The sequence below is a fragment of the Diadema setosum genome, chromosome 4 (genome assembly GCF_964275005.1).
Source record: "Diadema setosum chromosome 4, eeDiaSeto1, whole genome shotgun sequence".
Classification (NCBI taxonomy): Eukaryota; Metazoa; Echinodermata; class Echinoidea; order Diadematoida; family Diadematidae; genus Diadema; species Diadema setosum.
In genome coordinates this window covers 42,324,545-42,396,633 of record NC_092688.1, presented here as the reverse complement: position 1 = coordinate 42,396,633, position 72,089 = coordinate 42,324,545, and the positions used below count along the sequence as shown (strand labels likewise).

Genomic DNA, 72,089 nt, shown 5'->3' with positions numbered 1-72,089 from the left:
GTCACTCTTCGAATGCAAAGTTTGTTGTTTCCGGTCACACACCGTTAGTGTATAATTGGATCGCAGTCTAATGAATCCGGCTTATGTTGATCGACCATCAGGTCAGTGTCAGACATGCCGGGCGTGATCCGATCAGGCAAGAGCGTCCGGTGAGGATCACGTGTCACATAACATGCCTGACACTAACCTGATAGTCAACCAACACAAGTCGGTTTCATCGGACTGCGATCCGATACACTTCGGTGGGTGGCCAGAAGTAACAAACTTTGCTTCCGATGAGAAAAATCTCTGTGGAATGGAGGTATCTAAAGGGTTGGCATAGTTGTGGTGTAGATGAGATTCAGGTTTTACCTTTTTTTTTTTTGAGCTAACTACAAACCACTTAAATAAAATATTGAAGAGCATACAATTAAAAGGAATGCAAAGTTTTATCGATGAAAATCGGTTATGAAGTGGGTGAAATAGCCAAAAACAAACAAACAAACAAACAAACAAACAAACCCCAAACAAAGTGAAGCCAATAAAAGGTGGGACCCACTTGTAACAGAAAAGAAAACAAGTTTCACCTTCTGGATGCTATAGACAAAGTCCAATTAACACAATTCTTTAACTAAGATCTCATGGAGGGAAATCAATCGTATAAAGGAATTGAAGATTTAATGTCTAAAAATATTCTCGTTCTTGTTGTTTGTTTATTATCTTTCAGGTTGGCAATTTGTTTCCATCACAGCGCTCCACAGCTATCTCTATCGTCAACTCCATGTATAGCGGATCTGTGATCATTTTTCTCATCCAAAAAGTAAGAATTATTATGCTATATCAACTTATTTGTCCACTCTTTTTCTTTATGTTTAATAGTGGCATCATCAGTTTGTGCACTTGTGCATGTGTTTGTGTGTGAGAATGTGTGTGTTTGTGTGTGGATGGATATGTGTGTGTGCGGTGTGTAAGACAAATCACATAGGCAAATGATGTGACTACTATTTTTTTAGAGATAAAATCTCAATTACATGTAGTAGATTATGCAATTTTTATGAGCTTTTTCAAAAATTCAGTGGATTAAACGTTAAATCTAAGGTACACTCTTTACCATTGGGAGCGGTGATTTAAAAAACGTTTGTGATATCATTTTTTTATGCATGTGTAGGTCAGTTGTATCACAAAACATCCTACAATATAAAGAGTTCACAATAAGACCTAAAATATAAGGAGATATCATTATAACTATTGTATACATTTTGTATATTCAACAATATTTGAAATGGATTATCCTGATTCAAATTTCTACATTGGTTGTTTTTATCCCATGTTAGAATATTAGTTCAAAGCATGATTTTTTTTTCTCTGGATGTTAAAGATGGAAAAGATCTTAACTATAAAGAAACATTGAGTGAAATTTAGAGATTGTTAGTTTGCGAAAACAGAGAGATATAACTATAATGGAGAAAATGAATTAATAACCGAAAACATTTGCCTTTTCAAAAGTGGAGCATTTATCTTCATAACCAATAGTTATACTGTTTTTTTCTCAGAAATATAAAAAAAGTTTAATTTTTATCTACAATGGCAAGAATGGTATCAAAAGGGCTCTACTATCAGGATTATGGAGATGTTGGGATTAGGGATGAATAATATTGAATTATTTGTTATTTGCACAATGGGTTATGTGTATACAAAATTTCGACATGGTGAACGTAATATGAGCTGAAAGTTGATCTTAATTACGGTTTTATAGATCTGCTGGAGAAAAAATCATTTTTATGTGCAATTACGATGTTACTAGGTTATTCTGTACAGCACCCTCATTATTCATTGAAGTAGATTTTGAAGGCCTAGCAAGAAGTATGAAGTTGTCCATATGAGGATGGGAAAATTCATCCTAATATTTTCATTGATAAAGACTTTGTTTCAACATAAAGGTAAAATGTTTTCTTTGTGATAAAGTGTGTAAAGAAGGAATTATTGTTTAGACCGCATATTTCAGAGACGAAATATTAAAATAATTGCGTTAAACAAATACATACTACTGAACGTTTTCGACGTGCACTCGTCGGAGTAGAACCACACGTATGAAACAAGAAACGCGAACATAAAATAATTGTATATTTTCAAAGTTTTGGTTTAAAAAGTGAATTTATTTTCAAATTTGGTGCTGTGTTATGATATTGAAAAGTAGAAAATATAGGACAAAACCCAATCGGCACTACGTGGACATGGTGGATGTAGGCCTTATATGGATACAATAATCTATGGACCATTTTTCTTTTCTTTTTTTAAGGACATAAAATTATATTGAAAGATACGTTGAGAAAATGTATTTACATTTTTGATCAAGGTTACAAAATCTCCACTCTCTTTTGATATAGACATGATAGAGTTTATCGGAAATAGGAAGGAAGTTTAGTGAAAAGCATATTATATATGATATATATATATATATATATATATATGTACATATATATACATATTTGCAAGACATATAACATTGCTTCGCTCAGGAAACTCATCGGGCAGAAACTATCAATACCCCTGCATGGGGCAATTTGCATCAAGGAACAGTTCCTAAAGTTAAAGGGATGGTACAGTATTGTGGAGATGAAAATTGGGCTTTAACTTTTTTTGTGAGATACCAAGAAAACACACATATACCATTTTAAGAGGGATTCAAAGTTTATTTGATAAAAATCGGGTTTGGAATAGCTGAAGCATCCAAAAACAAATTAAAACAAAACGATCGTAATAAAATGTGGGTCCCACACCTTATTAGGATCGCTCTGTTTTGGATATCTTGGCCATTTAAAAACCAATTTTCATCAAATAAACATTAAATCCCTTTAAATTACATGCTCTTTCATATTTCATAAGACATTTCTCTCTATCTCACCAAAAAATGATAAAAACCTGAAGTTAAGGCTCAACCAAAACTATACGATCCCTTTAATCGTTGTTGAAGACAGTCATTGTTCTGCTGTATGTAACCAATGCAGAGAGACAAATGAAGACACGTTTTGATATTGTACAAAGCCCAAACCTGTAGTGCCAATACAAGGGATCTTCCTAACAATAAAGTAATGGGTAACAGTTACCTTCATAATCAAACATATATTTTTCAGACGATCATGATGATTTGAAATCAGCCATTCATTTTTGCATTATGTCAAAACAACATTAAAGTTTGATATAGGGAACAGGAAAAAAAAAAAAGATCCTACCAAAGGTATAGAGAATTACTTCTTCATTTATTTCGTAGAAATGGAAAGGTTTACAAATCATTGAAGAATGTATATCCCGGCCATTTCATTCAAGTCTTAATGAACTTTAGGTTGTATGTCTGCGCGTGTATGTGTGTACGTGAAAGTATTAATGTAATATGAACGTGTTTGTGTACACATGTATAAAATCACTATAATTCTACTATATAATTATACTCTTGATAACTCAAGGATGCCATAATCTGAACTGTAAACAGGAAGGTTCTGATGCATATCGGGTGTATACAAGGCAAGGTTGAAAAGGGTACATGCATGTGTGATTTAGTTATAGGGTAAGGAAATAGGATAAGGGTGTGTGGGGAGAAGTGATACATTATGGGTGAGGCTTGAGAGTGTTTTAATAATGAAGTGTATGCTTTGGTGTTATCAAGCGCGCGTGGGTTTGTTTGTTTGCATTCTACAACTATGAGCTTGAGTACTTGCGGATTTTCTTTATTTGTCTTTGTATTTTCTTTGTAAATACATTGTACCAAGTGAGGTATGTGTAGTTTTTATCTACTATTTGCGTCATGAAATTACATGGCAGAAAATGCAATTAATAAATGACTTTTGAATTTAACTTTAGCAATGTGTTTCATGAAAGTAGATCGTGGAAAATGTAATGAATTAGAATTATACTGTAGAACATGCAACTCCATAAATTGTTTTATGGTTTATTTATGGTATCATTTGAAGGAATTCAAACGAAGCTTTAAGTACAAAGAAAATACGTGTGTCAATGATGCTATCTACAGGGGTTGAGAAGCAAACTAGCATGAGCGTTATGTTAACTCATTCAAGAAAAAAAGATACATTTCACAGGCAATGGATTAATTTACCAAAATGCATTGATATGTTTTAAATGTTTATACAAATATATAATTATATATATATATATATATATATATATGTATATATATATATATATATATACATGCATATATATATATATATATATATATATGCGTGTGTGTGTGTTTGTGTTTGCATGAATGTTTGCATGAGTGGTGCATAATCATTATCATGTATACAAGCAAAGAGAGAGATTAGCTGAAAGGGAAAAATTGAATAATGCAAGGTGTTTTTTTTTTGTTTTTGTTTTTTTGTTTTTTTACTCGCAACCGTCAGTTGCAAACGAAGATCATTACTATTTTCTCTAGAGACATTAAAATGTATACATCTTCCTCGCAGTTGTTGATTTGGGATTGTATTCTTTTTTTTTCAGACAGTGTATGAGGCTGGTTTTGCCTTCGACGTGTTCTTTTTCCTCATGGCGGCATCCGTCGCTCTCATGGGCGTTAACACCGCGCTCTGTCTGCCTCGCACGTTTATTCCTTGGCCGTTGCCAAACAATTACCGACTTCCCGGATGCAGGGGGCTGGGAGAGCATTCGTCGGGTGATCAACAGGCAGACGTGATGGCTGAGACTGACAAGAACGCATTCGTCAACGAGGCCTTTGAAGTTGATGAGGAAAGGGAGGAAGACGTTAAAAAACCTAGGGAGAAGGAAGCTGCAAACGCTGATCAAGTTAACAAAGATGAAAGCAGCACTCAAGAGACGGCAGCTAGAGAAAATGGTGTTGTCAGTGACACGAAGACGACGGGAGCAGCTGATCAGGAGGAGGCAACAATACCAGCGAAAAACAGTACGCCGCAGCCATTGCTCCTATCCGTTCTCTTCAGCCTTTTGTCTAAATCTTTTAAGACCTTTCTAACTTTTTATTCATCCCTACACCTGACATACTGATTGATGCAACCTTTCACATCCATAATGAAGTTACACCGGGGATGTTTTTATGTCAGTGCATAAAATATCCTGAAAAGGGCATTATATTGTGAAAATAGTACATTAGACAATTGGTATCAAAATCGATGTGGTTGTTTTCCCTTTGTATATCAGTTGGCTGGAAAAAATGTCTCACATTTGATAGTAATTTATGTTTTGTAGGATTGATTTTCAACTCTGTAGGATGCAAAATGTATGTAAGCTGTTTAAATAGATTGCAAGATCATGCATAATGACCTTGCATAATTATAATGTAGGTTGCATGAGATCACTCCACATAGGATTAAAAGTTCGCAAAGTAGATTTGATATTATTTCCCTTCTCTTACCCCCATCCCAATTCTCACCAAAAGAAAAAAGAAAGAAAGAAAAAAAGAGGGGAAGACACGCAAACCGGTGGAGCACTATTACTGTATAATATGTCAACACGGACGAAGTATAAACAAATGTATTCGATGTTTACGCTTATCTTTCCAAGGGTTAATCGTTGCCATTTCAATCGCCTGCAGGAAGCTCGCAATATCAAAAGTCATACATTGAGGCAGTTGCGTTGACTTAAACTAGTAAACTCCAAGTTTGCAAAGGTGGCAATCGACAGTTTGAATTACAATCTGCACAATGACATTATTCGTGTATTTGTAAGACAAAACACGCCCATGACTGTCCAATCTTTCCATTTTTATAGCAGAGACTGAAGAGGTCAACCATAATGTTGCGGCACAGGAAATCAACAGCGAACCGCAGCCAACTGACGAAGAGAGACATCAAACGGAGTGGAAGAACGATCTGGGATATAGCTCCCTTATTTCGTGCATCTGTTCGGTGCCATTCTGGCTGCTTCTCGTCTGGCAGATGTTTCTTGAGCTCGATATGCTCTTCATGTTCGGCACTATCAACTACTTCATAGGAGAACTGGCCGGAGGAGATGAGTCCGTGGGTATGTTTCACTGTGTCTTTATACACCAGTTTCATCAATGTTGAATAGGAAAGGAATGCCGAGGTTGTACTATATTGCTCCTACTCCTTAGACAATCGTGCACAAACTGGACTCGCACACATAAAAGTTTGCATTATGCAAAGTTCGAAGTATAGTTTTGCTTGTGGGTTTATGAACTATGAACACACGTTGATAGAGGTAGGGATAGGTGTGAAGATGACGATAAATTATTATAATGGCTTGGAATAGTGGATAAGACTCCCGACTCCCGATCAGAGGATTCAAGTTCGAATCCTGCCCAGTGCTTACGTCCTTGGACAAGATGTTTTTTACCCAAGATGTCCCTCTCAACCCAGGTGTACAAATGGGTGCCTAGCAACGCCAGGGTAATAATAATGGCAGGGCCCTCTGATAGAGCAGTGGCAACACTGAAGAGGCTACCCTGGGTAAATAACACCATATCATTATATTATTTTTGACAACTGATGAAGATTATCACAACGATAGGGAGTACATTGTGGAAGACAGGGAATGCTGTTCTCACGTCGTGGCGATGACATCAAGTCAATAATGTGGCTGCTGGTGTCGATATCTAGATGGAGAAAAAGACAAGGAAAAGTATGGATAACAAGATATAGAAGATGATGCGATTGATGGTAATGACGGTTAAAATGACAAGAATGACGATAAACATGAAGATGACATGATTAGTCTTTTACGGAGTGGTTGTTAGTTATCGAATATAAATCAATCTTCACTTCTACATGTTCTAATTGAACATTTTCTCGCTTTAACAGAAAAGTACCCTGCGCTTGCACCATTTTGATTTAAAATTACTATTGTTCTTCTGCTTTTCTGTTCTTTTTCCCCCTTCGAAACGGCAATGACAGCGAGCTCCTACCTAAATGTGTTCTCCATCACTCAGTTCATGGTCCTAATTGTTGGTCCCCTGGGTGGACTTCTGATGGACCGCAACAAGTTGTGGCGATCCTGCCACAACAAAGGTAAGTCCCTTACCATGCTTATTATACATCACTCTTCATTTCTGTACAAGGATCTATTTGACCGTGCAATTGTTGTAAAAAAAAACTTGGAGCTGACATTTATAGAAGATAATGTCGACCAAAAAATTAACTTGATTTGAGGACAATTCGTACCCTTCTTCCGGACATTTGGCACCATTTTTATATTGATGAGGGTACAAACAATAAGTATATCGAAAGAACATAAATGGACAATTACTTTTGTAAATCTGGTGATGTTCGTTTACCCGAAAATGAAATAAAGTTAGTTATCAAGTGGTTATTTTGAAGGTTCGTTATTCCGAAACACAACACTCTAAAAACACAAATGTTGAATCAACATTTAAAAGGGCCGAGGAGTGACAGCATTTTTGAAGTGTTGCATCCAACTTTTAAGATAACATTTTAAATGTTGAATCTAGCAGGAAAACCAACACTTTGAAAATGTTGTCACTCCTCGGCCCTTTTAAATGCTAATTCAACATTTGTGTTTTTAGAGTGAACGATTCCGTATACTTACTCTAGATGTTCGTTAATCCGAAAATGGACGAGGTTTCGTTGATCCAAACATTACTCTAATTCCTGAGGTTTGTTAATCCGAAAATGAAATCAGGTTCATTAATCTGAAAATGAAAAAAAAAATGCATTCTAACCTCCGAAATTACGATTATTATTCCATTATTTCATTTTCAGATTAACAAACCTTTGCAAGTTAAGAACCTTTTTAAATTTCGGACCAACGAACCTTTGGAATAACGACAATCATTTCCACATTCATGGATTAACGAACCTTTAGAATGACTAACCTTTCGACTATCGAATAAAAACCCCATACTTTTATACCTAGTTACTTATTTTACATCCTTTCCTTGTGCATTCGCACTTTACACACTCGCTTGTCATCAGAGCCACTTCAAGTCAGTCAAGCTGAAGGGTCTATCGGTGATCGTTCATTTCTTTTATGCGAATGTACTTCGAAACTCTACAATCTTCTCCAGGTAAAGTTACTGTTTGCAAATACACGACAATATCAAGGAAAGCCCCCCTCGGAATCACTTGGGTTTTTTTTTTCTTACCCAAGGCAGCTCTGCGTGCAATGATGTTTCAGTGAATACATGCTGTATTTTGTATGTAAACAATTATCTGTTAGACGTGTTAGAGGTTTTTATAACTCGTGATGAAATGGACTATTCATCAGCAGCCGTTATGTCATAATGTTTCTATGTCCTTTCTGCTCCGATGTCAGTTCGAAAAGATCACCCAATTATTTACATACTTGTAATGTTAACACATAGAAAGCTTTATCATACTATCATTTTTTTTTTGACACAGTCAAATCGCCTCGTTTTTATAACCCGAGTTATTGTATAAAATTTTGGTTATCATTTACTTGGACTCTATTGTACAAAACTATGAGTTTACTTTAAGTAAATAGGTTACAACAGTATGCGGGTATAATTTCATACAAAATTACGAGATGGAACTACAGTCAAGTAGTAAACGAACTGACCATGCAGTGTCTGCTCACACAGATGGAACATCCGAGAGAAAAGCGTTTGCCGACCTTCAAGACAGCTGCCTGCCCCTGGCCCTGACCAGCCTGGCTTCACTCGGCTACTCGATTTGTCTCCTCATCCCGAGCCTCGAGCTTCAGTACCTCACATTCATCTTTATCCTGATCATGCGTTCGCTTCTCTTTGGCGTCGGGGCAGCCGTGGTTGCAATCATGTACGTACTCTACAGGATACAATCGTTTATGCCAAGACATGATCGCGTTTGATTATTACTGAAGAGCAAGGATCATTTTGTTATATCTTTTGTGTCTGTTGTCAGGTGAAAGGAAATCTTTAGTCACCAATGTGCTTATACTCAAGCACTTAATTACCTCTGTTACAAAACTTGTACTTCTGGGTGTTTGGGGCATGGTGCCTATTTGATCAAACGGAGATGCTATCACCCTATGGATGCCTCCTGCCAAGTTTGGTTAAAATCCATCGTGGGTCGATGCACGATATACGATGGACAACGGACGATAACAAATCGTAATAGTTCACTCGAGCCTTTTGGCTAAAGTAATCTTACAAGGCCGAAGCAGAAAGATTGATTCGAACTATTAAGATTTTTCATCGGCCCGCGTCCGTTGTAGTAAGGGGGGGGGGGGGGGTTCTAAATTGGACCCAGATTCTAGGCCCCTACATTTTCATCTTTTTCTTTTAAACTCATGGTCAAATTCTAAACCAAACTTGGCCGGGATTATTCCTAGACTGACAGAATACATAATATATTATTTAAATTCAATTCAATTCAATAGTTTTATCATTTTTTTTAATGTATAAGTGGGCATCATCTCCGCACAAGGGAGTCACTAGGGGCAACATTTCAATTTGGGGATAGTCTGGCTTCCAGACCCTCTGCTCGTACTATTTCGCTATTCCGGATATTGACGCCCTCAACGTCAAAAACTGGTATAGTTTAAGGTGGTTTTGTCCATCGGCAAAGGCTTCGTCGACTTCGTCGCTGCGGAGTCCAGTTGGCAAAGGATATGGAAACCAGACTACTTTGGGGTGGGAGGAGAGACAAAATTCACGTGTGTAATTTTCCCTCGACACCAAATTGGGAAGCTAAATTTGTGCTATGAGGAAGTATATTTGTGACTCTATGAGGGAAGGGGGTATTGTACCAATTGGAGCCTGACTTTTCACACTTTTATCTGTAATGTTGAAAACACATGGTCAAATCTGTATGTAGAGAAAGAGTATAATACATATTATAAACACTATGCCCCATCCGGATTCGTAGTGTCTTATTTTTAGTGTATAGGAGTACGTGAAATCCTTTTTACATCGGTGGAAGACATTGTCGTAATGTAGAATAGATTATATTTGAATACATAGTTCAGATACATACGTGCATGTACATCATGCAATCTTCATTGTGGACGATATGAACATTTTGAAGGTATTTGTAATTCTACATGCGTTCGTGTCTGTGAGAGCATGTTTACTCTAATTTTACCCCCTGAAATTTACCCCAAATCTATGCGGAGAAGCCGACTACTGGGGTTGTCATGGAAGAGTGATGAAGGTTACATCTAGCTACTTGCACAACTGTTTCAACGACATACCGCAGGTATATATAGACATAATAACCTGCTATTAAGGTCCTGTCCCTCGAATTTCTTGACATTTGAATAGGGCAAGTAACAGATTAATGGAGAGTACGTGTATAGCATGCACAAGTTCTTTTAAAGTCTAGCCCTCCAACGAAGAATTTCTGCGTAAGAAATCATGTCTTTGTTATCCCACAGATTTCCGGCGGAGCATTTCGTCAGTGTGTACGGCGCCATCAGAACTCTTAGCGGCTTTTTCTCCTTTCTCCAGTACCCAATCTTTATCATTCAACAAAATTACCTGGATAATAACCCATTCTACGTAAGTCATTATAAGATAATGCTCTTAAAGTATTCATTGAGACGAATTGCAATTGTATGTAATGTTTTGACAATAGAAGAAAACCGACCGATGAAAGAGCAGGTTAAATTGGGAGAGAGAGAGAGAGAGATGGAGGGAGAGAGAGTGGTGGAGGCAACAGGGGAATCATAAAGTATTATATGTTCTGCAACACAGACTCATGCATGTTGTAAACCCAGACTCCTTTGAATGGTTCCAAGTTCTGCGAGTGGAAATTACTCAGAAAATGCGTAAACATGTCAAAGCGCATCCATCTATAAGTGCGATATATCACTTGAATATTTGTATTGATGTATACTTCCATATTATAATATAACATGCATAATGTTTATGTAGTCAGAAATTTAATGAATATGTTTGTATATTCTATTTTTAGAATCCACTTGAACAGGAGAAATGATAAGAACCGCGAATCCTTATAATAAGGCAATCATGATATCATAAATTCTAATATATCTTGATAACTCGAGTATTGTTATTTTGTTTGTTATCTTTTTCTTTATCTGTGTATTTTCTTCATCAGGCACACAGTATAAAAGAAACAAAAACAAATGCGATATTATTGAGGAAGATGCTCACCTGGTTATATGCTACTGCATCGTGCACTAATGTAATACAACTTTAAATGACTGAGCTTCAGCCAACCTTGAAATTGTAGAGGGCAAGCTTTCGTCCTCTCCTGAGGACTTTCTCAAGCCTTATGCAGTGTTGTCTTGCTGCCGTTGCCTGTCTTTATTAATCACTGGACCATAGATTGGTGAAAGGGTATAGCCCGAGTCTCTGTTGAGAGCTGAATTGACCCTTCTGATCCAAAGTGCTTCCTTTATTTTTCTTTTTAACCAGTTGCTTTCAAAGTCAATGATACGTGCCTCATCCCATTCAATGTTGTGTCCTGTGTAGTAAGAGTGCTCAGCTATCGCCGAGTGTGATGGATTGTTTAGTCTCAGTGCCCTTTTGTGTTCCTTGAGTCTCTCGTTCAAGGTTCTGCTGGTTTCCCCGATGTAACAATCATGGCAATCAGCACAAGTGATCTTATATACAATGCCTGACCTTATTTGCCTTGGGACTTTGTCTTTAGCATGAACTAGTCTACTTCTCAGGGTATTAGAGCTCTTGAATGCAATATCAACGTCCTTGTGGAATGCTCTTTTCAGACGGGAGGATATGGTGTTTACGAAGGGGAGGACTACCCTATTGCTAGTCTCCTTTCTTTCCTTTGTGGGTGACTTAGTTCTTGTTTTGTCCTTAGCTTTTTGTCTCATCCAAGCTGGGTATCCACATGCTGCAAGGGCCTTGTCAATATGGTGGAATTCACTCTGTAGTGCATCATTGTCAGAGGTTACATTTCGAGCTCTCAAATACAAAGATCTTGCTAGATCTTTGCACTGAGACTAAACAATCCATCACACTCGGCGATAGCTGAGTACTCTTACTACACAGGACACAACATCGAATGGGATGAGGCACGTATCATTGACTTTGAAAGCAACTGGTTAAAAAGAAAAATAAAGGACATGAAGGAAGCACTTTGAATCACAAGGGTCAATCCAGCTCTCAACAGAGACTCGGGCTATACCATTTAACCAATATAATGGTCCACTGATTAATAAAGACAGGCAACGGCAGCAAGACAACACTCCACTGCATAAGGCTTGAGAAAGTCCTCAGGAGAGGACGAAAGCTTGCCCTCTACAATTTCAAGGTTGGTTGAAGCTCAGTCATTTAATTATTCATCATCCCCAGCCGATGAAAGTTTTTAGTATCAACTTCATATATGTTTCTTTTTCATATCTTTTTTTTTATTATCTGTAAGTATATGTTTTCAGTTGTTTTGTGATCATAATTATGCTACTACTTCATATAGGAATAATATTGATTGTTGCAACAATAATTACAATCTAAGATAATCGGGTAAAGGTACTGATGTCAGGCATGGTGGCTATAATGATAATGGTAGTAATGGAAATTAATTTTTGATGTCATTGTTATACAAGTCATATACCATTACATATGTATGTATATATTTATATATATATATATTTTTTTTTTTCAGATAACTATCGGATTCATTGCAGCGGACGCCGTGACCCTTGTTCTACCCATAGCACTCTACATCATCGCACGCAGGAGACGCGCTCAAGCCAGGAGTATGGCAACGACCTAGTCGGGCACAAGCTGTGAATCATTGTCGAGTCTTTCTACCGACGCACAAGTTTGAACGAGAACGAGAACATGTCAAAAGCATCAAGTCGGCACAAAAACCTGCAAAACTGCGTATCTCTTTTCATGTTTGAATGCGTGCTGTTTTCTTCAGGTTATTCACATAATCTAAAATAATGTTTTAAAACAGAAGCAAAGTACTCTTTCTCATGACACTCATAACATGACGAAATTATCTTCTATTCAAATATGTCATACATTGATTACCTCAGGTACATTTTCTAAGATACGTATACGTCTGCCAGATAAATGCAGGGCAATCACAAACATAATGATATGGGGAAAACTATGTAACTTTAAGAAACGAAACTTTGCCCGATTAGTGTTACAAATCCAAAGAGAATGATGTAAGATAAAGAAAGTATAGAAATAGTACAAAAAATTCTTTGCCATAGTCCCGACAAGTCGCAATCATTTTGCGTGCGCTGAGATCTGGCAGAAAAATTGCATAAATCGTTCGTTTTAATCACGGCACGCACGGTATGTAACTGAAGATGCGTCTAAGATTTTAAAAATCATGATAATTCGTTACATGAAGCAAGGCGTGTATCATGCATGTAAGCAGTATTCTGCCAGACAAATAAACTATCTCAACGAAGGAGTATAATCTGACAAAACTAAGTATTCTTTACTTCATGTATATACATTTGCCAGAAGAAGAGAGAGAGAGAGAGAGAGAGAGAGAGAGAGACAACATTAATCATTTTTCCAAGGAAGGTATCTCAAGTTAGGCATTCTTTGCCGACTAGATGACGCATTTTTCCCAAATAAATGTAAAAGAATGCGAGCACATCTGAACACGCTTAAAGCATTTAGTCGTAGGCCCATAACAGTATTGACCAAAACATGCTGACGCAGGATCTAGGCCTGCACAATCATTTACAACTGATGGGCACTTAATACAGTAGACTCTCGTTATAACGAACTCCTCGGGACCGGCAGTTTTCTTTCCTTATATCGAAATTTCGTCATAACCAAACAAAAACAGTGAAAAATATAGAACGGATAATGTTAGGGACTGAATTGTAACTTCGTTGTAACCGGACTTTCGTTATAACCGTGTTCGTTGCAACGGAAGTGCACTGTATACTTGTTTCTACAAATTTACGTAAAACTCCCTACTCCCACTCCCGCTCTCACTTCATGAATTTCACTCTCCTATCTTTTCACTCGACTTTCTCTCGTTTTCAAATACAGGTGCATATACACTTATTCACTTAATATCTTTCCGTCCCCCTCCCCTCGAGATTGGTCACCAAGGGCGGGGAGGGGGGGGGGGGGGGTCTATCACTTGGTCTACTCCCACTTCGTCTAATACCCGTTTCGTCTCAACCCACACGGTCTAATCCTAGTTCGTCTACAATCAGTTCGTCTAGTTACCATTTAGTCCAATTGCCACTTAGTCTAATGACAAGTCTGTCTACTTACCCGATAGGCTATGCCCATTTCGTCTAATATCCATTTGGTCTACACACCACATGGTCTCATCACCTATTCGCCTAATACTCTATTTGTCTATTTCCATTTCGTCTATACCCACTTTCTCTAGTTACGATTTCGTCTAACTTGCACTTGGGCTCCACCCACTTAGGCTATACCCACTTCGACAATTCATCGATTAGTCTAATAACAATTTGGTCTAATGACCACTTAGTCTATATAATACCCAACTGGTCTACTACCATTTGCACTACGTCCAGTGTTCACATGGGCTAATTACTATGCATACCCGGTCGAATTTGAGCGGTTGCGTTTTTCAAATTGAATACTAATGGTTAGTAAGGATCTTCTTGAGATACGTTACTTTGGGAGTGCAAGTCACACTCACAGGGAGAAATTATTTTCTGTAGAATCTAGTTCGGTTGTATATCGGTGATTCGATGGCGAGCTTTAGCAGCTAAAACGGGGGCATCCCACGAGACCGACACCCACGAGTCATACGGTCCACGAGACCGACATCAATAATAGGTCCATGAATCATACAGCCCACGAGTTATACGGCTCAGAAGTCATACAGCCCATGAGTTCGACACTACGCACAAAAGGCTCATGAGACCGACACTAAGCAAACATAGCCCACGAGACCGACACTAAGCAATAAAGGCTCATAAGACCGACACTAAGCAAAGAAAGCCCACGAGACCGACAGTAGGCAGAGAAGGCCCACGAGACCGACACTAAGCTAAAAAGGCTCACGAGACCGACACTAAGCAAAGAAAGCTCACGAGACCGACAGTAGGCAAAGAAGGCCCACGAGACCGACAGGATAAACAGCGCCATCTACATGTCAATCACCTGTACAGGGTGTTCCATGAACGGAAAAATAAGATACTGGCGGTTGTAATTTGTAAATTTTAATGAACGACATCAAACATGTATTTCTTCATACTTCTGGTGGGGGGGGGGGGGGGCAAGTGTGGGAGCGACATTGTTATCAAGTAGAAAAATAGAATTGTATTCTTCATGCCCCCCCAAAAAAATAGAAGAATTAGTATTCTTCATCCCCCCCCAAAAAAAAAAAACAAGACAAAAAAAAAACCCACAAATGAATTAAAAAGAGGGCAAGAACGATGTACGGATTAATTTTAAAGTTTTGATAATGCCATCGTGCTATTTTAATAGGCTTTCCCAGTTTTTAGCTAGAAGATGGACAGGATATAATTTTTACCTCTTCTCTTTCCCTATTCACTAGTTACTTATTCTATTTTAGATTTTCTACCCTCCTGCATGGAAGTTTTGCAGTAAGATGTATTTGTAATTTTCTCTGTAACTGTAATGTAATGCTACTGATTAAAACGTTTTATATCGCAGGGATTCACCTCAATTTGTGGCTTGTGTTATTCTCCTCCAAACAGTACATTCTTCGTGAAATACAATAGCTGTTTTCATGGATGCATCTAATTTTTTCCGAATCCCTTACGCTACCTTAATAGACGATTACGTTATTGTTATTTTTTATTGATACTAAATCAACACCCTCGCAGGTTTATTGTAGAAAGATCTGTTACACACTTTTACTGTACTTTGTTCATTTTGTTTCACAAACACACACCCATGCAAACACAATTAAAGATCCAGATCATTTCGGGGGGGGGGGGGGGGCAACTGATGGGGTTACACCCTGCTGGAGATGGCAACTCTTCTTTTCCATCTCTCATAATCTTCCTATGCTAAGTATCAGGACACCCTATACAATTTATTGGTCTATAGGTGGCGCTGTTCATCTTGTCGGTCTCGTGGGCCTTCTTTGCTTAGTGTCGGTCTCGTGAACCTCTTTTGCGTAATGTCGGTCTCGTGAGCCTTGTATGCGTAGCGTCGGTCTCGTGGACCTTTTAAGTGTAGTGTCGGTCTCGTGGGCTTTGTTTGCTTACTGTCGGTCTCGTGAGCCTTTTGTGCGTAGTGTCGGTCTCGAGAGCCGTATAACTCCTGGGCTTATTTTACTTGATGTCGAACTCGTGGGCTTTATTCACTCGGTGTCGAACTCGTGGGCTGTATAACTGGTGGGCTGTATGACTTGTGAGCTGTATGACTCGTGGGCTGTGTGACTTGTGAGCTGTATAACTTGTGGGCTGTATGACTCGTGGGTGTCGGTCTCGTGACACCCGCTAAAACTGCTTATAAATTAGGCATATAGTATCTTCATAACCTTTCCCCCTTTTTCATGATTGCTATACAACTTTGCAATACACATAAAAGATATGCTACATGTAGAAGAGATAATAAAATCCAGCAACAATAAAGGTTGAAACATGAAGTTTTCATTTCTATTGCGCCGTGGTGCAAGAGAGAGTTTCCTTCTACCTCGAGTCCCTGATGAGACCTTGCAGGGCTGAAGGTGATAGCGCCCAAGTGTTTTCGTCAAAGAAAACCAAGTGGCAGGACTCCAAAGCTTAATTTGCTTCCGCAGTTACCGTATATATTTCGCGTCTACAACCCCCTTGGTCATATCATGGACTCTACCGTGGTCACATACTCGTACGAGTATTCATTCTTATATCACTCACCGAGATTTAGGCCTGAATTGTAAGACTGCATGATATCAATTGACAGTTTCACTCTTTTGTTTGAAGCTCCTATTGATTATGCATGATTCCATATTCCACGATTATACGATTGCGCTGAAACTTTCCACAATTCATACACGGGGGCACGAACTACACAGGCACATGTAGAATAGACAGAAGAAATCACAATTTGGCTGCATATACCTCACATGAACTGTACTTCAGTCACAGCAAAGTTGGCAATATAAATATTTTGTGATAGGCCCCATTTGTATCTTGTCTGTAGACGAAACGAGAGTAGCCCTATTGGAAATTGTACCAAATGAGAATTAGACTTAACGGTGATTAGACAAAATGCTAATTGGACGAAATGGCTAGTGGAATAACCGGAAATTAGACGAAATGGAAGGAGACTAACTGTCTATTAGACCCAGTAAAATATAGACCAAGCGGGCAGTGAACCAAGTGATATTAGCCGAAATGTCCATAGATCAAATGATAAATACTGTAAAACGAGGAATGTTCGTGTGCATTTTAATTTCGCGAATTTCGCGACCGCGAAGATTCGCGAAATTAAGATGCATGCGAAAGTTCTTGTCTACACTATATGCATTGAATACCAGTGGCAGTTCGCGAAAATTTCATGCTGCAAAAAAGGCCGTTGGCTCCAGTTCGCGAACTTAATGATAATAGACGAAGTGGTAAAAAAAATCCACGTAGACGAAGTGACAATTAGACCATCTGGTAATTAGGCGAAATAACTAGTCAAACTGGGCATTAGACCAAGTGAGGTTAAGACCAAGCATTAGGCGAACCTAATGAGTTTAGCCGTTGTGGTGTTAGACGAACTGGGAAGTAGACCGTCTCATTGATAGTAGACCAAGTGGCAATAAACCGGGCGAGGGTCTCTGCTGGAAAGAACACAGTGTTCTATAGTGTGAGAAACACAGTGTGAACACATTGTGAACACAGTGTGAAATCTCTTCACACTGTTAAATTCGAGCACTTTAATAGTGTGAACACAATGTGAGTAATCAATTCACGGTGTGGAACAAAGCATTACTACGTAAACACTCTGTGAAAACCACACCACAGTGTGAAATCATCCTCACACTGTTAAATTCAAGGGTTTTCACATAGTTGACTGTGTGAACACACTGTGAACACATTGTGGGATACTGTGTTCTTTCCAGTAGGGGTGTCTTACATTTCTAACCACCATTTCCAAGAAATTTAATGTTATCAATATCAGGTGTGCATAATAGGCCTGCAGACGATGGCCAAAAAGTGGCTTAAAAAAGGCTCAACTGGCAACTATCGTATATCAAGCAAATTTAAACTTTTTTAAAAAGTATACATCCTGACAATATCCCACATGAAATTTACCCCAAAAAATCTAATCGGAACATGCTCAAATGACGTCATCAAAATGGCTTCTTAAGAACTGCAATTTTGCTAGAGTAATTGTCACTTCGACATCTCTAATAATAAAAATGGAATATTTCGGAAAGGAAGTGATTCTAGCTACTGTAATGCTATTTCTCATGTACCTCAGGTCATCAGCCATCAATTATGCTCATTTTCAGTTGGGCTGGTGAGTTGTACGCATACCAATAGCGTTTCTGTAGCAACCTTACACTGACAGAGTAGAAATAAACAAAATTTTTCATAATAATTTTCTTAATTTTCATTTAATTTGTTGAAATATAATAAGAATGTCTAAATATATGTTTTTTGATGTGTCTTGTTGGTTTCAGTGAAGTGCCAAACCAATTTCCGTCTTAATCATGTGTTAATATGGGGGAAATATAGTCATTGCCATGGTAACGCTTTCCTGAAAAAAAGACCCTAAATGATAAAATGTAATTCTTTCTACGCAAATAGTTATAAATTAAGCTTAACAACTTTCAAATAAGTAGGTGCCCAGTAAAAGTATCCAGTCACTAGATGACTCAACTCATTGTAAGGCTAACCGTGGTCACCAAAATTGTTTCTATGACAACAAGAAAGAGCTTCGGAAACAGGTTTAGGCAATGGAATGAGAGTGGAACTTTTCAACATATCTGTCAAGTGTCATTTTGCTTGTGTATTCTATTTATTAAAATATATTAATTGGGATGTCACACTTGAGGTAAAGAACTATGTGACAATCTGTATTGATTACATTGCATTTCTAAACAAACGTGCCCTTGCTATAAGGCACGACAGCATGTAAGTTTGAAACATATATATTCGCGTTATAAGATAATATATGTTTTCTATATTGCCAAGAGGATAAAGGGCATTTTGGGGGCACACGGCACCGGGTCGCCCTTCAATGAGCACCCTCTTTATCACGTAGATCTTGTAAGGTAAATCTTCTTCTATCATTTCGATGACTTTTCATTGATGTAAGAGTGTATTTGCTGCATTGCCGGACCTACTTTTAAAACCATTCACGTTAGAACAACTGTATTTGCGTTGCTAATATCCGTATTTTGTAATAAAGGCCGTGAGCGTAGGTGTAAATTTAGACACCTCCCCAAAGATTACCTTTGAATGTTCACCTTTTTGACAATGTAGTTATTGTAGAGCAAGGCACAAAAGTTCCTTTGCTATACGGCACGATGGAATTTCGAAAACATGTACGTTTGGAACATAATATATATATTTGCGTTATATGATATTATAATGTTTTCTATATTGCGGTGAGGGTGGAGTATTTTTGGCACATCCCACAGGGTTGCCGTTTAATGCGCACCCCCTATCATTTCCATTACTTCCCATCGATGAAAATTGTATTTGCTGTATTGCCAGGACTACTTTTACAACCATTCACGCTAGAACAACGGTATTTGCGTTGCTAATATATGTGTTCTGTAACAAGAGGGCGTAAGCTTAGGTGTGAATTTGGACACTTCCCAAGGGATTAATTTTGAATGTTCACCCTTTTTACAGTAAAGTTATTGTAGAGCAATGTCTCCTCTATTAATAAGTTGTATTTCTTGGACACAAAAGTGCCTTTGCTGTACGGCACGATGGCATTTTGAAGACATACACGTTTGGAACATATTCGCATAATATGATTTTATATGTCTTATATATTGCCGTGAGGGTGGAATATTTTTTGGCACATACAATTGACATACCACAGGGTTGCCATTTAATGTGCACCCTCTGCACTGCATAGATCTTGTAAAGTTAAACCTCTTCTATCATTTCCATGACTTTTCATCGTTAAAAAGTGTATTTGCTATATTGCCGGAACTGCTTTTAAAACCATCCACGCTAGAACAACGGTGTTTGCGTTGCTAATATCTATATTTTGTCTTAAGGGCCCTTGAGCGTAGGTGTATTGGACAATTCCCATGGGGTTGTCTTTTAATGTTCACCCTCTTGACGATATGGATATTGTACAGCAATGTCTCCTCTATTAACTACAACGTATTTTTGAAAACAAAAGTGCCCTTGATTTACGGCACGATCGAAGTTTGAAAACATGTACGTTTGGAACATTATAGTGTACTTGCGTTCATAATATTCAATGTTTTCTATATTGCCATGAGGGTGGTGTACTTTGGGGGCACATCCCACAGGATTGGCATTTAATGTGCATCCTCCCACTAAATAGATATTTTGAAGCAATGCTTCTCCTATCATTTCCACGACATTCATTGATATAAAAGTGTGTAGCTGTATTGCTGCAACTACTTCTAAAACAATGCACGAAAGAACGTCGGTATTTGCGTTCATAGTATCCGTGTGATTTAATTACGGGTCTTGAGCGGCGGTGTAATTTTGGACATTTCCCAAGGGATTGCTTTTGAATGTTCACCCTTTTGACAATGTAGTTAATGTAGAGCATTTTTCTTCTTGTAATTATATTGCATTTCTTACAAACAAAAGGGCAATTGCTGTACAACCGTAACGATCGGGACAATGTGAAGGCATGGAAAATTGAACATATTTGTGCTATATGCTAGTGCATGTTTCTTATATTGCCCTGGGGTTAGATGATTTTGAACACATCCCACTCGGTTGCCGTTGAATGTGCACCCCTTTGACTAATATGATGATTGTAAAGCAGTGTCTCTACCATTTAAAAATCATGAAAAGTAAAGTGTCTTTATTTACCACTCGGCAAAACGACTTTACATGCATGTACAAGTGAGTTTGCTTTGGCATATAACACATAATACATGTTCTGTTAATCTGTTTCGAGACCACGACGGTCAGGATAGGGGTAATCTGGGCACTTCCCAAGGGCTTAACAAAATAGATATTGTAAAGCAACGTCTCCTATATCACCTTAATTGCATTTTACGAAAATAAAAGCGTATGTGCTACACAGGCGGAAGAGCTTTTCAGAGGTATGTAACCATGGAACATTTTTCTCGGTTGTATATATACTGCATGTTTTTCATCGCCTTTAGGATGCATGGAGTTACTTTGAGCACCTCTCCCAATGTGGTCTCTGCAAGTGAACCCTTTGGACTGCATAGACATTGTAGATCGATGTTGTTATTTTATCTGTACTCCGACAATTTCTATAGAAAAAAAAAGTGTCTTGATATGGCAGGAATCCAATTCAATACAATTCAATTAAATTTTTATTTCATTTTCAACAAGAACAGATAGACATCACTTTCTTTGTAACAGAAAATGAGGTGCGTAAAACTATGTCGAATGAAAAGAATTTACAATGATTATAGCACCATACGATAATTATACATAAACATAAAACTCAATTGATAGTCATAAAACTCAAGGAACGACTTTTTTTTTGAGACATGCACTTTTGGAACGACTGTGATTGCGTTGATATTTGCGTTACAAAGGGTCATGTATAGAGGCAATTAATGTGGGTACTTCCCATATAGTACGCTCCCTTCGAATGATAACCACTTTAACTATGTCAGTGTAAGTCAAAATTGCAGAGCAATATATCGTCTGTTGACTCCATTGAATTTCATTAGATAAAAGTTTCTTTGCTAGAGGACCAGAAGGACTGTTTAAAGGCATGTACCCATAGAACATAATTATGTATTTGCGTTGGTACATGATTATTGCATGTCTTAGACTGCCTTTGGTGGGGTAATTTTGGGCACCCTCCACGTGGTTGTCTGCGAATGTGAACCATTTTACCCTATAGATATTGTGGAACAAAAATTCTTCTATGACTTCCACTGAATTTTAATGGAAATGGAACGAAAAGGACGTTATGCACAGAGTTTTTTTCGCTTCAAACAGCTGTATTCACGTGTGTATAATTATGTTTTGTACCGGGCCGTGAGGGTATCAAGGGATGAATTCGGGCATCTCCCTACGAGTCGCTTTGACTGTGCACTTTTTAAAGATAATTATACACATTGTAGGAAAATGTTTCTGTCAATGCCAATTCTATTTCATGGAAATAAAAGAGTCTTTGCTAGACGGTCAAACGACTTAAAAATAAAATCTCGTACGCTTAAAACAACGGAAATCGCGTTGGTTGATGCATGTTGTGTAAATGGTCGTGGGGATAATATGATCGACTGGGGTGACTTTGGGCACTACCTACAGGGTTTCCTTTGACTGTGCCATCATCAATATCTCAAAACCCTCAAGGATGCAAGAGATGAATCATCAAGATTCGAGTAAACCACCCTCCAAATAGAGTTCTTTCATTACAAAATTAGACAAAATAGATATTGACACTAGTTGTTTAATTTCGTACTTTGATTCTACGTAATTAATTGATAAGCTATCATTATCTGTCTGATAACAAACTCTAATTTTATGATATTATTCATGCTAGTTTACTAAGGCTGTAAAGTTTGTTTTTGGTGAAGAGAAACTGAAATATCATATTTGAACACTCTTGATATGCTTATATCGGGCACTTTGATGCATTAGAACGTAGAATATGCCGTTGGCTCGGAACCCTTTGCATATTATGCAAGAGACCCAGATTATGTACGTGGAAATGTTTGCATCGCACTAACTCACATTGCAAACATAGGCTTCAACATTTTCGGTGTTCCAATCTGAAACCTAGAAGCATTGTTTTTTTCATGGAAACACTATATTTTTATCATTATGGGAGCTAATTTGCATATTATGCAAATGAGGCCCAGATTATGTACATGGAAATGTTTGCATCGCACTAACTGACATCGTAAACATAGATTTCAACACTTTCGGTGTTCCAGTCTCGATCCTAGAAGCATTGTTTTCATGGAAACACTGTATTTTTATCATTAGGCCTATTGGAGCTAATTTGCATATTATGCAAATGAGGCCCAGACTATGTACATGGTGAATGTTTGCATCGCACTAACTGACATTGTAAACATAGGTTTCAACACTTTCGGTGTTCCCATCTAAAACCTGGAAGTATAGTTTTCATGGAAACACTGTATTTTTATCATAATGGGAGCTAATTTGCATATTATGGAAATTTAGCCACTTTGCCCTACTGGATTTCTTGGGACTTTGAGTAAGGTGTTTAGGAGCCCATAACAGGTAGCACTGCAGTGGAATTTCCTACTGCAATTAGTAGTGGGTGAAACCCTAATTTGACTGGACTAATGTGATCTATGACAAAATGTGTATCCAGTTTCTGTTAACAGTGCTTCATTTCTTTCAGAAGTACAGTATTTTTGTTGTAGTAGTCCATCGAGTATAATGAGCTAACTTTGGTATCGTACAGAAGTCCATGCAAGACCCGTTTCACCAACATTGATTTCAGTGAGATCAGTGTCAATTAGTGTATTCAGTTTCACTTAGCAAGTCCTCGTGACTGAAACATACCAATCAGAAAAGTGAGATAGCGAGACTGAAACCAGTAAAGTGAAACTGAAACCAATGAGAAGTTTGGTGAAACACCCTACAGGACTGCAAGAAAGGAATAGCCATGAACTAACCATTTTTATTGGGAGTGGGGGCTGAGGTGGAGGAGGCTCTCATCTTATGAGAAATTGACTTAATCTATGTTCTATGCCTAATTGGCTTGAACGAAATGTCAGCTTGTCTTATGATTGTGCCAAATGCAAAACGAAAAACAACAAAAAATCCAGCTACTGAGATGGAATATACATAATACACCACTAATAATGAAAATTGTGATATCTGGCCAGCTGTGTTATAATGGCTACAGGCAAGTTTGAGTGTAACCATGGTAGCTATGGTCTTTCACAGGTTAGGTCTCAACTCCAGTCAATTAAATTTACATACTTATATAAATTTAAAATGGTGTTTATCGTTGAGAGGGTGTTGCATTTTTTGTTTGAGAAAAAAAAATGTTTTCAGCATAAAGTTGCCATAGAAATGACCTAATTTGGGCTCAGATTTTTTGAAAAAGAGGTCACAAATGGGTCAAATTTTGCTTGAAGAAAGGCAGGAAATAAGAAATACATACACTGGCAACTTATCTAATGATTAATGTCAGTTGTATAATAAACACTTGAGATATCCTAAAATTCCCATTCATTTTTCTGGTTTAGGGGGTGGCCATATTGATGACGTCATTTGGGCATGTTCCGACGCAGGAATTCTGGGTAAATTTTACTGGTAAGTTTGTTAAGACATATACTTTCAAAGAAATACAAAATTTGTTTGTTATACGATAGTTGCCAGTTGACCCCCAAATTCAGCCTCAATCCGCTGGCCTATAAGGGATACTGCTTAATTGCTTTATTATTTCGCTAAATCATACCGTATAATATATTACATCTTGTATTGCGTTATGTATCCAATTTATGTCCGGTTATCTAAGTGCCATTTGTTTTATAATGTTCTTTGTGTTTGAAAAATGCTGACATAAAATGAATAAAATAGGAGTACAAAGAAAAAAAAAATCGAGATTCACAGGTTTTTTTTTCCCCATAAAAGCAGAAATACTGTTGGTTTTATGCATAGAATGACTCACGTGGCAAATGCAAGGGTGATTGTGTGTGTGTATCCGTGCATGTCTCCTTCTTCGTGTTTTTCTATATTTACTTTGTATGTAGGAGCCTATATATAAATTGATCTGTTGATAGCAAAGAGATTTTCCCCAGTGGGGAGGAGAAAAATCTCTTTGGGTGATAGTACTTGAACTTTTGGCCAATGCATAAAAAGATGAAACCATCAAGAGGATAAATAATAATAAAAAAAAAAATCTGGGGTCAAACAGGTGTTATACCCTGATGATATGACAAAGTTGGTGGACATGTGAGTTGAATTAGATTAGATAAAATCAAATCCTTACATTTTCTATCATAAAATTAATGATTGAAAGTAAACACACACACACACACACACACACACACACACACACAAATGTTATGGAACGGGAAAGATCGGTACTTTAATTCGTGTGGTGAAAGCACAGAAGAGTGTAATCTTAAAGAAACCACGTAATTTTGTTTAATAGCTTTCCTTCGTTTGACTTACTTGACTGATTGCAAAGGACAGTGTGTCCTTTGCTCTCCTACAAGTGATTTTTCTCCTGTTTGGTCTTCCCTGGGCCTGATGTTCAGCATCTTTCAGGGGAATTCCCAAGTCTCATTCGATTTAGTCTCTTGCGCGTTTGCCAGAGGGGAAAAAAAAAGAGAGAAAGCGTAAAATATTTTCCGTACTATTCATAACGCATGTACGTAGTCAGTCTTGTTAAATGACGCCATTTTCTCAAATAGAAAAAGAAATGTAATAGGAATTTTGAAATTTGTTTTCAAGACGACAAGTTTTGGACACACTTAATTGTGCTCTCCCACACAGTTTTTTTTTTTTCAATGTTTAAGCCACTGTTAACCACATACACATTGACACCAAAACGCACTTGACTCGGAAATTATACTTTTAAATATTTTGATGACTAAATGAGTACATGGAAAATTAAAGATTTTTCTTCTTCTTGTGTTTCTTGAGTGTTTGCTGAGTACTTTTCCCGCTTTCCTAGTATCTACTGTAAGAATACATGCATGTGGCAATAATACGAGTGCACCAGACAACTGAATTTAAATTCATGAAAAAAGGAAAAAAAAATAGGAGAGCGGATACCCCCAAAACGACAAACCTTCTTCCTTTGACATCAATTTGGTCGTTAGGTTGCCTCGTTTTCTTGTCACCCCTCCCCCGTGAATATTGAACATGTTCTTTAGCTCACACAGCAAAAAATAAACAAACAAACAAACAAACAAAAAACAAAAACAAATCTAAAAAACAAAACCCCAAAAAACAAAAACAAACAAACAAACAAACAAACAAACAAGACAAAATAAAACAAATCCCGGCTACGACCATACATGTAGTCGGTATGCACATACACAGGTGGGTCACAGGTTTCATTGTTTTACGCATGTGTGTGTGTGTGTGTGTGTGTGTGTGTGTGTGTGTGTCGGGAGGGGCAGGGGTTGGGGTGACTACTGTCTCGGTGCCTCCATACCCAAAACTTTAACACCCCTCTCGAAAATAATAATCTGGTGTACACCTACGCCACTAAACCAATACCAGCCACGCATCATTTAGCCCATCCAATGCCAATTACACTATCCTGTCACACACATATCACTCAATCACTCGACGAACTACCACGGAACTCTAGGCACTATAAAGCAACACCCAGGTAATAGTACTCACCACTCCTCACATTTTTTCGCTTTTACCATATCATTAGAGAACAACTTTTCCCCCCATTTCTCTGTTTATGAATGTGAACCTGCGAGTTACATGCATGACTTTGTGGATGTAGTATAAACTCACCAATGTGCGCGAGGAGATTGGATGTACACGCCATTCCAGCTATGAACACCAGCGGCAACGCATGTCTAAATCAATTGTGTCAATTGTATAACTTGTGTACCCTAAAGTAGTTGCACTTATTTATCAGGTCGAATATATATTCATTGTCAGTTTATGCACATCAGGTTCTGATTTGTCATGGTTTCATGTACTGTACCATAGCCTCAATAGAGGCCAGAAAAAGATATGAGAGCTTGGCAGATCAAACTTCGCGGGAAATGGAACGTCACCGTAAATGTCCCTTTATTTCGCTTACTATGAATATGAGTGTGTGTGTGTGTGTGTGTGTGTGTGTGTGTGTGTGTGTGTGCGTGTGTGGCGGCGAGTGAAAACTGGGCGGTCGCCGCGACCGAGAGATATGCCCTAAAAGCCAGTGGTGCTCGGTCGGTCACCGGTTAGTCACCGGTCGGTCGACTAAAAACTCACCGACCGGTCGCCGGTAGACTGATTTTGGGGGGTTGTGAAAGTAGCCTTAAGCTACGGTCACAACTGCGGCGACCGTCAGTCATCGGTCAATTTTCGTTTTTGGGTAAAGACATGGCGAAATAGTGGGATGTTCCTCCGCGCAGAGTCCTAACAGTAGAGGTAAGCATTCATGCACGGTCTAGGAACCGAACAAAAGGAGCAAACAAGGCACCTGGAGCGATTGTGCACATGACAGTAGGACGTGCGCAAACGCATGAGAAACGAGTGTGAATCGCATGCCCTCGGGACAAAACATACGAGGAACAAAGAGTGACGCATGAGACGTATATCGAACGTCGAAGATCCATTCACGTGACGGCTATCGGGCTATAGATACTTGCATCATCTTGCAGCGTCCAGCACTCGGCCAGCTCTGCCTCTACTACCTCTTCAGTTCACTTCATATCTCATCAGATTTCATCAATAGGGCATATGCCAAAGGAATCGAAGCAGGGATCGAAGGCCAAGACTAAGTTTTCTCCTCAATATGTGGCTTCTTTTGGTAGACCTTTGACACCACTTCCATCATTTTGGTCCCAAATATCACTCACAGATTTACCTAAAAGTTTATCACTTTACACGAAGTCACTTTCACACATGCCCGATGTTAATTCAAAAATTTAGCTTTGTATGGAGGTATGATTTTTCCCTTATTATTATTTTTTTAGATGCTTTTTAAGATTATTAACAGCTGGAACAGTCTTGATTTCGTCAAGTAAAGGCAACTAATAGGAGTATTCTTCATTGAACTCATCCACTTTATTAGAAGATCATGAAGTCAAAGAACATTTGACTGGATTCAGAATATCAATGTCAGCAATACAATTTTCATGTTTAGACATGGACTCAAGGCTTGAAGTAATCTCTATTTTCTCTCAAACAGTTTCTGTGATATATCAAATCAAATGCAGCACAGTAAGATGGCTCATTTAGATTTCCTAATGCTATTCAATCTTTGTCATCATGGGTTTTAATTTTGATTTAATTTCAACTCGAAGTTTGCCACTTTGGGCATCAGAGCAATGAAACCCACAACTCATAAACCTGTGAATATCAAACAGTTTATCTCAGCTGATGCCAAGTCACATTGTATGTCCTTCATCGCCCCGTGATGGCGAATCTAATCTTAAAGGGCTGCCCTTTTTTGGTGGTGCACCTAGTGTATTATAGGTGATTAATGCTTCCCTAAATTTGTTAGAAAGATCTGTGCAGTTCCTCATTATTTACAACATTCTTATAACAGCAATGCATAATAGTAAAGTGACTGAAAATCGTGCTCGAGAAAGACTTGTTATCTTGTCTTACAGGATGAGAAGGTTGTTTCCCCATGCCCTTCCGACCTTGAAGCACAATGGTGCATTTTGCTCTCTCTTTAATGTGCATCTCGCATTTTCACCTGAACACAGCATTTGCATGATTAGTTCAGAGAGACTGAGTAAAGTAGTTCTATTTTGTTTCGCCTTTATCAAATCTTGTGTCCAATGATAATTGGTCATACAAATCAAATTGCCTGTGTCTCTCAGGACCAAGCCACTTCTTGGACCACACCTGCCTTCTCTGTTGCTTGCGTTGCCATCTCCGGGCGGCAATATACTTCTGGAGAGCCATGTTGTGATTCTGTAGATTCAGATCTGCCTGCAGTTAGGCTGCCCTGTATCAATGGATAGCTTGGAGCCGGTGGCAGTTCATCGCGACAGAGGCATTAGGGAGCTTTAGATTTTGACGCGCGGACGTTTGAGACGACGCTTGCCCTGGACGTTCTCCTCTCCCTGCGTCGTGTGGAAAAGTAGCTTTAGATTACGCTGGGACGCGACATATAAAAAATAAACTCGCGCCCCCATGATCAGTGCATGAAGAAGCTCTCTACGTCGCAAACTGTGCGGACGTGAAAATGGCCCAGTACGCGTAGTGAAAAACTCAGGCGACGCAAGCTAAAAATAGATTGACTTTACGCGCGCTACTGCGCACGCTCAGAACATGTTTTTTTTCCTTTGAACGTCCGCGCGTCTAAAATCTAAAGCTCCCTATTAATAAGAAGGGCGAGGTCCTACGACGTTTTTATATGCCCTTGCATGAGGAGTCAGTTGCAGGAAGGCCGGTGCATATTCGTTAAACATCAGCCTCATGTTCTGTTCATAATATACTAAGGATGTGCCGTAGATATCCTGTAGATATGCTGTAATCATCACTTACGGCCGTCTTGTCCGTTTGTCATTCGTAACTACATGCGTTTTGCCCGGTAGTCGTCCTGTGGCTATGCCATTGTTATGTGTTTGATGTGCTGTACATAGTCGTTTCATCCGTTTCATCTCTTGCAACAACGGACTTAAAAGGAGGCCTAGCAGATGGAAACGCGTGGAAAACGACATAGTACCGTACAGATACAGAAAAAAAAAAACGTACAACTATCGGACAAGGGTCGGATGGCGCTAACCGTTTTTGGCGAGAAAAAGGCATTGTGCATGCACAAAGTTTTCTGGTTTCTTCTCACGAGCTGCTTCGGTATACGTATGACTGGGCCATCAACCACGCTTTGCTTTTCATCTGATGCAGGGCAACGAGGTCTACGATGCTCCTAAAATTCTACCTCAACGACCATGACAGCTAGAAGGTGGACAAGCCCATTTTGTGAAGACATGGATACGTGAAAGCCTGTATTCAAATTAACAAATAACTTTCATTCTATAACTTTACCATCCTTCTCAAAAGAGAGTTTAATTCAAAATGAAATAAAACTCGAAGTAAAATACTTACAATTCAAACTACGAACTATCCACCTTAGCTAAGTGAAATCAAGATAAATGACAAGTAGAAATTAGGAAATCAAATAGCAAATGAGGAAAACCAAAGTTGAAAAAAAAATAATACAAAAACTGTATAATCACCCCCTAGATAAGAATGTTCCAAATATCTTTGCTTGCTACTATATTTTTACTATATTTTTATTTCCTATCTGATTTTATATTTTCATTCTCCCCATCTCTCTTCACTCATTACTTTTTCATCCAATAGGCCTAGATAAATAATCATGCACTACGTCAACATAACAGACCCTACCTTTAGCTTTCATCACATCCACCCCAAAGTGGCTGCCCCTATTGTACCTGTCCCCCATATTGTATTCTATTTAGTTTCGTTTATGTTAAGAGCACGCTCACCACAAGTCTTGTCTTAAAAAAAATTCTAAGGCAATCCAACTTTTGAGGGCTACTATTTTATGATTGTCAGCTACGGAGAGCACAATGTTGGTTGTGAGGAAAGAAGAACTCTTCCTCGTTCCATCATAAAATTTCGTCTTGTCACGTATAATAGATATCAATACAGATAGCTTCTTATGCTACAATCAATGCTTGGCTATATTAAGTGGTAATATACTGCTCAACGGTGATAGTCGTCTGCATTGACCACCAAGACAGTTTTTTTTTTCTACGAGATAAACGTTAGCAGTGACTAACGTTGTGTGTGTGGGTTTTTTTTTTCTTTTTTCTTTTTTTTTTTGCATTGCTCTAGTGCGTATGCCTGCTCAGCGTGTTTATACAGTTTCACTGACTCCACTACCATTATCGTGCTTAATTGACATTGCTTTCCGTCAGTGTACAAGCTAAAAGATGATGTTTCAGTTATTTGTTTAAAAAAAAATAAAAAAGGAAGAAATTTCATTGATGTCGTTGTATGGACATAACTAATCATACTGCGAGTTTTGTGTAGGATTATGTAGGCCCATAGTGCTGAACACATCACTGTAGTCCGCATTTTGTTCATTGATTTATAATTTAGCCCAAAGTGGTGGCTGAGAGCAGACAACCGTGTCTTCTCTATGACGAGATTCTTGTCTAGTTCCTTTTTCCAATCCATTACCTGTGACCTTGACTTAGGTCCATGTTTCGTATCTGACATATATGTACATTTTTTCTTTTGTTTTTGTATTGTCTTTCTGTTTCCGGGATTTTTCCCGTGGAGTTTCGTTTGTACTGTATGTTTTTCTTGTGGAAAATTTATCAGCAGTTTCCGTTCACACAAAACACTTGCTGTATGCGAGTACTCAAATAGCACTTTTTTACTTCTGATAGAATTAAGAAATCTCTTGTCTCTCACCTGGTTTACTAGAAGAACATTCTTGTGTACCATGCTCCAGAAGCATTCCTTATATTCTTTCTTGATAACATTCCTCTTACATATGCATTTGTGTGAATTAATGCATGACTCATCCGTTTTCGTAACGGCAATTTGCATTTTTGGCGTCAGTTTGTTGCTTGGTATCGAAATCTACCAACTGGTATTTCTCGCTGTTTACGTTTCACACCAGCTTGTCTTAAATGTCTCTTCCTATAATGGCAATGCCAGGTGTTTTCTGCTTCCTTCTGAAATGTTTATATGCTACTTGGCAACGAAATCTCCCAATTGTTATTCACACGGTGTTTCCGTTTCTGGCAAAGTATGTCAAAGTGTCTCTTTGTTTAGTACTAATGTCATGCTTTTCTCGTATTTGCAGTGTCAATATGTTACGCGATGTACATTGAAACCTCCCAACAGGTGTTATTTTCGTATGTGACTCGTTTGGGAACCATGCCTCGTTTGTTTCTCCGTCCCGCAAGTAAGTGGTAGTTTCTTTGCTGTCAACTTTTCCTCCCCTACTAGTTGTAATCTAATTCACAATGGCTAATGAGGTTAATACAAACTCCTCATTTAGGACTGAGGTTTCAGATTGTACTGGCAACCCTGGCTCTTTACGGTCAATTTATACGGCCACACCTGAGTTGCAATTTGATTTTGATCCCAATGATCGGTTAGTTTACAACATCACTACTAATTATCACTCTGTGAATGAAATGATTGAACAAATGCAAAAGACTTCTACAAGTGAACTTCTTCTTTTGCATTACAATATCAGAAGTCTTAATAAAAAGATTGATCAGCTGCAAATATTTTTAAACCAAGTGAAATCTGATTGTTCTGTTATTGGTATCTCAGAAACTTGGATAAACAATTTGCCGTCCTCGTTTTTTTCTATTCCTGGGTATACATTTCATTCGAATAATAGGCTTGATAGGAAAGGGGGTGGTGTAGGATTTTTTGTTACAAACAATTTGAAAGTTAAAATATTGAAAGATTTGAATATAATGTGTGATAGTTTGCAATGTATTTTTATTGAAATCGAATTATCAAAACAAAAGAATATTGTAGTTGGTGAAGTATATAAGCCACCGTCTTCCAATTTCCGGGACTTTCTTGATGCTTTTTCTGATTTGTTGCTAACGCCTTCCCTATACCAAAAAAATATTTTCATTATGGGAGATTTTAATTTGAATCTGCTTCACTACAATGAAAATGTTCACTGCCAAGAATTTTTAGATCTGATGTTATCCAAATACCTTATACCGTTAATAAGAAAACCTACCCGTGTGACTGACACATCATCCACGTTGATAGACAATATTTTTGGTAACAATATTTCATCTGTATTATCTGGTGTCATAGTATCCGACATATCTGATCATTTCCCGATATACGCAAAGGTTCCTCTCGCGAAAAGCTGTTGTCTTAAATCTCAAGGATTTACTCCTCGTGATTTTTCTGAAGGAAACATCGATAGACTCAGGGAGAGATTGTTGATTGCTAACTGGGAAGAAGTCTTTGGTATTGATAATGATGTAGAAACTGCATTTAATATTTTTTTGGATAAATTTTCACTGCTTTATGATGAAATTATTCCTTTACGACAATCCACCCGTTTTACCAATAAAAAAGCACCAAGAATGCCTTGGATCACCAAATCCCTCCTTAAGTCTATCAATCATAAGAATAATTTATTTTGTAAATATAAGAGGAATCCAAATGATAAATCGAAAGGTAAATATGCTCGTTATCGTAATATTCTTACAACTACTTTGAGACTTGCTACGAGGAGTTATTTCACAAGGCAGCTTGACCTTTACAAAAACGATACCAAGAGCACGTGGAAGGTGATTAATAAAGTTCTCAGAGTTAAAGATAAACCAGAACAAGTCAAGGAAATATCCCAGCATGGTATTTTGATGCAAAATCCGATACATGTTGCTAATGCGTTTAATGATTTTTTTTTGTTGATTTAGGCCCCAATCTTGCTAGTAATATCCCAGTAACAGATAAAGAATTTCATTATTCCTTATCTGATCCAAATCCTCAATCTGTGTTTTTTACTCCCATCCAAGAATACGAGGTGAGGGATGTAGTTCTTAAGTTAAAAGCAAAAAAGAGTGCTGGACATGATGGTATTACGAATTATTTACTGAAAAATATTATATCCGCAATATTGTCTCCTTTAACATATATATTGAATTTGTCCCTTGTTACTGGCGTAGTGCCTAGTCAAATGAAACTTGCCAAAGTTGTTCCGGTTTATAAAAAAGGTAATAAACAAGATGTAAGTAATTATCGTCCTAATTCTCTTTTGACGGCGATTTCTAAGATTCTTGAACATTTGATATATTCTCGTGTAATTAAATTCTTAAATGAATGTAATATTTTTGTGAGTCTCAATTTGGATTTAGGAAAAAACACTCTACTACTCACGCTGTGCTTGCTTTTATAGATAAAGTAGCCCACGCTATAGACGACTCATCTCATACTGTTGGTATATTCCTGGACCTGTCCAAGGCCTTTGACACTATCGATCATGGTATTTTGTTATATAAACTCTCACATTATGGGATACGTGGAAAGGCCTTGGACTGGTTCAGGAGCTATTTAACTAACAGGAAACAGTTTGTAAATATCAACGGATTTAGTTCCAGTCTAAAAACATTATCTTGCGGGGTCCCTCAAGGATCCCTTTTAGGCCCACTTTTGTTTATTCTTTATATAAATGACTTTAGAAATTCATCTAATGTTTTATCTTTTGTCCTTTTTGCCGATGATTCTAATATTTTCTTTTCACATCGAGATCCAACAACTCTTTTAGAAGTAGTGAACAGAGAATTAATGTCGGTTCAAATGTGGATTCAAGCTAATAAGTTATCTCTTAATGTAAACAAAACTGTTTATATGTTATTTAGTAACTCCGTTACGCATTTGCCTGGCGAAATAAAAATGAATAATGATTGTTTGACTCAAGTTGAATCGTCCAAATTTTTAGGTCTTTATATTGACCATGAATTGACATGGAAACATCATATAGATTATTCAAATTCATGAAATTCTTCCGTCGAGATGTTTTCATTGCAACTGATTGACAAATTGCCCTACATCGACGTAAATAAGCACTGAATTGATCAGTGTTTTAGTAGTAGCCATGATAAAAAAAAATCATGGGCGTACATACATCCTGCTCGAGTATGTACGCCCATGATTTTTTTTATCATGGCTACTACTAAAACACTGATCAATTCAGTGCTTATTTACGTCGATGTAGGGCAATTTGTCAATCAGTTGCAATCATATAGATTATTTGTCTAAGATGCTTTCGAGAAATACTGGGATCTTAAATAAGCTAAATCATTTTTTTTTCCCAAGTATATTTAAAAAAATTTATATTCAACCCTTGTTTTACCCTATCTCAGTTACGGTATACTTGCCTGGGGCAACTGTGCCAAATTACACATTGATAAAATTTTCAAACTACAAAAACGGGCTATTCGTTCAGTTAATCTAGCCGATTTTTATTGTCACACGAATCATTTTTTCTTTGAAAACAGACTCCTTAAGGTTGCTGACTTGTTTTTATATAACTTAGGCACATTTATGTTTCAGTTATCAGCCAATGGCTTGCCTGACGTATTTACCCACATGTTTCAGAAAAACTATGCCGTCCATGCTTACCCAACAAGACAAAGAGATTCATTTCACCTTCCACGTACTCGTACACTCCTTGCTCAAAAAAACAATTGTTTTTACCGGACCTAAATTCTGGAATGATCTTCCCACCGATATAATCAATTGCTCTAGTATGTTTATATTCAAACAAAAATTGAAATCAAAGTTAATAAATAAATGAATATAACCTGTCTGATTAGAATTTTTCTTTGATATGTTATCTGCAGTATCCTTATTTAATGTATGATGAATCAACCTGCAGTTTATGATTGTTTGCTTCTGGTTTATGCTCCCATTATATAATCACTGCATCCGTACCATTGTAGTAACATATTGAACTCGTTATGAATTTGATTCTAGATATGTGTGTGTATATACTTGTGTATCCATATGCTATATTAACTTTTTACCCTGTTGTTATTCCTTGGGTTCTTGGTTTTTTTTCCCCTTTTCTTTTTCATCTCTTTTATTTTCTTTTTCCTTTGTACCTTGATAATTTAGTTTTTATATAGTTTCGTCATTATTACTTTGTGTCCTATCTCCATTGAATGCATATCAAATTTACACTGGTATATTTTCTTGGAACCTGCGTTTACAAGCTTTGCTTTTGCGGTTCCATCATATTTCACAAGTTATAGAGAATTGTCTTATGTACATTACATACGCTGACACACTTTCTGTCCATGCCCCGATTTATAACATATTTTGTATCTTGCTTGGTTTGTATTCTTTTTAGTGTATTTTGATGAAATGTATGTCTCATGTGAAATATGAAAATAAATATGCTGGAACTGTTTACTGTGTCTCGAGTGTAAGACCGGTGCAGTTTCAGTTATTCAATTCAATTCATTTCAATTGATATTTAATTATGTTGATAAATGTCATGCATGACTGAGCACATGAACTGTAAACACAAAACTGGCAAATTGCATTTTTTCCAAATTTTGAGTGTCACAGGAAGGAATGCGGCGCAGCAGCGGGACCACGTCGGTGTCTAGTTAACTTCCTGTTCTTGTGCCTATGTTACTACGCTCAGAAAGACCTTGCTACGCTCATCCCGCTGTGTTCACACTGTCGCTACGCTCTCCCCGCTTGCCTTATACAAGATTCAAAATAGGTCAATTTCGATCGGGAAGATCGGGAAAATCGGGAACAGGTTCAAAATTTCTTCCCGATCTGAAAAAAAAATGCCCGCTCCAACCCCGTCCTCTAACCGCTGCTGCTACGATGCTTCCGATCCCTGATACTCTCTTGCCGCTCTCTCCCGATCTGCTAGATCGGGATAGATCGAGGTCCAGATCGTGATGGTGGAACGGAGGTTGTATGAATGGGCGAGATCTGTCAGTGAAAGCATGGTCCATGCTTGCACGACTGCAGGTTTGTGTTTAGGGTTTGTGTTTGGGTTTCTTCTAACATTTATGGCTCATAACCTTTAACATGACCACTTGTCCGATAACTTGGTCACTCCCACAAAGGCCAACCCACACAATCCATTTTCTCTGTTCATATTCAAAAGCCAACCCACACAATCCATTTTCTCTGTTCATATTCATAGCTTGCAGCGACAATTAATCATGTCTTGAATATTATGAAGAAAGGAAAATGGATAATGGGTTGTGGGAGTGACCTATCAAGAACGTGGTCATGTTGAAGGTTATGGACAATAAAAATTTAGAAGAAACCCTAAAAACACAAACCTGCAGTCGTTTAGGCTGGCCTGTTGATTTGACCACTTTCATTGACAGATCTAATCATTCATTGAGACTTTCATTGTTCCTTCGCAATAACACTCAAACTTGGAAAAAGTGCAATTTGTCATTGTCTTTAAAGTTCAAGTGCTCAGTCATGCATGACATTTGTCAACATGATTAGGCATCAATAGAAAGAGGAAGAGTTTCCTTTTCCTCACAATCAAGACTGCATTCTTCAATGGTGACAATATGAAATAGTAGGCCTCCAAAGTTGGATTACCCTGGTTTTTATACGCTCTGCAGAGATGCACTCGTGGCATGTTCAAAATTATCGCATTGACATTTGTACAGATGAATATTGTTTCCTGAAAATAGATATCTTGTTAAAGTTTTAACTTCTACTGTTATAATCATTACATCAGTCAAAGCTCAGCAGAATGTTTAGTTCTGACTTGTACAGTGATTCTCTTATGACATCCAGGAGAAACGAACGAACAACCATTAATTCGACCGCTGCAGACAACCGTTCCAGAACGTGACATCATTGACCTGTCTAGAAGCCAAAATGAAGGGAGTCGTTCTGGTGGAGCGTTTTGCCGCCCTAATACTAGCTTGCCTGGAAAATCTGGTGCATGGCGGCATCATTTTTGGCTGGACCTCACTGTTCTACGTGCTCAAGGATATGGGATATTTTGGTTACGTCTGCCCGGAGAGCAGCAATTCAAACACGACAACTCAAGCTGGTGGCGCAAGGGAAATGGAATGGGTAAAAACGCAATATTGATTAAAAATATTTTGATGCTTGTTTGGTCATGTTCTGCTGGACATTTCAATAGATTTGTTGATTGCCACTTTGTATTTGACCATATTACAGTGAACAAAAATGGAAAATAAGGAGAATCCACAGAGCGATATACCTCATCACCGCAACAAACAGACACAATACACATGACTAAGCATGGAGCGGGACTGAGAAAGAAGTAACACAACACAGGAGAGTTGACTATGAGACAAGAGAAGATGAGACAAAGCTAACATAACAGTAACAGAACAGAAAAGACAAGAACGTTCAGAAGAGACAGCGAAAGTAATAGAGAATTGATAATATCGGAAATATCTTTACTTTATATGAGTGTATGAGTACAATAGGAGCATAAATAAAAATATACAGCTGGCTAATTCAAATCTGTAGAATTATAAGACTGCAATAGAGAAAATTTAAGTTTTCCTTTGACTGAGTATAATATAGAGGGGGCATAATTAATATCAGCATTCAATGAATTCCAGTAATTTGGGCCAGAATAAACAAATGTGTTCCCTGCTAAGCATCAGAAGAAGAGATTGATGGTATTCATGAAAACGTCGGGTTGGATATTCATGAAATGACGGATTTTTTTAGGAACATGGAATTGAAGATAGAAGGAAGAGAGTTATTGCTGTACATGTACATAACTTGCCCTCGATTGAATAAAATCAAATATCTAATATATATATATATATATATATATATATATATATATATTGCAGCTTATTAGAAACTAACAATACATCTGTGTGAGAATGTACGGGAGAATAACAAATGACGCGGAGAGCTTTCTTCTGCAAAAGGGACACTCTATTCAATAAATTCTTGTGAGTGTTGCTCCAAACTACAGCTGAACTAATACTCCATAATTAAGGCAAGACAATATCAATGACGAGTATAATACATTTAATTTTTTTTTTTAGGAAAACGTAATTTTAGTCTATTCATAACGCTTGTATTACGTGAAACTGTGTAACAAATTTAATCAGTTTGTAATTTCCCAACTATCTACAATAACAACAAGACATTTACAATATGATACTCTTTCTAAATGAGAGTCATTCAAAACGATGTCTGCACTTAAAGTGCCAACAGCATTACTAAAAAACATGACTTCGTTTTTTGAACATTCAACGATAACATGTTAGTTCTGACCCAATTTGTTACTTTTTCAATTCGCTATTAACTTTTTGTACAAGAACACGTCAATATCATGAGCAAAAAAACAAACAAACAAACAAACAAACATTAGTATGGTCGGCAAAATGTATAAAGGAAAGTACTTCAGATACTTGACAAAAATCATTGATATAAATGCAGAATAATCACGGCCCTGACAGACTTTCCCGAGGAACCCCGCATTTGACTTTCCCAATTAATGAGTTATCATCTTAACAAACTGTAACAAACTGTATTTTACCAACTAAATAACTCATGAGCCACTCCAAAATCTTTCCACATATTCCATAATGTGATAACTTGCAAAGTAAAATATCATGATCAATTGTATCGAAGGCCTTGGAGAAGTCCAAGAAAATACTAAATCAAATGAGAGTGAACATCCGGCCATCATTTCAAGCATGCTTACAATGGCGGCCCTCTGCATTATCGCTTCTTAAATGTAATATTGTTATTGTAATCCCTGCTGCATAGACATGCATACTGTAATATTATATCATTAATTTCCTTTTATATCGTTGTTTATGCAAGTCAAATGACTCTGTTCAAACATACTTTGTATGTTTCCCATGTTCATGATTATGTAATTTATGTATATATTGATTTGCAGAAAATAAAGTATCTATCAAGCATCTTTATTACATGAACCACTCTTTCTTTAAAGAGCATCAGTAGTACTATGTTTCTCACGAAATATATTATTATATGTATATTATATATATATATATATATATATAGAGAGAGAGAGAGAGAGAGAGAGAGAAGAGACGGAACAAACAGATAAAAGATGTGTAGAGATAACAAATCAACCCATCACAACACATCACACCACAGAAACTAGTCACTAAAACAACATTTATGTGTTGTTTTCATTCCAAAATTTGGTAAATCAACATGAATCCCTCCAAAACAATTAATTCTTTAAAAATCAGTGTGGACACTTAGAATTTTCCAAGGCACATTTTCTTAATCCTTATCAGAGTAATAAGTTATGGTTTATAGACGAATTATCATTAAGGAAATGTAACGGACGTGAAAGTTATCTTTGAGTATGAACAGCGTGAACAGCGTGAACAGCAAACATCTCCTCCTCTTTTTGACTACTAGTATCGTCTTCCATGCAGATTAGCGATGCTATCACCATGGCAACAAACATCCAGACAGGAGAAGCCGTAACAGCCGCGTGTCCTGAGCAAGACGCTCAGCTTCAGTTGGTATACTCTCTGGCAACAGCTGCGCAACCTGTCTGTATGTTTCCCCTAGGATTCTTCTTTGACCGGTTTGGAACTCAACTTTCGCGTTTGGTTGTGAGGTTAGTTTCTGTAACTAATTTGTGTCTTATTGATTACATTAATTTTTATTTGGCACACTTTGTAAGAAACACCAGGAAAATACGTAGTGTAGGACTGGATGGTTTACATATTTGTAAACTATTATACATGTTATACCATAACTTCTGCTATCCATTTGGCACTATAATTCCTGTTGAGGGACGTAAATGATTATGGCTGAATTACAAGCTATGGAATCCATTGCCTCATTCTCATGCTTTGAGTTATAGGACCTAAATACATTTGTCCCCCCTTCTCCCTCATGAAAATCATCAATTTATCATATAGACATGTTGACAATCGTTGCGTTATAAGTTCCTCAGACTCTTTTCTTCTTTATTCAGTATCTGAATTATTATAATGACACGTAAAGGCCTTTAGACAACTTTATCACTCTATTTGTGACAGCAGACATACATTGTCGTAGCTCTGTGTGTGTACTTGCTTGTGGGTGAAGGTCTGTGCACTCACCCACACACTCAACCACGTATTTCACACAAACAAAGACACAAAGACAAATTCAAACACATATATGCAAATAAACTTGGCCCGTACCCACTTCAGCAACATTGAATGGATCTGATTTTATTCGGTTCATCGAATACGGAACAAAAGAAAAATATTTCACAGTGCTAAAATCGGAATGAACGCCATAGAAGGTTGCGAGTTCAAGCCATCTTTGTCAGATATACAGTTTTGTATATAAAGGTAATGGAGAGCATGCGTGTGTAACTTCAAGAATTCTGTCCCGTTTAAGCATTCGCTTAGACAAAAAGAAACTAGAGTGTTCATCATAAGGTACTGACGCATTCACCAGTTTTCTGGAATCGGAAGATATCTCGGGATATATACCAAATCCTCAGCAAGTTAATACATTCTCCGAAGTGAAGTGAAAGGACTTACAGTATAAAAAAGAAACACTTCTAAAAAAAAATAAGATAATCCTAATCAACCAAAGCTCTTAATCCCCAGTGGAACTAGCACTAAACTGGGAAACGAAGGCCCATTAGCTGGAAACTTGGCAAATGAGGCCCACGAAATCGACACCAGACAAATAAGACTGACAATTAAGCAGCTGCTGTACCCGTGAAGTGTATTGTCGGTCTCGTGGACCCCCTTCGTGCCTAGTGTCGAACTCATCAACCTTATCTGCCTATAGTGTAGAGCAGGTGGACCGTATAGCTCTTGGGCCTACTTTACTTGATGTCGAACTCTTGGGACTCGGTCACTTTAGTGTCTAGCTCGTGGGCTGCATGACTCGTGGCTGTCGAACTCGTGACGTGCACCAGTAGTTTCTTACTACTTACTATAAAAATCCACTTCAAGTTGCATGCAGTAATTATGATTCTTATACCAAAAAGGCCGACAACAACAGTGCATAACGTAAGAGGCGCGTTGACTTTGCAAATGTTGTTAATAACACACGCATTTACAACATACTATTGTTTATAGTCTTATTGCAAAGCACGATTAATAGAAAATAATGAGTTGTTTTTTTTTTTGTTCATCTGACTTTTTATTGAGCTGATTCATTGAATTACAAGTATTACAGTTGTCATGTGACCTTCGTCCGATAATAGTAGGGTTTTTTTCCAGAGCGAACTTAAGAATTGACAAGATATAAGCCTCAATGTACTTAAATTTGTTCAAGTAACTTTCCTTTTTTTCTCTCTCTCTCTCTTGCAGTGTGCTCACTTTGAGTGGGTACCTGTTGATGGCGTTTAGTTCGGCTGAATATTCGGTTCTCATATTTCCCGCTACCATCCTGTTTACAATTGGAGGCGTCCTGTTGCTTCTATCTAGCATGCAAGTAAGATTCCGAGTTGCAAAATATTAATGTGGAATGTTACAGGTGTATACCAACAGACAAACACACAATTCTTGCAGGCGAGAAAGTGTTAAAAGGGAAGGAATATAATTATGAAGTTTTTTTAGACTGTTAGACTTGCTAATGACTCACACATGAGAGAGAGAGAATAAAAAATGGAGATAGAGAGGGATAGAGAGAGACGAACACATAGGTATTAGTACATGTATGATATCTGGTATGTTCAGGATTTATAATTACAGAATGGACACATTTCGTTTTTCAATATGTTTACACTTCTGACTGTTGGGACTGGCACCTAGGAAATAAAATTTTGCACTTTTTCGTTTTTTTTTTTTTTAATATCCGTTTAAATCCTAGAGAATAGCTTTTCAGTTGCTTTGCTACGAAGGAAAAAGCCGTTATATCGTCAAGCATCCTTTCTGGGTGATAATTGTGACGGTTTATAGTGACCTCGTCTACAGCCACTATGTCTATTTTCCAATTGGTCTACTGGCATATCGTCTATTACCGATTCGTCTAATACCCATTTGGTCTACAACTCGTTTTGTCCAGTACCCATATTGTCTAATAGTCACTTTGCCCACTACCCGTACTGTCTAATACCCAACTCGTCTAAGGAGCATTTCGTCTACAAAACAATTGATCTAATAGCCAAATCGTCTACACTCACAATGTCTATATGCCATGTCGTCTAATATCTATTTTGTCTACTAATAGTTAGTCTACTCCCACCTCGTCTACAAGTCATTTAGTCTACATTCACTTTGTCTAGTTATCATATCGTCCAACCCTTAGTTTGTCCATACCAAATATGGTCTATACCCATCTGGTCTACTCCCAACTCGTCTACTCCCAATTGGTCTACTCCCAACTCGTCTACTACCAACTGGTCTACTCCCAACTGGTCTACTCCCAATTGGTCTACTCCCAACTGGTCTACTCCCAATTGGTCTACTCCCAATAGGTCTACTCCCAATTGGTCTACTCCCAATTGGTCTACTCCCAACTTGTCTACTCCCAATTGGTCTATACTCGTCTATACCCAATTGGTGTACTCCCAACTGATATAGTTTTACTCTCAACAATTTACCCAAACTGATCATTTCCATATCTGGTCATGCTGATAATGAATATACCACTTCGTCTAGTGCCCAGTCCGTCTCACTGTCATGAACTATTCATAACCCTGCCCTTGATTAGCACAAAAATCAATATTAGACTATTCTAGTTGTTAATTATTCCGCACATGCTGAAAATAAAGACATACTAATCAATGGTGAGACATGACTATCCAGTCTACATTCTGGCCGTAAAATAACTAAATAATGATAAACTAGCTCAGTTACAATCCTCCATCACAAACGAATTGTCAGCAACCCCGCCTTCGAGAAACATTGAGCCATTTCCATAATCACATTATTTTGGGTCAATTTGAAAATAGGTAGCCTCAGGTAAAACAAACCGTTATGTTAGTACTATTCTCGATGTTACATTAGGGCGCAATTCCACAAAATGTTACCAACAGGATAAACATAATGTAGAGCCATTATCACACCCTTGTATTTGAAGAAAATGATTTTGAAACATGACGATGACCTCAATATGCATCTCTCACGACTAAGGATGGATACTCCAAAGCATTGTAAACAAAAATTGAATCCAGATTCCACATGGAATGGCGCTAGTCACATTTTACTGTTTCCTTGAATATCAAGTTTTAATGCATTTAAATCATGTGTTTACAAATGTTATTGTGAACTTAATTTTGATCAATTTTCAAAGATATGCTGAACAGATTTGAATACTTGGTGGCGGGGCACCTTTGAGCTTATTTAGGGTTCCTCGTGAAACGTGTATTGAGTACATTGCAGGCAAGTAAATTATTCATCTTAGTAGTAGCTATATACTGTACATGAATCATATTTTTGTGTATATGTTTCAACCTTTTTTTGTGCATTTAACCGTTTACATACATCAGTACGTGGCAGACAGAATAAAGAATACTGATAATGTACCTGATTGTGTATCAAAGTTGAATGGATGGAGTGTTGAAGTTTGGACATATAAATGCTGCATGATTGCTTCTGATATAAATTACACATCCACCACAAAAATAACACAGCAAGTTTTTCACACTGTGACATTATCTTTTTTTCCTAAAAAATTGTCATAATTAGAACATAAAAATTTAAACCAAATGGGGCACCAAGAGTGTTCAACCTATTTCACTGGGAAAAAAGAAACTGGATGAAGTAGACTCAAATAAAAAAAAAAAAACTATAACTAGTAGTAGACCAGTTGGGAGTAGACTAGTTGGCAGTAGACGAGTTGGCAGTAGACGAGTTGGCAGTAGATGAGTTGGCAGTAGACGAGTTGGGTGTAGACCAGTTGGGTGTAGACTAGTTGGGAGTAGACGAGTTGGGAGTAGACCACTTGGGTGTAGACGAGTTGGGAGTAGACCAATTGGGAGTAGACGAGTTGGGAGTAGACCAATTGGGTGTAGACCAGTTGGGATTAGACCAATTGGGAGTAGACCAGTTGGCAGCAGACCAGTTGGGAATAGACTGACTGGTTATTAGACTAATTGACTATTAGACAATGAGTTGTAGACCAATTGGCTATTAGACAAAATGAGCTGTAGACTATTTTATTCATAGACCTTATGATTAATAGACGAAATGGTCAATAGACATAATGGGTGTTAGACGAAATGTGACTTAGACAAATTGGACATTAGATAAAATGGCTAGTAGACGAAATGACAATTAGACTAATTGGCATATAGACAAAATGGTTGGTAGACGAGTTGGTAGTAGACGAAGTGAGTTTAGACGAGATGGCATTAGACTAGGTGGACAGTGGACAGGGTGGTTGTAGACGAGGTGCCAATTGACGACCCCTGCAATATTGAACATGCTATCATGCATACATTGTTTAACCAGGGAAAGTGATCCGTCTCAAGAAGATATAACTGGACTCCATGGAAGAACAGCTGGTGCAGCTGAATATGGGCTATGGACAACTGAGCGAGCCTTCTTTTCGGATGGATGAGATGAGAGATGAAGCTCTGAAAATGTACAAAAATTTTCTTCGCAATTTCAGGGGGCAGTGTGCGCCATCTATTTAAGTGAAAATCAGAGGTCTCTCTTGAATGACATCATGCTATGATATTGAGAAAATGTTGATGTTAATCGAACCCGAATCGAACAAAATGAATCTTGAAAGATAGGGCAAACAGTCGTATCAAATTAGTTCTTTGAATAACAACATAAACACACACACACACACACACACACACACACACACGCACATACGAACTCGCCTGACATCATACCCGCACCTATGAGAATTATCTCTTGTTTTGTGGTTTATTATCTTTTAGGTTGGCAATTTGTTTCCATCACAGCGCTCTACAGTTATTACCATGGTCAGCTCCATGTATGGCGGATCTGTGATCATTTTTCTCATCCTGAAGGTAAGAACTGTGACAAACTGATTTATTTGTCTACTCGTTTGCTGGGTCCCATTATCAGTCTCTGTGTGTGTGTGTGTGTGTGTGTGTGTCAATTCGTCGGCGGTCTTCTGAACATCGTAAATAATCGTATATCCCGATTTTCAGTCAAAATTTCGACTTTGAGATTTATTTTTTAGCCATTTCGATTGTAGACATTCCGTTATACATATCGTGAAATTTTCAGTTTCTAATTCGATGTAATTCTTGTGTAATCATCACCTTTATAGAGTCCTAGCCGTCCTGTCCTATATATACGACGGTGTGGAGACTGCAAACACAGTGCGTGCGGTTAACCAAACCGTCGTATGTCGGGCGCAGTATTACGACGGATCGATGACCGCATGTACTGTGTGCGCGGTCAACAAAACTGTGGTTTACATGGTAAATGACAGCGGTCTTTGCAAACCGAAAAGAAAACCAATACATGTAGCTCTCTTGCGATTCCTCGCATAATTCCTTACAATACAATTCGACGAAAATTTCCTACGTTAGATTAAGAATGATAAAAGTCTGTCGAATTAATGGATATTGTCTACAAGCGTGTTGAGAAATGACGCCAGCATTGAAGTGGCGTTGCAGTTACCGTATTCAAGAGATGCATTTCACAGGTAACGGATTAATTTACTTAAAATGCACTTATCTTCTTTTGGTGTCTAACACACGCACACATACATAGTCATAATTATATATTGCTGGTATGTTACATATACGTGTGACCCGCCACGACAAAAGGATCCGAAAGTCGCTGACGGCTGAGCCGAGAAAATCAAGTTTGAAGTCAGGTCATCAAAATCGGTCAAAACCATCAAATTTCTGCTTTGGCAAAATTCGGCAGTCTAATGTTTCGTCTATCATCTGCTGAAATTTCGTAGCTAAATGATCAAGGGAAAGGCTAGAAATTAGCGTTTTTTCTGAGCCATGATTTCCGACTTTCAATGGAAGAGAAACGTGTACGAAGATTTGGATTTAGCGCCGCAGATAGACTCCGCCCCTAGCAACGAGGGAGTGATCTTATTGGTCAGTGCGTGGCACCCTGGTTACTGATTGCTCGTCGTGCGTAGACCGCTGGCGCTATTTAAAGTTTGAATGAACATTGCAGAGGTTGCTAGGACTCAAAGAGATTTTTCTCCTCAAAATCTCTTTGCTAGGACTATAGCTCCTAATCATGCTGATGTCAAGAGGTGAAAACTGTCTTACCTTCTCTTGATCACGACTGCGTCGGAAGGAAAACTTTAATAGAGGTAGTTTTCTCAAAACGCTGATTTCCTCTAACACTCCAGCGGCATGCTCTCATAAAATCATCGATATCTCCGCAACCGAGTACTTTTATGAGTCGTGTTATATATGAAATAAAAGCAGAAGAGTAAGGGAATAATGCCATGTCATTTTCAGAAAATCGACCTTCCCCGACTTTCGGATCCTTTTGTTGTAGCGGTGTGTGTGTGTGTGTGTGTGTGTGTGTGCGCGCGCGCGCTTGTGTGTGAGATGCACATTATCATGCATACGACAGAGAGAGAGAGAGAGAGAGAGAGAGAGAAGGAGAAAGGAAAACATTAACCTTTAGTAATTTTAAAGAACAAGCGTTATTACTATTCCATTTCAATTTGATTTTATTGTCCATTTCTGGAATTTGTTTAGGCTGCATGCATAGGTACACATTGCATCTGTACATACATAGAATTTATAGAGCACAGGTATGACATGGATAAATGTATTTAGAAATGATAGACACACAAGATTATATATATACAACAATGTAATATCAAAATCAATGTCAGAGATACATGGCATTTGAGGTAATATAAATCTGTATACTATAGTAATTATGATGAATTCAACATCGTGTTGGATGTGATGTGCGTGCATGAGTGCATGCAGGTGTGTAAATGTGTGTCAAATTGATAATGACTATAATTATGAAACTTTCAAAAAGAATATAAGGGAGTGTATTTTGTGTGTGTGTGTGTGTGTGTCTGTGAGTGATTGAATAAAAGTTCTGAAGGTTTATGCGTGATTGTGTATGTGTGTATGTGGTAATAAACGTAAAAGCAGATGGGTGTATATACTTTGACAAAAAAAAAAAAAATGTATACCACATCACGATCGTAATCATTCTTCTCCTGAGTCAAATTACAAAAAATGAATTTGACATTGGATGATAATTCATATTCAAAATAAAAAAACAATATCAATATGCGTATATTACATAATAATGCTACAAAATTGTATTTCTTGAAAGTAAAGATCATTGACCATATATTGGCCTTGGAACTTGACCAATATTCAAACTTACCGGATCTTTAAGTGATGTTTCCGTGGTGTGAGTTTCATATAGTCATAGCTCAAATCTGTGTAAAGTTATTAAGAGTACACCACAATAATAATGAGTACAGTGCTTATCAGGGGAAGTTCATTAAAGGGAACATATAGTTTTGGTTGAGACTTATCTTCATGTTCATAGCATTTTTTTCTTTTGGTTAGATAATGAGAAATCTCTTATGAAATATGAAAGAGCATGTAATTCCAAGAAGGATTCAATTCCGGTTATATGATGAAAATTGGTCTTGAAATGGTTAAGATATCCAAAACAAAAAAGCGATCCTAACAAAATTGACAGGCCACGGCTTTTATTAGGATCTCTTTGTTTTACCATGTTTTTGGATATTGCAGTCATTTCAAAACCGATTTTCATCAAGCAAACTTTTGATTCCCCTTAGAATTGTATGCTCTTTTACATTTCATAGGGTGGTTTCTAAATATCTCGCAAAACGATACAAGCTGAATCCTCACCTCTACCAGTACTGTACAGTCCCTTTAATATTTTCTCCTATAACCTTTGTCAGACTTCTCCTATTTTCACCTTAACCGGCAACGTCAGTTTATGTGCATGGGTGTGAGTTAAGTGGTCATATCTCAGATGTGTGGAAAATTATTGAGAGTACATCAAAATACTGTGAGTATACAGTGCTTATTAGGACAAGTTCATTGACCTTTAGACTTTTGATCTTATCGGACTTTACCCATATTCGAACTTGACCGATATTTTTAGGTTATGTACCTGTGATGTGAGTTTGGTGGTCATAACTCAATCCTGTGGAGAGGTAGGAGTACACTACTCAGTAATATAATGTGAGTACAGTGCTTATCAGGGGAAGTTCATTAGCATTTTGATCTATGACCTTGTCAGACTTTACTCATTTTCAGCTTGACCGGCATCTCTCCTAAATTGTCTTAATGTACCTGTGGTGTGAGTTTGGTGGTCATAACTCAAACCTGTGGAGAGGTAGGAGTACACTACTCAGTAATATAACGTGAGTACAGTGCTTATCAGAGGAAGTTCATTAGCATTTTGATCTATGACCTTGTCAGACTTTACTCATTTTGAACTTGACCGGCATCTCTACTAAATTGTCTTAATGTACCTGTGGTGTGAGTTTGGTGGCCATAGCTCAAATATGATGTGGGAATTTATTGAGAGTACACCACAATTGTGAGTACGACGGTGCTTATCACACTCTAACATCATCCGGGTCAGTCTGACCCGGAAAAGGGGCCTGTTGGGGCCACACTCTGTTCCGGGTTAGAAATGACAAGGAATGGGGTCAGATATGACCCCATTCAGAGTCATGAATTGGGTCAGGGTGACCCCATTCCGGGTACTTCATGACCAAATTCCAAGTCATTTTTTACCTGGAACAGAGTGTGACCACAATGGACCCTTTTCCGGGTCAGTTCTTACCCGGATGTTTTTAGAGTGCAGGGCAAGTTCATTGACCTGTAGACCTTTGATCCTGTCGGACTGCACCCATAATTACATAAACATGACCGACATTTTTTAGGTTATGCGCTTAGAAACGTCAGTATTAAGCGCTATATAAATGTTATTTTATTATTATCATTATCATGTAACTGTCGTGTGAGTTTGATGGACATAGCTCAAAGCTGTGGAAATTTATTGACAGTACACCAGAATGTTGATGTCGCCGCCGCCGACGATGACGACGGAACGCGACGCCGATATCTCGCTTCCGCTACAAAAGCGAAACAAAAGTACTGTATTACAATCTGAGCATTGTCCCTCAGTCTGATTGCACTATAGGCAAAGACTAGATATCTACTTCACAGTTGTTGGTTTTTTATTTCTTGTTTGTTTGTTTGTTTGTTCTTTAGATAGTTCATGAGGCTGGTTTTGCCTTCGACGTATTCTTTTTCCTCATGGCGGCATCCGTCGTTCTCATGGGTATTAACACCGCGCTCTGTCTCCCACGCACGTTAATTCCTGGGCCGTTGCCAAGCAACTACAGACTTCCCGGATGCAGGGGGCTGAGAGAGCATTCGTCGGACGATCACCAGGCACACGTGGTAACTGCGAAAGAGAAGAACGTATTTGTCAACGAGGCATACGAAATTGATGAAGAAGGGGAAAAACATGGAGAAAAGGTCGCAGTAAACGTTGACCAACCTAGCAAAGATGACATCAGCATTCAAGAGACGACCTCTCGAGGAAGTGGCGGCATTAATGTCACGAAGACGATGGGAGCAGCTAATCAAGAAGAGACAAGACTGGCGAAAAACAGTAAGTTCAACCACAAGACCTACCTGTTCTCATCAGTTTTTTTTTTCTTAATAGCTTTCAATTTTATAGTTCTTCCTTATTTATCCGTTATATCACCAACGCATTTGTGTGGATGCCCCTGAAAGCAAGTAAATTCCCAATTACCAAAGGTATTATAAACGGTGTTTGCGTGTTTTTCCTATTGTTTTGGTGCTTTGTGAAATTCTGGACGTGTGATTAGTATCAATTCATTTCACAGAGTTAAGTTGTAGAATCATGATTTCAAGTTGCTATCGCAGTGGTGATTCAACATTTTGAATGCGTGCTCATAATATAAGGAGATACTATCGTTTTGTAGTCATAGTTTATGCAATTTAGATTTGTAACTCTAAAAGGCATAATCTGAATAGCCTACTATTTTAAAATAAGCATAGGATTACCACCACTTTGAGTTCAATTGCACCTTCAAGAATCCGTAGCATTGATGAATTAACTCTTAAATGCTAATGAAACCCATAATTATTTACATATGGATTAAGTGAATACAGCAATATTAGTAGAATACATTTCATTTTTTTTTTCATTTCAATTTATTTTCATATTTCTCACATGTATCACAATATAAAGTAAATTGATACGAAATTCATACAGAACATAATTCAAATTAGAACTTCACCGGAATGTTCAAAAGTTTGTCTTGGTATACACAAGGTCTGTATACATGCGAGTTAAACTGAGATCATAATGCGAAAAATATTATGGGGCCTGCGTAAAAGCAAGCTTGTATAGAGCCGCAGGTCCCGTGATAAAATCAGATTAGGGGAAACATAAGTACAGATATTTTTTTTTTTAGACCATACTGTATCTAGGGGATCCGATTAAAACGAACAAAGATCAAATCAAATAAGTGTTACTAAATAAAATACAGAATAAAATACAGAAAATACATCATTGAAAGTTTGAGGAAAATCGGACAATCCGTTCTAAAAAAATTATTACTGACTTTTTAAATTTGGCGACGAAACCGTGCTGCGGACACTCAAGCAGCGTAATCCACAGAACTCTTAGTGGCGCACGCACAGATTTTGATCAGCATTTGCGCACAACTCGCATCGTTCAAATCTGGTATTTTGACTTCTGCAGCGATGATCATTTTTTTGTTTGTTTTGTTTCGTGGACATATCGCGAGGACTTCCTATTGACTTGTCTTGTGTACATTTCTGCAGTTAAGCATGCACTCTACGTGAGTATAATGTACGAATATCATCATGAGGTTTTTAGGTATGTTGTGGTTTCGCGGTGATGGCGAAAAACCCATTGGTCTGAAGCCGTGCTTCGTACGGCGTCTGTTCGGGCTAGACATTACTGTGCAGTACAGTATACAGAAAATACAAAGACAACTCCAAGAAATATCGGTTCATATGAAAAGTACACATTCCCTGTTCTTGTTACCGACGGATATGTCAAGGTAAATGCTATTTCCCCTACCTAATGAAAGAGCTAAGTCTAATGCTCTTTCATTGTGAAAATTATGTTGAATTTTCGTTAAATCTGACTTAAAGGCCTGTACTACTGTGTATGGAGGAAACTAAAACACGTTTAACCTTGCCATGTCTAATCTTATTTTTTCTTTTCTTTTAACGCAGGGAACGAAGAGGACAATTATAATGCCGTTCCGGAACAAAAAGTTGACAATGAACAGAAGCCTTCTGACAAAGAGGGAAAGAAAATGGAGAAGAAAAACGCCCTGGGATACGGCTCTCTCACATCATGCATCTGCTCCATGCCGTTCTGGTTGATTCTCGTCTGGCAAATGTTTCTGGAGCTGGACCTACTCTTCATGTTCGGCACTATCAACTACGTCATAGAAGAATTGGCCGGAGGGGATGACGACGTGGGTATGTTTCATTTACTCTTTATACACCAGTACCGTGAATAAGTAAAGGAGCAAGGATGGAGTACCGCATTGCCCCAATCGGTTCCTTACGCACACAGACACACACAGACACACACATACACACACACACACACACACACACACACACTCCCGACACACAAAAATATACAAAAAAATACACACATATAAACGTCCAAACAAAAAACCCCGCAAGGCATCGAATTATTAGTTGGTTTGTGGATTTATGGAAACTCAAACGTTGATGAAGGTAGTGATTAGTGGGGTGCTGTTCGTTATTCCTAAGGTTCGTTATTCCGACGGTTCGTTAATCCGAAAATGAAAAAGGGTTCGTTAATCCGAACATTTGTGGCGTTATTCCGAAGGTTCGCTATTCCGAAGGTTCGTTAATTCGAAAATGAAATAGGGTTCGCTATTCCGAAGGCTCGTTAATCCGAAAATGAAATAGGGTTCGTTATTCCGAACGTTCGTTGATCCGACAATAAAATATGGTCCGTAACGAACCTTCGAAATAACGAGCTTTGTTTCACTTCGGAATAACGAACCTTCGGAATAACAAACCTTATTTCGTTTTCGGATTAATGAACCTTCGGAATAAAAAACCTTATCACATTTTTGGATTAACGAACCTTCGGAATAACGAACTGTAACCGATTAGTGTGGGGATGATGGTGAATGATAAGTAATTGTGTTGAGTTTGATAAGGATGAAAATAATGACAACGATGAGGAATATTGTGGGACATCGAGTGAAGATTGCCCTTCTCTTGGTGATGAAGACAGATGTAAGCAGAAGCAGACTGATGGTGACAATGACTAGATGGAATAGAGAAACAAGGATGAAGATGGATATTCTCAAAAATTATGGGGTAGGTGGTCATGATGGTGAACAACAAGAATGACAATGAAGATACCAACATAATCTCTTAGACAAAGCTCACAGAATAAAATAAATTAAAACTCTTGTTACCTGCACTTCTACCTAACAGTCTTTCGTCACCTTAAAAAAATACCCTGTACTTGCATCCTCTGCCTTGAAAATAATCGTTCTACTTCTGTGCTTTCTTTCTTCTTTCTTTCTTTCTTTCTTTCTTCTCCATCGCCCACGGGAATGGCAGTGAGCTCCTACCTGAATGTGTTCTCTATCACCCAGATCATGACAATAATCGTGGGTCCGTTGAGCGGACTTCTGATGGACCGCAACAAGTTGTGGCGATCCTGCCGCGACAAGGGTGAGTCCATTATCATGAATAACCTTTCTGGGCTGTAAATAGACCAGTATCACCATTATGATCGCCACGCAAATTCATTACAGCTGACAACGTTTTTACAAGATAATATGGACGGAATAGTTATCATTTTCGAAGGTAACTCGTCACCTTATTCCGGACACTTGAATGCTTTGTTACTTTGTATTGATGAGGGTATGCAGATTAATAATACGTGTATATTGCACTGACATGAATGAATGAGTACGTTCTCAATTTTGTAACTCGTTGTAAAAGGCGCAATTTAATTATAAGTAATGCTGTTTTGGTATAATCTGACAGTGATCTGATAATCATGGCGTTCCTATATGACCGTTCTATATACTCCGAAGTCAGTTTAAGAAGAACTCCTAGAATAGTGTATTCACATTTAATCTCGACTCATAGGAATGTTTTTTAGTTCTTCTAATTTCATAATCAAACCATCATTTTTCTAACTTCAATACTGAAAGCCTCATGTTATGATATCCAGCGTGCTTGTAGTGAATTGTGGTTATTTTCCATCAAACGGCAGGCTCGGCATGTACGTACCATTACAAAACTCTCAGTTTACCATAAGCAGGTATAGAGTGAGCACAATTTTTATAGAAAATAATGATGAACTGAAATATGTTTCAATAAAGCGACATGACGCAGTCCTTGTTCACACAGACGGATCACCCGAGAGAAAAACTTTTACTGACCTCCAAGACAGCTGCCTGCCCCTGGCCGTGACCAGCCTGGCTTCGCTCGGCTACTCGATTTGTCTCCTCATCCCCAGCCTCGAACTTCAGTACCTCACATTCGTCTTTATCCTTCTTACGCGCCCCTTCCTCTTTGGCATCGGGTCAGCTGTGACCGCACTTATGTACGTACTAAAAACGACTGCCAAGAAATATCATTATGTTCAGTAATTGTAGGACAAGGATTTATCATAGATGGGTTTTTGTGCCTGGTCTCAGGTAAAACGACTACAGTTCTTCTAATGCTTGTAAAAAAAAAAGACCCTTTCTATTATATCTAGTAAATGTCCTGATAGGGCTGTCCTATTTCTTTTCTTGCTTGTGTTTGTGAGCATTCATGCAGTGATTACTTTAAAAGTGAGGGAGGGCGATCAAATTGTATACAAAAGTTTAGATGCATGGTGAATTTTATGATCGTGTTATGTATAGGGATGCACACAAATCTAATGTGAGACATGCAAAATTCGCCTGTACTCATCAATTTTTGAAAGATCCATGTGGCTGCCTTTCTTAGGTGCACCAACCAGAAAGGGTCAAACAGTATTGCCTTGAATATACTAGTCTGGCGTGCTGCACCCTACATGTAGGTTGGACGGGCGTCACTGGTCCTCATCCAGCCCTTTCCTCTCGTGTGCTGGCTCCAAGCGCCATACCCAGGGAAACCGCTTCAGCCGGCGCGCCGCGGCGAGCTAAACTACGCGAGGAAATGATGTCGACACAGCATCACTGGGCGAGAAGCTTCAACAGGAGTTACTGCATGGTCGGCGCGGAAGGGCACTCGGCGAGTGCTCAACGGCCACGTGTCCAGAGCCAAGGCGAGCCTATAATGGGGGATTTATCGGGTGTGGCTAACAGTCTGGAAAGGTATGGGCTCCCACAGACACATTGTCCAAGACACGCTACATGGAGATGAAGATGATAGCCATTTCTCAATTCATACCGTATCTGTCGTCATCGCCCGGATCATCAAGGACCGCGCCTACTGCTGCTCATCAGGGCGGAGGTGGACAATTTCATACTGATGTACCAACAAACAAGATCCGTGCCAGAAACAACATCATCATTGGCACATGGAATGTTATGTCACTAAGAAACCTGGCAAGTTGGAACTATTGACACAAGAAATGGACAGATACCACCGGCACATTCTAAGTTTCAGTGAAGTGAGATGGAAGAACATTGGAGAAACGCTAACCTATGACGGACACAGCATTTATTTCAGTGGTAATATGGACAAGCATGAGCAGGGTACTGGCTTCCTCATCAACGAGGAGATTCTTAACACCGTCAAGGGATGTCGACTAGCTTCAAGTCGGCTCATTACCAAAATGACCTTCTTTGTGTTTTGTATTTTTGCTATTGTACACTGTATTTGACTTGTACCTCGCTCGGGTGATCACGCAACTCTCCAAAAGTTTTGTGCCGCGGACATTGTTGTCTTTGTCTTTTTGTTTTAATTCTTCGACGTTTATATTACCGCAATTCACAAAATTCCTTTCAGTTGTAAATATCAAGTAAGAATTAATCTCACATGAGCATCAGGGAATCTACACCCTACAAACAATGCTTCTATGTAGATTCCTCAATTATTTCACATGTTAAAATTGTCTGAACTGCTGTACTTGACAATTTATTCATCCACGCTTTTGTATTGTTATGTTTATGGCTTATTTATTTGTTAAAATGTGGAATATGGACCAATAAAAAACAAAACAAAACAAAATACACACACACACACACACAAATCCGCTTGAGGGCAAGTACCTCTTCCAACATCACTATCATCCAGGCATGTGCACCAACATCAAGCCATGATGATGCAGAGGTAGAGGGATTTTATGACCAGTTGCAAGAAAACCTTGAAGAAACTCCCCCAAGGGAAGTAATTTTGCAAGGTGACTGAAATGTCAAAGTAGGTGAAGACGCTTGGCAGGTTTGGAAAGGCACACGTGGCTGCTATTCCAATACAGGAACAAACGACAAAGGCTTAAGACTTTAGAAATTGCTAGCTACAACGACTTTAGGCTGATGAATACATTTAGCTCCCACAAACTTTAAGGAGGATGCTGGACCTGGCATAGCTCAGACGGACATATCCACATCCAAAAAGACTACACCATGGTAAAGAAGCGTTACAAGTTGTGCGTGAATAATGCCAAGACACGCTTCCTGGTGCTGACATTGGAACCTTGGAAGTGACTATGACCTGGTGTTGATGAGCTTCTGAATCCGACTTAGAAGATCAAACGACAAGGTCCCCAAAGGATAAGGTTTGATGTTGAGAGACTGAAGGATCTAGGTGTGGCAGAAGCGTTTGAAGCCAGGAGAGGCGGGAGATTTGCTCCTCTCAAAATACTTGACACAGATGACACATATGACCCTGACGTAGACACACTGATTAACTCCTTCAACCTAGCAGTGACAGAAACAGCCAGTGAGATCCTTGTTAAGCATCGACCAATGAAGAGGAGGCCATGAATCACACCTGAAATTCTTTACGCGACAAACGAAGAGAATTGAAGAAAAGGAAGAGAGAGACAGAAGGGGCAAATCAATATAAGGTAATCTCCCAGAAAATCAAGGAAAGCACGAGGAAGGCAAAAGAAACGTGGATCGGAGAGCAATGCCAGGCTTCAGATGACGGTTTAAAGAAAAACAGTAGTAAGAAAGCATTCCGACTGGTAAAGGAACTAGTCAACAACAATCAACAAAGGTCTACAGCATTAATTACAAGAAAGGAAGGGGAAGACTCTAACGGAAGAGCAGGAAATTCTTGGCAGGTGGACAGCGTACTGTAGAGACCACACAATGCCAGTGGAAACCCAGGAGTGCTGAACGTCCCCTTTATGACCAAGACCATATCATCAGAGAAGAAGTAGAGGCACATGTGAAATCTTTATATAGAAGGGTAATTCACCAGGAGTGGACAGCATTCCAGCTGCATGAACCGGTCCAAGCTGGTGGTAAAGACATGATAATAATGTTTTACTAAAGAGCTGCAAACAAGATCTGGCAGACAGGAGAATGAACTTGGACACAGCAATTCATGGCGATTACGTACCCTGCACAAGAAACGTAACCTTCGGCGTGGCCAGAACTATCGCACAATTACTAAGTAGCATGCATGATTTCTCATCCAATCAAAGTCAAGCTGAAAATTCTGCTTAAAACCGCCTGAAGCCACAAGCGAGGTTAATCATTGCGGAAGAACAGGCTGGTTTCATAGCTGGACCCAGCACCACAGAGCGAATCTTCAATCTCAGGATAATTTGCGAGAAGTACCTCCAACATCACACCACCAAGACCTCTACCATGTCTTTGTAGACTTAAAAAAGAGTCTTCGAAAACATCTGGCATGCAGTCCTATGGGCCACCATGAGGCTTTACAACATCAATGCCAACCTGATCAGAGTCATTGAACAACTGTATGAAAAGGCTATCAGTGCAGTCTACTACATTGGCAGCATAGGAAACTGGTTTAGAACGACAGTTGGTGTCAGACAAGGCTGTCTGCTCTAGCCCATCCTCTTCGAACATCTTTTTGAAGAGGATCATGACAGATGTACGGCATGATCATGAGGGAATCGTCAGTATTGGAGGCAGAGTAGTCACGCATCTACGTTTTACTGACGATATTGATGGTTTAGCTGAAAAGGATGAACTAGCAAGCCTGGTAGAACGCCTGGAAAGGACCTCGACCGCCTATGGAATATGGAATCAGTGCCACCAAAACCAAACTAATAACAAACACCAAAGGCATCAATCTGGACGTTAAAGTCGGAAGTGAAAAGCTGGAAAAAAGTGCCAAGTTTCAAATACCTGGGGGCAATTGTCACAGACTAAGGTTCAAAGCCAGAGGTAACCGCCAGAATTACACGGTCAACAACAGCATTGACAAAGCTTATAGGATCATCTGGATTGATAGGAACATCACAATAAAGTGAAAAATCAGACTAATTTTCTTCTCATTATTCCTGTATGCATATGAGACATGGACCCTAAACAAAGACCTAGAAAGGAGAATAAAGACCACAGAGATGAGACGCTAGCGCAAACTAATTGACATCTCCTACAAAAACCACATTACCAATGATGATGTAAAAGACCGAGTCGAGCAAGCCAGCGGGCCCTTTGAAGACCTAATGTCAACCGTGAAAAAAAAACAAACAAACAAACAAACAAACAAACAAACTGCAGTCTGAAATGGTGTTGGCACGTAGTGAGATCATAGGGACTGACCAACACAATCCTACAAGGCACAGTGAGAGGAAAGAGAGCACCCATATGGTCTTCTCGACTACGGGATATGTGAGATGTAAGATGTAAGATTTATTATACTCGTGTTCATTCATGTGTATGAAAATTATTCAAACGTGTGTTCATATATATAATATATATATATATATATATATATATATATATATATATATATATGTGTGTGTGTGTGTATATGTATGTATATATGTAAATCATTATGTACACTAATAATTAAGCACGTGCAAAAAAAAAGGACAATCCATAAAGAGCATTAAAGTAAAGCTTCAGAAGTAAATCACCTTCCATCTTAGTAGCTATTTATGGAATTCCTGGTATATATTATCTTCAAAGGGATGATAATATTATATAGTATTGGTCGCGATGAGGATTCAGCTTTTGCCAGATACTTAGAAACCATTTCATGAAATGTCACAAAGCATAAGCATAAGAAGAGCAATTCAAAGTGTATTCAATTTAAAAAATGGTTTTGAAATGGCTGAGCTTTCCAAAAACAAAGTAAAACAAAACGATCCTAATGAGAGGTGGGTCCCATCTTTTCTTAGGATCATTACTTTATGGATATCTATTTGTTATACCGAAATTTCGACAAAATGACAGAAAACTGCAGATCAGGAAGACTTCGTTATAACGAGAATCCACGTTACATAAGAAGCCTATTTCTTTCTAAGTCTTTCCCTCAGACGGTAAAAGTGTATATGATCATTAATTTCAGCTTTGGAAAATCATGCATTGTTACTCCACAGCTTTCCGGCCGAGCATTTCGCCAGTGTGTATGGTGCCATCAGAACTCTGAGCGGCATTTTCTCCTTTCTCCAGTACCCGATCTTTATCGTTCAGCAAAATGTCCTGGACAATAACCCGTTCTATGTAAGTCACTATAAAATAGTGCTGTTATACTCTTCATCCAGGCGAATATCAACCAGATGTGCGGTCTTGAAAGAAGGAGAAGAAAATCGAATGATGAAGAGAAGGAGAAGAAAATCGAATGATGAAGAGAAGAAGAAGTGGGCACAAGACTGAGCGAGGGGAGGTTTAGTGTGTAAATAGTAAGGATGTTATATCTTCTGCAACACTGACTAATGCACGTTGAAAATGGCGATTCCCTGAATTTAAATTCTACAAGTGGAAAGTACTCGGGAAATAATACGTACACATGTCAGAGTGCATGACACATGCATGTGTCTCTAATATAATTATTTTTGTATACGGATGTATACCTGCATGTAACAACATGCATCTGATTATATAATCAGGAATTATATGAATTTTTATGGATAATATGGTATTGTTCACATTCAACTGCACATGTCTTAACGGAGAAACGATTAGAGCATAATTGTGTCTAATGTAACGGCAATGATAATAATCATGATATACACAATTATATGTTTGTATCCATTTGTGTCTGTTGTCTGTTTCTTTATCCTAATGTTTTATAAATAACACATACAGGATGAAAGAAAGAACAATCAATGCGATATCATCTAGAGAAATGTTTACCTGGTTGTGTAACCTCCCGCATCGAGCCATGTAACATACAAATTATTTTATACAAGCCAGTGACTTCGGTGTTTTGTGACTTCCTTGATTATCTGTCGGAATAGTTTTTCATTCATTCGTACACATTTTTGAAATCATATGCATCTATACTGGTAATGATATTGATTGTTATAGCAATGATAGCGTTGAAGAAAGCAATGGCCATATTACGCATGGTGACTATGATGATGATGGCAGTTACGATGGTTATCATTTTTCGTGTCGCTGTTGTTATGTCATTTCATTTTATTTCATTCCTTTTTCTCGCAGATAACCATCGGGTTCATTGCAGCTGACGTCGTGACCCTCGTTCTACCTATAGGACTCTACATCATCGCACGCAGAAGACGCGCTCAAGCCACGAGTATGGCAAAGAAATTATAGTCGGGTGAAAGCTGTGAAGCATTGTCGAATGTCATGGAAGCACAAGTTTGAACAAGAACTCGCATGCACGGATAATATGGCCGAAGCATCATGTCCCAGATCCTGCAAAACCGAATATTCTATCTTTTTTTTTTAACAAGTTTAATATTTGAATTCTTGCCGTTTTCCTAAAGACATTTACATCATCTGAAGGAATGTTTTGTACCAAAAAGCGAGGCTCAAAGATACTTTATTCTGCCAGATGAATGCCAGGTAATTACCAATCTAATAATCTGGCAAGACTACGTAACTTAAAGATATGCAGTTTTGCCGGATTACTGCTAGAAGTCTAAACATGCCAAAGAGATTGGTATAGCATCACAATTTCATTGCACAAGTCCTTACAAGTCGCCATGATTACCGGTAGAAACATTACAAAGATCGTTCGCTCGGCACAGGCGGTATTAAGTTGGAGATACGTAGTTTTTGAAAATCATGAGAATTCAATAATGTGTAAGAGGCACAACACTCGCGGTATTCTTTATGTAAATGTGTACATTATGTAACTAGTTCTTTCAGCGGTATCGCTATATAAACTGTCTCAACGGAGGAGTATGATCTGGCAAAACCACGAAATTTTACTCCATTTACGCACATACTTCAGGAAGAAAGCGATAACATTAGTCATTTTCGTAGCACGGTATCTCAAGTAACGAACTTTATCATTGTCTTGACTCTTTTTCCTTGTTTCCTCCGTGTAGAGCCCACTAATGTCAAAATCGACCACTAATGTCAAAACAACCACTAATGTCATAACACGTCGACGACAAAATTTAATGTCATAACAACCACTAATGTCATAACACGTCGACGACAAATGTCATAACAACCACTAATGTCATAACACGTCTACGACAAATGTCATAATGACCACTAATGTCATAACACGTCGACGACAAATGTCAAAATCGGATTAACCACTAATGTCATAACACGTCGACGACAAATGTCAAAATTTCCATTTTTACTGCAAATGTCATAACACGTCGACGACAAATGTCAAAATCGGATTAACCACTAATGTCATAACACGTCGACGACAAAATATTGAATGTCAAAATCTCCAAATTTTACTGCAAATGTCATAACGCGTCACAGGGGCATATCCAGGAATTCCGTCAAGGGGAGGCGCCTTTACAAAATCAAAGGCTGGCGAGACCCCCCCCCCCTCCCCATTTTCTTACTTACATTTCTGTTGCGTTAACAAAATATAGACAGGGGGCACCAGAGGGGGATGCGCCCCTCTCGATCCCCGATTGCGTCAACCGCAAACGTAAAAATTGGGTTAATCACAAATGTCATAACACGTCGACCACAAAAATGTCATAACGCGTCACAGGGGCGGATCCAGGAATTCCGTAAAGGGGAAGTGCCTTTACAAACTCTAAGGACAGCGAAACCCCTTCCCTTTCTTTTTCTTTTCCTTTTTTTCTTTCTTTTGTTTTAACAAAAACAGAGACGGGGAGGGGCCGCCGCGCCCCCTCTAGATCCGCCACTGCGTCAACCACAAGTTTATGTCAAAACCCTTCATTTGCATTACAGAAGCGGATCCAGGAATTCCGTAAAAGGGAGGAGCCTTTACAAAGTCAAAGGCTTCCACATTCCCTCCCCATTTTTTTCTTTTTATTTATGTTTAAAAAAAATAGAAGGGGTGCACCATAGAGGAATGCGTGCCCTCTCCATCCATGCTTGCGTTAACCAATGTCAAAACTCATTGCTTGCATAACAGGGCCGGATCCAGGAATTCCGTAAAGGGGAGGCGCTTTTACAAAATTAAAGCTGCCGCACCCCTCCCCCCATTTTTCCCTTTTTAGTTTTATTGTTTAAACTAAAGAGAGAGAGAGAGAGAGAGAGAGAAGGGTGGGGGGGGGGCAGTACCAGAGGGGGATGCGCCCCCTTTTTGATCCGCGATTGCGTCAACCACAAATGTCACAACTCTTTGCTTGTAATACAGGGGCGGATCCAGGAATTACGTAAAGGGAGGGGGGGGGGGGGGCACCTTTACATAATTAAAGCCTGGCGCATGCCCCCATCTTTTTCTTATTATTTATGTTGTTTTGAAGAAAATAAAGAGAGGGAGCACCCGAGGGGGTGCGCCCGTCTCGATCCGCGATTGCGTTAACCATAAATATCAAAACTAATTGCTTGCATTACTGGGGCGGATCCAGGAATTCCGTAAAGGGGAGGCGCCTTTACAAAATTAAAGCTGCCGCACCCACCCACATTTTTCCCCTTTTTAGTTTTATTGTTTTAACTAAAGAGAGAGAGGGGGCACCAGAGGGGGATGCGCCCCCTTATCCGCGATTGCGCAAACCACAAGTGTCAAAACTCACTGCTTGTAATACAGGGGCGGATCCAGGAATTACGTAAAGGGGGGGGGGGGCACCTTTACTAAAGCCTGGCGCACTTCCCCCCCCCCCCCCATCATTTTGTTATCATTTATGTTGTTTTGAAGATTTTTTTTTTCTTTTTATTTATGTTGGGTTGTTTTTTTAAAGAAAGGGGGCACATGAGAGGGATGCGCCCCTCACGATCCATGATTGCCTGGATTCCTGGATACAGGAATTCCGTAAAGGGGAGGCGCCTTTACAAAATTAAAGCTGCCGCACCCCCTCCCAATTTTCCCCTTTTAGTTTTATTGTTTTAACTGAAAGAGAGAGAGAGAGAGAGAGAGAGAGAGAAGGGGGGCACCAGAGAGGATGCGCCCCCTTCTCGATCCGCGATTGCGTCAACCACAAATGTCAAAACTCAATGCTTGTAAAACATGGGCGGATCCAGGAATTACGTAAAGGGGGGGGGGTGGGTTACCTTTACATAATAAAAGCCTGGCACACCCCCCCATCTTTTTGTTATTATTTATGTTGTTTTGAAGAAAAAAAAAGAGGGGGCACCAGAGGGGGATGCGCCCGTCTCGATCCCCCATTGTCTCAACCACAATGTCAACACTCATTGCTTGCATTACAGGGGCGGATCCAGGAATTCCGTAAAGGGGAGTCGCCTTTACAAAATTAAAACATGCCGCTCCCCCTATTTTTTCCCCATTTCATTTCTGTTGTTTTAACAGCAAAAAAATAGATAGGGGGCACCAGAGGGGGATGTTACCCCTCTCGATACGCGATTGCGTCAACGACAAATGTCAAAATTAATTGCTTGCATTACAGGGGCCGCGGCGGCGGGTCCAGGAATTCCGTAAAAATAAAAAGAAATAAATAAGTTGAGGGGGGTTACGCCAGCCTGTCATTTTGAAAAGACGTCTTTGCGGAATTCCTGGACCCGCCCCTGTAACGCAAGAAATGAGTTTTGACATTTGTGGTTGACGCAATCGCGGATCGAGAGGGGACTCATACCTCTCTGGTGCCCCCTTTCTTTCTTTTTGTTGTTGTTGTTGTTAAAACAACAGAAATAAAAAGAAAAAAAAATAGGGGTGCGGTAGCTATTTTGTTGTTGTTGTTGTTGTTGTTATTATTATTGTAGAAACAACACAAATGAAATGAAAAAAAAAATAGGGCGTGTGGCAGGTTTTAATTTTGTAAAGGCGCCTCCCCTTTGCGGAATTCCTGGATCCGCCCCTGTAATGCAAGCAATGAGTTCTGACATTTTGTGGTTGACGCAATCGCGGATCGAGACGGCGCATCCCCCCTCTGGTGCCCCGCCCTAAAAAAACAACATGAATAAAAAGAAAAACAATCTTCAAAACAACATAAATAATAACAAAAAGATGGGGATGTGCCACTCTTTAGTTAAGGTGTCATCCCCCCCCCCTTTACGCAATTCCTGGATCCGCCCCTGTGTTACAAGCAAGGCGTTTTGACTTTTTTTTTTGTTGTTTACACAGTCGTGGATCGAGAAGGGGGCGCGCATCCCCCTTTCTCTCTCTCTCTCTCTCTCTCTCTCTTTAGTTAAAACAATAAAACTAAAAAGGGGAAATATGGGGATGGGGTGCGGCAGCTTTAATTTTGTAAAGGCGCCTCCCCTTTACGGAATTCCTGGATCCGCCCCTGTAATGCAAGCAATGAGTTTTGACATTTGTGGTTGACGCAATCGCGGATCGAGAAGGGGGCGCATCCTCTCTGGTGTCCCCCCTCCCTCTCTCTCTTTCAGTTAAAACAATAACACTAAAAAGGGGAAAATGGGAAGGGGGTACGGCAGCTTTAATTTTGTAAAGGCGCCTCCCTTTTACGTAATTCCTGGATCCTCCCCAGTAATGCAAGCAATGAGTTTTGACGTTTGTGGTTAACGCAGTCATAGATGGAGAGGGCACGCATCCCCTTATGGTGCCCCCTTCTATTTTTTTAACAACACAAATAAAAAGAAAAAAATGGGGAGGTGGTGTGGAAGCCTTTGACTTTGTAAAGGCGCCTCCCTTTACGGAATTCCTGGATCCGTCTCTGTAATGCAAATGATGGGTTTTGACATTGACTTGTGGTTGACGCAGTGGCGGATCTAGAGGGGGCGCTGCGGCCCCTTCTCGTCTCCGTTTTTGTTAAAACAAAAGGAAGAAAAAGAAAGGGGAGGGGTTTTGCTGGCCTTTGATTTTGTAAAGGCACCTCCCCTTTACGGAATTCTTGGATCCGCCTCTGTGACCCGTTATGACATTTGTGGTCGACGTGTTATGAGATTTGTGATTAACCCAATTTTGACATTTGCGGTTGACGCAATCGCGGATCGAGAGGGGGCGCATCCCCCTCTGGTGCCCTCTCTCTATTATTGTTAACGCAACAGAAATTAAAAAAAAAAATGGGGGGGGGGGAGGGTCTCGCCAGCCTTTGATTTTGTAAAGGCGCCTCCCCTTGACGGAATTCCTGGATATGCCCCTGTGACGCGTTATGACATTTGCAGTAAAATTTGGAAATTTTGACATTTGTCGTCGATGTGTTATGACATTAGTGGTTAATCCGATTTTGACATTTGTCGTCGACGTGTTATGACATTTGCAGTAAAAATGGAAATTTTGACATTTGTCGTCGATGTGTTATGACATTAGTGGTTAATCCGCTTTTGACATTTGTCGTCGACGTGTTATGACAATAGTGGTCATTATGACATTTGTCGTCGACGTGTTATGACATTAGTGGTTGTTATGACATTTGTGGTCGATGTGTTATGACATTAGTGGTTGTTATGACATTTGTCGTCGACGTGTTATGACATTAGTGGTTGTTATGACATTTGTGGTCGATGTGTTATGACATTAGTGGTTGTTATGACATTTGTCGTCGACGTGTTATGACATTAGTGGTCGATTTTGACATTAGTGGGCTCTACACTCCGGATCCGCGCCCTCATTAGCACCACGGATCACGAGAAGTTGACTAACGTCAGAGAACGTATGGTTCGCCAAATACTGAGATGCGCCAGCAGCAAACGGCAATCTCGAACAACTTTAAACGCATCACAACTAGTACAACTATAACTTAAACATAGTCCATCAACGATTTGTTCGAGCGTCACAAAATACAGGGTAATCTATCGGAGAGTTCTCTCAGACTGCAAGAAACGCAACATACCAAAAGACATTTACTTCCCTTTTAACGTACACACCCGCCCGCTCAACGTCTCTGGCATCATCCACAAATACTTTCACCTGTTATCAGCAAGTGTGAAACACTAATAAGCATCTTCTCCTGGCTCCCCTTCCCCATCACATCCAATCGAGGCAGTATAAGAACGTAACGGATCATACTAGTAGGGCCTACATACCAAAGCACCCAAACCTTACACTCAAACTTCTGATAACGAAGAATACAAACAAACTCAAACAATAACCCATGCCTGTAGATGCAATTCACAAAGAAGCCCTCTAGAGTACTGAATCAGCGACAAACACTTAGCTAGCCTACACGCCTCTTTAGACACATCTCCTCCACACCCGCCACAGATTCACAACACGGGTACAGATATCACCTCTTCAACGCCTGGTTTCTAAAGATGGCTAAAAAAAGGTATTCTGCACCAACAGATCCAAAATACACATACATTCGTAGGAAATGAAATGAAATGAAATGAATGAATGAATTTACAAGCCCATCAACAGAGAAAACCTACTTCATATAGCCATGTAGACTGCAAATCATCAAGGGTAATCTACCTACGAGTGACAATAATGCAGCAAATGCGGCTCATGGTATGTTAAAGACCTCAAACATCTCTCTATGATACACCTGCTTGAACAAAACAGGCAAATCACTAACCATGACTCATCCACTCACAAAATTCTTCCATACACCACACACTTCAGTTGTAGAAAGAACCCAACATCAAACTCAAATGAGAGTCGTACGTACGGGATCTCCCAACTACACACCTCTAAAGCCACATGGAATTAACGTCAAACTTTAAGGCCTTGTCACACCTTTCCGGGTAATCTACGCGGGCTTGTTGCGAGTAGGGGTTTCCCAGCACGCAGGAAAATTTTCGGCGGGCGGACAAGGATGTTAGCGAGTTCCGTACTTGCGTCTTACCTGGTAGACGCGTGCTACTTACCTGCTACTTGCGTGTATTCCGTGTGACCTGCGTGAGAGCTTCGAAACCGATCAGTTATGAGCGACATACGGGGGCTACGAAGAACTTGCGTTACATCTGCGAAGTGACCTCGTTTGAGCTGCCTGCGAGGTGCGGCCTCTAAGGGCCTCCTACTGGCGTTCTACGTGTAGGCTACTCACCCGGAACGAGTTTTGAACATGATCACACCGTGTCTGGGAAAGAATTGCGGGGTGATTTGCGGGGAAAAACAAATGCTGCCCGGACCAGTTGGCCCGCACCTGACAGTACATAGCGCGCATCTCGCCCGCAGTTGCCCGGAGGTGCGCACGCAAGTCCGATTTACCCGCAGCCAAGGTTTGAGCATAAAGGCGGTGTCACACCTGTTCGGGCAAGCTACGCGGGCTTGTGGCGAGGAGGTAGTTTAAAGCACGTAGAAGATTTTCCGCGGGCGGACAAGAATGTTTGCAATTTTCGCACTTGTTTCTTACTTACTAGACGCGTGCTACTTAGCTTCTACTTGCGTGCGTTCCGTGTGTCTCGCGTGAGAGCTTTGAAACCGATCCATTTTCTGTTACGAGCGACTTACGGGGATTGCGAAGTACCTGCTTTGGAGTTGCCTGTGAGGTGCTACCGGTAAGGGTTTCCTACTTGTGTTCTGCGCGTACCTCTACGGGCAACTCCCGTGACTCTTCCGGAACAAGTTTTGAGCATGCTCAAAGCCTTGTCATACCGTATCTGGGGAAGTTTTGCGGCTTGACTTGCGGGGAAACAAATTTGCTACCCGGAGCTCTCCGCAGTTGGCCCGAACTTGACAGTACCTAGCACTTATCTCGTCCTTAGTTGCCTGAAGGTGCGCACGCTAGTCCAATTTTCCCGCAGCAAAGTTTTGAGCGTGACCAAAACTATTTCCGGATGAGTCGCGAGGATTACCCGAAGAGTTCCACGCAGAACACCCGTAGGAGGGCCGTAGCCGCCGCAATTCACAGGCATTTGACCCACTTGAAGTAGGTAAGTTGCCCGCTGATCTATGCCTATGCGAAGGGAGTGCGTGCCATTCGTGGACTCATTCTCTTCTTTGTCCTCTGTCCTCTGTGGCGTCGAGGACTACCTGGTCCCTTTCGGACAGGACTTCATCCGCCGAATGGACTTCAGCAGCAATTTGATGCATTTGCTGTTAATCTTCCGGGCTTTGTGGCTGTCCATCCACTGGACGTTCTCTGCCCTTGTGCACTTTCCGTCTACGGGGCATCTTCACTTCTTGAAAGCTAGTTGACAAATGATTGTTTGCCCATCCACTCGAGCCAGCTTATTGTTCAGGCTAGCACTCACCTTGCAGGCGACTAGTACGCAGATAACACGCAGTTGTGGCGCAGGTACTTCGCAGAGCCCGTATGTCGCCCGTAACTGACATAAAAGAAGCTATCACGAAGCTATCACGTGACACCCACACGCCTAACATGCAGTTCAACGGAATACACGCAAGAAGGACTTAGGTATCACGCGTTTATCATGTAATACCCACGCCAAACTCGCCCTAAACCTTGTCCAGCGGCAGAAATTATTCTGCGTGCTGAAAAATCCCCATACGCAATAAGCCCGCTTACCTGGTGTGACAGGGCCTTTTTTGGCAGCGGGTAAATAGAGTCAGCGTGCGCACCTCCGGGTAACTACTTTTGAGATACATGCTAGGTACTGTCATGTGCGGGTCATCTGCGGGGACCTCCGGACAGCAAAAATGTTCTTCGGAAGTCGCACGCAAGGCTAGTGTGACACGGCCTTAACCAAAATTTTTCCGGGTGAGTCGCGGGGATTGCCTGCAAAAGTCCACGCAGAACACCGGTAGGGTGCCCGTAGCTGGCATGCCGCAAGTCACAGGCAGTTGACCCGCTTGAAGGACGTAAGTTGCCCGTGAATCTATGCTTTTGCGCCGGAAGTGCGTGTCATCAGCATGACATTCTGCGGGACATTTGCCATATCAAATTCCTTCAGAGGAATTCCTTCACCGAGTTGTCAGCCCTCAGTCGCCACCAATGCGTCTACACGCAGGTCAAACGGAATGGACGTAATTAGAATGTAAGTAGCACGAGTCCAGCAGGTAAGACGCATGCGAAACTCGACTCAAATCCTTGTCCTGCGTGCTCGAAAATCCCCACACGCATCAAGCCCGCGTATCTTGCCTGGAAAGATGTGACAGGACCAAAACTTCGCTGCGGGTAAAGAGGACTTGTGTGCGCAACTCCGGGTAACTACGGGTGAGATACGTGCTAGGTACTGTCATATGCGGGTTGCGAGGACTTCCGGGTAGTAAAAATTGTTCTTCCCAAGTCGCACGCAAGGCTTGCCCGGAAAGGTGTGACACGGCCTTTGCCACCTTACCCTCAAATCTCACACTTTGAATACAAGTCTCCCCAGGCCTGTTTACCCCCACCCGGACTAAGAGAACAATCCACTCTTCTTTTTTCATCATAATAAAACCGTGATTACTGTGTTCTCACACACAGTCATTCTAAATGTAAATAATGAAGGGGTTTAATGATGCCTATCAGTAATACATCGTGGTTTTGGGGTATAGTACATATTCATGTAAACGTATCCATTTTAACATGTCCGTTAATGTATTAACACAATTTATGGATGTATCCATGTATGTAGTCTGTAGCCATAGTGGTATGCGTGTGCATGGGAGCATGATTGTGTGTGTGCGCGATTGCGTGTGTGTGTGTGTGTGTGTATGAATGTGTGTACACACACAAGAGCTCATGTATAAAATCTGAGAAAGAAGTTGGTTTTGATGGAAGCACGAAATTTTTCGACATATCAATGTGCTAAGCTTTTATTCACATTTCCACACTCCCCAGGCATCCCCTTCCACTCACTCCACGGCACCAAAAACTACACAAATCAACTCTACACGGTTTCAGTATGAATATTCTTTTTTTTTCTTCTAATTTTTGCTTGATACTTTGAATTACTTCATTGCAACGTGCTGATGTGCATTTATGCCATATTGCTGTTTTGATTACACCGCCGTGCATGTTAATTTATGTCATAATGTTGTCATTTGTATGTTGGGGTGCTTGTTAATTTGTGTCATATTGCTGTTTTTGCCTTACTATGACTTAGTTAAAATCTTGTTTTACGAGTAGTTGGTTGCTTTTCGTTTTATTGATTTCCAAAAGACCTGAAGAAAACCCGTCTAAATGTCGAAAGCTTGGTGTTTAAATAAAGACAGTCATAGTTAACTAACGCTACATTCGTTGGCACCTCCTCCTGTCGCGATTGTACAGTATGTCCGAAAAAAAATACAATCAGATTTTCGCATTGATAACACCCAATATGATTAAACTGTCTAAATGCTCCTTCAAGGTCTTAAAATAACATCTTAGCTCTATTTTGCAGAAAACCCCATTCAATTTGGTTAAGCGGTCACAGAGAAATGTAGATTGTTGTAAAGCATGTCATGAGTCTGATTCTTCCAAGTTTAGCACTTCGATGCTCTTGTGTGTGAATACAGTAGACAAAACTTGGAGGGAAGAGATTCCTGACATCCTCTACAAAATTCCTCATTCTCTTTGACAACTGAAGCAAATCGAATGGGGTCTTCTGTAAGATGTGGGCAATGAGTTATGGTTTCATACCCTGAATTTGTATTTAGATTGATTCACTATTTTTTAAAGATATCATTGCGGAGGGTTCCGTTGTATTTTTTTTTTTTTTTTTTTTTGGGGGGGGGGGGGAGGGAGGGGACATACGGTATAAAATGATGCAGCGCTCAACACGTACGTGGCCGAAGCAACTTCATGCTGGGTTGTGTGTGTCAAAGCCAGTAAAGGATGGCAATGTGGCACATTAAAAAGCGCGGGAAAATGAACGTCACTGTTTTGTTTTTTACCTTCACTCGTCTTGCGTACTGTAATAATGACTAAATGTGTGTATGCGTGCGTATGTTTGTGTGTGTCTGTGTGTGTGTTTGTGTGTGTGTGTGTGTGTGTGTGTCCTTACGAAAATAAACCATGGTATTTATGATATTACCATTGTAAAACCGCAATTACCACAGTGTAACCGTGATATCCGTGGTATTAGTACATTGTACTTACACCACAGAAAAACTACGGTGATGCCAGCCTATACATTAATACATGTACATTCGTACGACATGCGTGACTAATGACATTTTGAGTCACCACTAGCATATCAGATGGAACCGTAAGCCACTTGGCTACAGGTCAGCCAATCACAATCTTGGAGATATTCGAAAATTGCGTTACCGATTGCTTGTCAATGGTAGCAATTTTTGTTTTGTCATTTATTTATTTCTGACATTTTTGTCATTGCCGAAGTTCATCACGGAATTTATTAATGTACCTAGGTCTATCATTTATTTACGTCAAGTAATACTGTGTGCCAGTGGTCAGGTAGACGCCAACTGACTTCGTTATGTGAAATGCTATAGAGCCCAATTTGTCCAATGCATCATATTTAACGCGGCAATTATTCAGTTTCCGAAATATTTCAAATGCTCACCGTTCGAGATCAACACTGAGAAAGCTAATTAGTTCATTCAATGCAATCCTGTTACCTTGCGACTTCATTATTTTGTCACACAAACGCTCAAGAGTGCACGTAAAATAAGAAGGGCACGGAAAATCCATTCAATTTATCACCAGCATCGCCTCAATGAACTCTTAGGTATTCAAATTCTCTCGAACTAAATGACGGTAAAATTAAATTGCTTCCTTTTCGTCATTGAAATTCAACGATCTGGTGCACAATATGGGTGAAATATTTGGACAGATTTCTATCAGAAAAGCAAGAATGTTATCGTCATTTTGGGAATTTGTGAGGACATACAGTATACCCTTGCCCTTCAGGACGCCCCTGAATACGAGGAAACTTTTTCATTTTTTTTTTCTAGAATTCCAATGAAAATATCTCGTAAAGACATTTTAGACTGAATTTTGAAAATTGTCAATCCCCAAAGTGTACTAAATCTACGGAGGAAAACTAAGCAGGGAAAGGGTTAATTGAAAAGAGATGGGTCTAAGACAACTATCCCCAGGAAAACCACACTCCAGATAACTACCATCCGTATGATTACCCCCAGGACGACCCCCCCCCCCCCCGGACAACTGCCCTCCAAGGACGATTTCCCATAGGGCAATCCCCCTCACCTGAGACAACTACTCAGGTTCAATTCTGCCTCGAAATTAATCCGTAATTATCCGGGTGGTAGTTATCCGGAGAGTAGTTGCCCAGGGGTAACAGTCCGGATACGAAGGAGATATCCATTCCCACCCGACGGAACTTTGCTTTGTTTGTTTGTTTGTTTGTTTTTTAAATCGGAAGTGACAGATCTCGTGGGCATTTTTGATGAGATTTTCAGAAATCTGTCGGTTTGAAACTGTTCTATAAAGTCTCTTAGAAACGGACCGAACGGGGGTAGGATATGGGAAGGGGTACCACGGCCCCTCCCATGCGAGGGAGATTTTGTATTTTTAGAACTGAAATTAGGCAATGTGGTGGAAACTTTGGGTGACATATGTGGATTTTTTTTTTTAATCAAAAAGGCAAGAATTTTTTTTACAACTCGGGAATTATGGGGTGGGGGCAAAAGTTATGATTCCACCCCCCCCCCCTACGTGTACAAGTGATACGATTTTGTGTAGCTTTAAGTTTAAAGTGCGAAAGCATGTGCCTGTATTAAATGAGAGTGAAATTTGCATTTGGGAGTAAACTGAACGACTAACAAGCTGGCACAAAATTGAATAACCCCTTGGCGTCTTTAACTTGAATTAATTTCTCTCTACATAGAATAAAGTAGAAAATAATTAAGAATGAAAATTAAATGGTTACATAAAAGCAATACAAAA

The 72,089-nt window shown here is 39.3% G+C and overlaps 2 protein-coding genes across 2 annotated transcripts in view; both read left to right on the top strand.

Moving 5' to 3' along the window:
- Positions 1-12,629, top strand: part of LOC140227282 (equilibrative nucleobase transporter 1-like) — a 17,518-nt gene extending 4,889 nt beyond the window's left edge. Inside the window, exons 3-9 of the mRNA XM_072307704.1 lie at positions 707-799; positions 4,477-4,897; positions 5,725-5,973; positions 6,864-6,977; positions 8,528-8,723; positions 10,303-10,426; positions 12,519-12,629. Coding sequence (XP_072163805.1) covers positions 707-799; positions 4,477-4,897; positions 5,725-5,973; positions 6,864-6,977; positions 8,528-8,723; positions 10,303-10,426; positions 12,519-12,629 — 1,308 coding nt within the window. The remainder of the gene's footprint in view (positions 1-706; positions 800-4,476; positions 4,898-5,724; positions 5,974-6,863; positions 6,978-8,527; positions 8,724-10,302; positions 10,427-12,518) is intronic.
- A 26,874-nt stretch (positions 12,630-39,503) lies between these two features.
- Positions 39,504-59,697, top strand: LOC140227898 (equilibrative nucleobase transporter 1-like). The gene is made up of 9 exons (XM_072308282.1): positions 39,504-39,673; positions 41,379-41,502; positions 44,906-44,998; positions 49,208-49,613; positions 51,239-51,490; positions 52,625-52,738; positions 53,426-53,621; positions 58,518-58,641; positions 59,584-59,697. Exons 1-9 carry the CDS (start codon positions 39,504-39,506, stop codon positions 59,695-59,697), a joined length of 1,593 nt encoding a protein of 530 aa, XP_072164383.1.
- The last annotated feature ends 12,392 nt before the right edge of the window (positions 59,698-72,089 follow it).

Excerpts from the sequence above, each read along its gene's own strand:
- LOC140227898 (XM_072308282.1), top strand. The coding sequence starts at position 39,504 with ATGGCAACAAACATCCAGACAGGAGAAGCCGTAACAGCCGCGTGTCCT. Across the intron at positions 39,674-41,378 it reads CTTTCGCGTTTGGTTGTGAG|TGTGCTCACTTTGAGTGGGT; the intron begins GTTAGTTTCTGT and ends TCTCTCTTGCAG. Across the intron at positions 49,614-51,238 it reads GACAAGACTGGCGAAAAACA|GGAACGAAGAGGACAATTAT; the intron begins GTAAGTTCAACC and ends CTTTTAACGCAG.